Raw genomic sequence first — 60,948 nt, 5'->3', positions numbered from 1 at the left:
AAATTTTGTCTATTTGCTTCACATTTATAGAATGACTTAATAAGAGAGGCGCCTGGGTGGCTCAGTCGGTTAAGCATCTGCCTCCAGCTCAAGTCATGATCCTAGCGTCCTGGGATCAAGCCCCGCATCAGGCTCCCCGCTGCGCGGGGAGCCTGCTTCTCCCTCTCCCTCTGCCTCTCCCCCTGCTTGTGCGTGTGCTCTCTCTCTCAAATAAATAAAATCTTTAAAAAGAAAAATGACTTAGTAAGAATTCAGTAAAGTGGGAACTCAAAGAGGAGAGAAACAATGAGAGGGAGATTGTGTTTCTAGAAAACATTGAGGACTTGTCCCAAGTAATCTGTTTTATCAGTATGGCCTATTAAACTTTGTTGAGTTTATATTTTGAAACTTTTTAGATGGATGTTTTAAAAGGAAATGTTAAATCTTTGGATATCAAATTGATTTTAATTGTAGATTTTTCCAGAGGCTACATTATGCTTATATTTAATAGTCACAACCAATGTTGATTTTTACGTAAAACAAATCTATTTTTATTTTTTTTTAAGATTTTGTTTATTTGACAAAGAGAAAGAGCACAAGCAGGGGGAGCGACAGGCAGAGGGAAAGGGAGAAGTAGGCTGTCTGCTGAGCAGAGAGCCTGTTGTGGGGCTTGTGGGGCTCGATCTCTGGGCCCTGGGATCATGACCTGAGCCAAAGGCAGACGCTTAACTGATTGAGCCACCCAGGCACCCCAAAACAAATCTTTTTAAGTGCTTATAATTCTGAGTCGGGAAAATGCATACTTTTACTTTCATTGTAGTAACCATAATAGAACCCATAAAATTAGTAGGGAAACTAATTGTGAACTTAATTCAGTCCCCCCACCAAAGCAAAGGACTTATTAGTTCGTGTAACTGAAAAATCCATTGTAGAGTTGTCCTCAGGGATTCAAATGTGATCGTCCGAACTCTCCATTTAAGTTGGTCTCACTTCTCCATGAGCCTTCACCAAAGTGGGAGAAGACTGCATGGGGCTGGGGAGGATGGGGGAGGAAGGAGCATGGATAAAGTCTCAGAAAACTATTCTGGTGCAACTTGGGTCACGTTCCTATCTTTGAATCCTATTTTTCACTTGATAGCCACTCTGCAAATAACTGTGCTCTGTTAACCCTTCCTTTCCTCTAATTAGTGACTTCACTCCCTCACCCAACCTCCTTCCTATTGAGGATTATAATTCTTTAAGACAAGTTTATGGCTTTGTGGTTATAAGCTGCTCAGATTAAGTGCTTAGCTATTCGGGAATTAATCTGGAATGGATAGAGCCAGCATTGGGTCACTTGGCCTGGTTAATACAGGCATTAGAATCTGGGCAGCGGGTTCCCAGGTTCCCTCGGGCCACTGGCTATGCTCCTTTACTTTGTGTACTAGCAACTCTTACTAAAGAAAAAAACAATTACTGCTCCTTTGTTTATTGTTGAGTTGCTAGGAGCACATATGTTTGCAGGTAAGTGTGCTGATGACATTTTCTAGAGATGGAATCTAGAGATGAGACACCTTTTTTTAAAGCATTAAAATATATGTTTAAACAATAGGTTACCTATAAATGTGATTCTCCCAGTAAAATTCTATAATATATAGAAATTTGGTGTTGTAAAAGATTTTGAGATCTACTTCAATACTTGAAGGAAAGGGCAGGAGAGGTTAAGTATCTTGCCATGATTCTATTAGTTTGTGCAGTGCTACAACAAAAAGAAAAACAACTCCATCCTTGGTGCGCCTTGGGGAAGAAGGAGTAACAGTAAAGAGGGCTTTGTTAGAAATTACTCCCGGTAGGAAGAGAAGAGACAGTAACAAAGCAGACGTAAAATTTTAATCTCAGCTTCACTTTACAACTGTTTATTTTACTTTTACTTTAGCTAAGGTGGACTGGAATTTTCCAAATCAACCAAACTAAAAAAGGCGAGGGAGTGCAGGAGACACCCGGAGAGAAGGCAAGTTGACAGGACAAATTCTTATCCTAACACAAGCAAATGCAAGCTACATATGGACTCAGCCTGTTTCCCCACCTAGAAAGCCCTAAAATCGGATTTACGAATTGCGGTTTTCCTGACCGCTTATCCTCTTCACTGCTTGTGTGACAATTGCAAAGCCTATGGAGAGATTTCCATTTTCTTGTCCTAGGAAGGGAAGTTAACTCATCCATAAGATGAGTTTAAAAACACCACACCTGCCTCTCAGCTGGAGTTTGGATCATATGTTCTCTTTAGGTTCTTAGATTTTTAATGCAATGAAGATTCTTCATGCCACCAAACTAGGGTTTCTCAATGTTCCTCCTGAAGCACAGGTCTGCCTAAAACTGTGGCTCAATGTGACCCATTGCAAAAAAACTTCGTTGACCTCCTTTAGTTTAAAATCCATGCAAAAAAAAAAAAAAATTCATTTCACTCCAGATTGTTTATACTGGTTTTAACATAAAAATTTTGTTTTATTCTTTTATTTATTTATTTATTTATTTATTTATTTTTAAAGATTTTATTTATTTATTTGAGACAGAGAGAATGAGAGACCGAGAGCATGAGAGGGAGGAGGGTCAGAGGGAGAAGCAGACTCCCTGCCGAGCAGGGAGCCCGATGCGGGACTCGATCCCGGGACTCCAGGATCATGACCTGAGCCGAAGGCAGTCGCTTAACCGACTGAGCCACCCAGGCGCCCCAATTTTGTTTTATTCTTAGTAACTTTCTAAAACTTCAAGCGAAATTCATACTCTTAAAAAATTGTGTTTCTCCTGAGGCTATGTGTAACTTCTGTTCCATTGCATCTTATTTCTCTTGGGGTATTGGGGGAGTGTGCTTGTGTGTACACATCATCCTAGGAAACCAAGTGATCTACATTATAGACTCACTTCTTTTAAACTTACATGAACTTTCTGTATAATCTGCAGTAAAGGACTATGCTTAAGAATTACTATAGTAGCTGAAGGAAAATGTTCCAGGAAATTTGTTTCCAGAAGATGCATGTGGAAAGATCATATGAGAAGCACAACTGTGAGTTATAAAATGTTACATAAAGAGAGTTACAATACCGAAAAGCTAATGAAATACTGTACAGAGTAAAGTAGTGACAAACATGCTGAGAACATAAGCCTCTGAAAGTCTTAAGGAGGGCAAAAATGGTAGTCCAATAAAGGCCACCTGTGAGTGAAAGGGTAGATGAAGGAATGGGTTTTGTTAAGGCATTGGTTCTCAACTGGGAGTTTTACTCTCTAGGGGACATTGGTGATGGGATACTTCTGATTGTCATGGCTGGGAGGCAGGGCTGCGTTGTTCCTGGCAGCTGTGAGTAGAGCCAGAGATGCTGCAAAATAACCTACAATGCCCAAGACAACTCACCACAACGAATAATCTGGTCTAAAATGTCAATAGGGCTGGTGTTGAGAACTCTGGGTTAAGGTTAGGAGAGTTGGAGGAAGGGTCTGGGAAAGGAGAAAACAAAGAGACACCGGTCAGGGGACACATGCTCGGAGACGTGCTTGTGCAGAGTGGCCTCTTGGGGTCCTGGGATGGAGCCTCACAACCACAGCCTCTAGTTGGAACCTGGGCAGGGAGATGCCTTAGCCGGATCTGCCCCTTGGGGTAGGAGAGGGCAGCCCTTCTGTTGTGGCCAAGGCTGAAAGGGATTTGCCATCAGAGAGGCCTAGTGTGCTTTCAAAGCTTCTCCTTCACCTCTTTGAGAAGTTTTTCTGTGTTTATGTTTAAAATTACCTTAACAGAGGACGTCTTTCATTCCAATAATGAAATAAAGGCTAAATTGAAGGGGACAAACATTTTCGTGGGGAAGACTGTCAAATGTAACAAGCCAACAAAGAGAAATGGCTCTGATTAAATCCTTTTTCTTTTTGAATAGGGGAACATGCCAGAGAACTTCGAGGCCTTAAAGTTGGTAGTGGGCCACCTAGACGACAGAAGGGGGTACAGAAAGAAGAGGGTTCACAGTGCTTTCTAAGGAAGTTCTTCTTTCCTTGGAACGTGTGGGAAAGTGAACCTGTGATCAGAAGCAGCTTTGAAATATATAACTTAAGGGGGAAAAAAGACTGACTTTGGTGTAGAGCCCTTCTCCACTCCCCCACCCCCTCAGCTTTTGTATGAATGAGTTGGATGATAAGAAGTGATAACATTCTGGACCACTGGAGTCCAGAAATGTTTTCCAACAAATAAAATAACCTGTATTTTAATCCTCTGGGCTTCTACCTTTCCTTAGGCTGACTGAGGGGGGAAAACTAGCTTTGGCATCTGCACTGAGAGCCAAGCAAATCCACACTTGTAAGTGAACCCTATTTTTAGAATTTTCCACCTTCAGAATAACATTTCCATTTGGTTTCTTAAAAGCTTTTTTTGGAGGGGTTCCTATGTGTTTGGTAACGTGGAAGATAAAAGTTGTGAAAATGTGTAACACAATTTCTGCATTCAAGGAGCTTCTAGCAGAAGAGCCAACCACACAAAAATACCAAACACAGCAAACATGTTAAATCCTCACAAGAGGGCTACGAGAACAGAGAGGGATGTGGCATTGGATTTAAACCCTTGAAGATAGAATTTTCAATAAATGGGTGTGAGGGGGGAAGGCACAGAAGGAACAGCATTTTAGAGGTAAGAAAGCACAGAGGCACAGGGTCTTTGTGGTTAATTCCTGTAGGGGAAGGTGGCTGGAGCATAGCATATGGGGGAGGGGCAAGGGAGGAGGGATGGGTGATACAGTGGGAAGTACGCTGGAAAGGGAGGTTGGGGAAAGATGATTGAGGGCATTAAGAGCCGAGGAACTGGGCTGCGTTCTATGGATGATAGCCACAGAAGGTTTTTGTGCAGATGAGCATTACGATCATATCTGGGTTTTAAGTGATTCTGCCTATATGGGGGTGGGAATAGAGGGGAGGCAGCAGAGGGAAAAGAAGTAACCAGAGGCTCTAACAAAAACATTATTCTGGCATTCTCTTAGTATCCCTTTAGACATCTTTGACCTTGGAAATATATACAATAATTTATTCAATTAAAAAATCACTGTCAACTTTTGTGGTCACAGTCCCTTTGTATTCCAGAGTTTTCTTTTACTTTAGGGTTCAGTGTCATGCTGAAACTAGACTCCCTCAGAATTCTCCTCCTTAAATCTAAAGTTTCGTGTTTACAATCTAGCTTTTAACCCTTGGGTATCATTTACATTCCTCTTGGTATCTATTTTCTGCTCCATGGCTAAGGAGCTTCCCTTCTTGCCCTGAGAGCATGAAATTCACTGTAATTAAAGTGCCTGTGGTTTAGTGTGATTGTTCTTTCATGTTTTTCTGAGAAGTCATTCTTGCCCTTTGTGGCCCAGCACAGGATATAATCTTGGTTTTAATCTCTAGGGACAATCCATGTCCTGTGAGTACTGATTTCAGGAAGGACACTGAGCCTAGACATTCACTTGAGGGATTAATTTTTCTTATTCATCCCAAGGAAAATTGTATGATGGAAAGTAAATTGATTACCCTCTTGGACTGAATGAGAACTCCATGGCAGTACAAGTATGAATAGGACTGGAAGGGTTACCATGCTGAAATCTGAAATCTTGCTAGGACTATGCTGGGCTGCCTGATATATATATATATATATACAGGATCCTCACTCTCACCCCAATCAAGATGGCGTAACGTACTTGTTTTTTTCCTGGCGAATAGTGGGTGGTGACTGAAGATTTCTCAAGTGTCCCTCAATGTGGGGTTGTGACTCTCCATCTTTTCCTCTTCTCAGTAATTTCTGAAAATCATTTAGTTAAAAGATACAAAACATGTTGCAGAGAGACTCATGCTTCTGGCCATGATGGATTAACTGGGACTAAACTAGCCTTCAAGTAGATGAAATATGTAAAATGACTATTTTCAGAAATTGGACAGCAGGCAGTGCAGGACCTTGATCCCTAAGAGGAAAATAGCAAGGAACCACATATAGTCCAGGCTTTCTCTTGGAGGCTGTATTGGCTCAGAGTGCTGTAACAAAATATCATAGAGTGGGTGGCTTAAACAAAAGAAATTTATGTTCTGAAAACTAGAAGGCCAAAGTCAAGGTGAGATCAGGGTTGGTTCCTGGTAAGGCCTGCCTTCTAGCTTATGGATGACTGTTTTCTCACTGTGTCCTCACTATTCTTCTGTGCCTACATGGAGAGAGAGAGAGAAATAGAACCCTGGTGTCTCTTCTTATAAGGACACCAGTCCTATAGGATTAGGGCCCCATTCTTATGAGCTTATTTACTTTAATTACCTTACTAAAGGCCCTATCTCTGAATGCAGTCACATTGAGGGTTAGGGCTTCAACATATTGAAGGGAACACAATTCAGTCCATAACAGGGGCACTTCCCAGTCCAAGGTACAGAGATCCCAAGCAGAACACAGTAATTTTACCAAGCTAAGGATGCAGATTGGAGTTCAAGGTGGTACCTAGAATTTTAGGGCAGAAACCACAGAGGTGGAAGCTATGTGAAGAAAGACCCCCAGAAGTCTCTGTAGGAGCTTCCTTAGTATTGCTGAAACTCCAGGAGGCTGCAAAAAACAGGGAGTTGTAGGCCGAACAATTCCCAGAGCTCAAAAGCACTGGGAAACATTCATGTTCTGAGCTGCCAGGATGGAGTTATACATATAGGGCATTCAAATGAGATTCTGGAAGGGTCACACCTTGGCAATAGGGCTAAACTAGCCCAGAGTAAAGACTGCCCTCAACTCACACCTCTGAGCTTAATAACAAGCCTTGAGCTTAATAACAAGCCTTGAAAGGCTCAACATGATTCAATATTAAACTAACTGCCTCACAGGACATTCTTACACCGTATAAAAGAAACAACAAAATTTAACACTCCGCAGTATAGAGTTTGCAATGTTGATTTAATAAGAAATTACTGCACATGGGAAGAAGCAGGAAAATGTGAGTCGTAGCCAGTTGAAAAACCAATAAGTAGAAACCACCCAGAAATGACTAAAATGATGGAATTAGCAGACATAGATTTTAATATAATTTTTATACATATGTTCAAGTATTTAAAAACATGAATACAATGATGAGAGAAATTGGATGTATAAAAAAACCAAATGGAATTTCTAGCAGTGAAACAATGCAATATCTTGTATGAATAATTCACTGGAGGAGCTTAAAAGAAGATTAAACACTGATGAAAAGATTGGTGAACTTGAAGACATGGCAAAAGAAACTAAACTGAATGAAGAGACCAAAGACTGAAAAAATTAACAGAGCATCAGTGACCTGTGGGACAATACGATGAGATATAGTTTTTGTGTAATTAGAATCTCAAAGGGGCAGGGAGAGGAAAGTATTTGAAAAATAATGGTGAAAAATGTTCCAAAAATTTTTAAAGTTTTATTGAAATATGATTCACATGCCATACAATTCACTCATTTAAACTATACAATTTGAGGTTTAGGATATTTATAGGCTTGTGCAACTATCACTACAACCTAATTTTAGATCATTTTTGTCCTCCCTAAAACAAACCCCTGCAATCACAGTCAGTTTTAGAGTATTTTAATCACCTCAAAGAGAAAGCCTATGCCCGTTAGCCATCCTCCCCCTATTCTGGAACCCTCCACCCCTAGGCAACCCTAATCTATGTTCTGTCTCTACAGATACGCTAATTCTGGACAATCCATATGAATGAAGTCATCATATAATTTGTGGTCTTGCATGACTAGTTTCTTTCACTTAGCATAATATTTTCTTTTTTTAGATTTTTTTTTTTTTAAGATTTTATTTATTTATTTGACAGAGAGAGACACAGTGAGAGAGGGAACACAAACAGGGAGAGTGGGAGAGGGAGAAGCAGGCTTCCCGCCGAGCAGGGAGCCCCATGTGGGGCTCGATCCCAGGATGCTGGGATCATGACCTGAGCCGAAGGCAGACGCTTAACGACTGAGCCACCCAGGCGCCCCTAGCATAATATTTTCAAGTTTCATCCATGTTGTGGCATGTGGTCAGTATTTTTTATTGCTGAATAATATTCCCTTGTATGGATATACCATATTCTATTGCATCAGTTGATGGACATTCGGGTTGTTTCTTTTGCCTGGTAAGAATAATGCTGCTATAAACATTTGTGTGAAAGTTTTTGTATGGAAATATGTTTTCAGTTCTCTTGGGTATATACCTAGGAGTGGAGTTACCAGGTCATTTGGTAACTTTATGTTTAGTATTTTGAGGAATGAACAGAAGGCCTTTCCAAAGTGACTGTACTGTTTTACATTCCCACCAGCATTGTATGAGTATTATAATTTCTCTACATCCTTGGCCAACACTTGAAATCTTATCTCACTATTTGATTACAGCCATCCTTGTGGTTATGATGTAGTATTTCATTGAGGTTTTATTTGCATTTTTTTCTTGATAGCAGATGATGTTGACCTTCTCATGTGTTATTGGCCATTTGTATATCTTCCTTGGAGAAATGTCTATTCAGATTTTTGCCCATTTTTAATTGGGTTATTTGTCTTATTTATGAGTTGTAAGAGTTTTTTATATATTCTGCATACTAGATTTTTATTAGATATATGATTTGCAAATATTTTCTCCCATTCTGCAGGTTGTCTTTTTTCTTTCTTTTTTTCTTTTTTTTTTTTAAAGATTTTATTTATTTATTTGAGAGAGAGAGAGAGAGCACATGAGAGGGGGGAGGGTCAGAGGGAGAAGCAGACTCCCTGCTGAGCAGGGAGCCTGATGCGGGACTCGATCCCGGGACTCCAGGATCATGACCTGAGCCGAAGGTAGTCGCTTAACCAACTGAGCCACCCAGGCACCCTGTCTTTTTGCTTTCTTAATTGTGTCTTTTGAAGCACAAAAAATTTTAATATTGATGAACTGATGTATTTTCTTTTGGTGTCATGTCTGAAAACTATTGCCTAATTCAAGGTCATTGAGATTTATGCTTATGTTTTCTTTTAATGTTTTATAGTTTTAGTTCTTAAAGTCAGGTCTCTGATCCATTTTGCATTAATTTTTGTATATTGTATGAAGAGGGGGGCCCAATTTTGGTTTTTGCATGTGAATATCCAGTTATCCCAGACCATTTGTTGAAAAGACTATTGTTTTCTTGTTGAATTGTGCCGTCACCTTGTCAAAAATCCCCCAATTGATTATAAATGTGAGAATTTATATATGGATTCTCAATTCTGTTCCATTGATCTGTATGTCTAGCCTTATGCCAGGATGACACTATCTTGATCACTGCAGTTTTGTAGTAGGTTTTTTTTTTTAAGATTTATTTTTTTATTTTGAGAGAGAAAGAGCAAGGGGAGGGGCAGAGGGAGAGAGAAAGAGAGAGAGAGAGAATCTTAGCAGACTCCGCACTGAGCATGGAGCCCAATGCAGGGCTCAGTGCAGGGCTTGATCTCACAACACTGAGATCATGACCTGAGCTGAAATCAAGAATTGGAGGCTTAACCAACTGAGCCACCCAAGCACCCCTGTAGTGAGTTTTAAATTAGGGGTGTATGAGTCCTTCAACTTTCTTCTGCCTTTTCAAAATTGTTTGGGGTATTCTGGGTCCCTTGCATTTCCACGTGAATTTTAGGATTAGCTTGTCAATTTCTGCACAAAAGCCAGGATTTGGGTAGAAATTATGTTAATTTATAGTTCAGTTTGGAGAGTATTGCCATCCTAACAATATTAAGTCTTCTGATCCATGACCATGGGCGTTATTCCATTTACTTAGGTTTTAATTTCTTTACACAATATTTTGTAAATTTCAGCGTATAAGTCTTGGCTTCTTTTGTTAAAATTATAATTAGGTATTTTATTTTTTGATGGTATCATAAATGGAACTGTTTTCTTAATTTCATTTCAGAATGTTCATTGCTAGTGTGTAGAAATACAATTTATTTTTGTATAGTAATCCTGTGTTTTGTCACTTGGCTGAAGTTGTGTATTTGTTCTAATATTTGTGTGTATGTGTGGATTACTTAGGGTTTTTTATATATAAGATGATTCCATCTGCAAATAGAGATAGTTTTACTTTTTTTCTTTTTTGATCTGGATGCTTTTTCTTTCTTTTTCTTGCCCTGACCAGAACCTCCAGTACAATGATAATTAGAAGTAACTAGAGCAGACATCCTTGCCTTTTCTGATCTTGGTGGAAAGCATCCAGTCTTTCACTTTTAAGCCTGATGCTAGCTGTGAAGTTTCCAGAGATGTCCTCTGTCAGGGTGAGGAAGTCCCCTGCTTTTTCTGCATTTATTGAAATGATCATATTTTCTCTCTTTTATGCTGTATTACTGTCTGTTACATTCATTAATTTTCAGGTGTTAAACCAGCCTTATATTTCTGGGATAAATTTCACTTGGTCACAGTGTATAATCTTTTTTATATGTTGCTGGATTTGGTTTACTAGCGTTTGTTGAGAATTTTTACATCTCTTTTCACAAGCAATGTAGATCTGTAGTTTCTTTTCTTGGGCAATTTTTGTCTGATTTGCTATCAGGGTAATACTGCCCTCATACAATGAATGGGTTAGGAAGTGTCTATTCCTCTTCTGTTTTCTGGAACTTGTGAAGAACTCATCTTAATTCTTCTCTGACTATTTGGTGAAATTCACCAGTGACACTATCTTTTCTTTGGGCCTGAGCTTTTCTTTGTGGAAACTTAAAAATTACTAATTTAATCTCTTTACTTATTATAGACCAAGTCACATTTTCCATTTCATTTTATGTCAGTTTCAGTATTTTGTGTATCCTGGCAATTTTTCCATTTCATTTAAATTACCTGATGTGTTAGCATACAGCTGCTCCTAGTTTTCCCTTATAATCCTTTTTATTTCTGTAAGTTTGGAAAATGTCCCCTCTTTCATTCCTGTTTGAAGTAATTTGAGTCTTCTCTCTTCCTTTGGCTGGTCTAGCTAAAGGTTTGTCAATTCTGTTGATCTTTTCAAAGAACCAAATTTTGGTTTCATTGATTTTTTTTTTTCTATTGCTTTTCTACCTTCTGGAAACCAATAATAAAGAGAAAAATCTTTAAAGTAGCCAGTAGAACACCAGACACATTGCTTATAGAGGTAGACGAAGCCCTGCAACACAGCAGATGATGGAATAGCCCTACACTTGAAACTGATGCAGTGATTCTTCAGAGAAGCAGATTAAACAAAAAAAAGCACATTTCCTTTGAGTCTGAGGTTGTCAGCTTGATCTCTGCATGAGGCCGTATGCTTTACGAGACAGAACCCTTCACTGTCCCTGAATTCCTGGACAACCACTGTGTCCCAGAGTTCTTCAGAGTAGAGGTGGTGATTTTTCTTTCCAGCACAAAGGGAAAGAACACAAGGAGTAGGCCCTGCTGCCCCTACCTACTGTGCTGGTCCCAGTGTCGGCAGGAGTCTGTGCTGATTAGGATGCTTTTAGGGAAATGGATTTTCTCCCTGATGTTAGTTAGCCCTAATCCAGTCGTTATCAACCTTGGCTGCTCTGGAGAATCAGCTGGGAAGCTTTAAAAAAAAATAATGAGATTAAGAATTCCTCATATTAGTGAGGTCATATGATATACCAGACCAATTTAAATTTAGAATCCAGGCCATCTGATTTTGTGCATATATATATGTATGTGTGTATAAGTATAAAAATATACACATATATAATATAAAATGTATGTATATATATTTGTATGTTGTGTGTGGTGTTTGTTCATTTGTTTACTTATTATGTGGAACTTTTAAAATATATACCAAAGTGGAAAGAATAGTGATCTTCAAACTGGTGGTATGTTGAAGAAGAGCTAGTTCATATATTTTTTAAATGGATAAGCATGGGTGTCATATTACATTAAGGTTGGTGGCATTTAGATTCCACTGAATTCATCTTAGAAAGTAATGTTTTATTTCAAAATGTCAAGATTCACAGTACATTAGAAATTACGTTCCTCACAACCTCTTAAACTTATTATGAATCCTTCCTTATAGACATCAAATGAAAGATATGCAAGGGAAAACATGCATTAAAAACATTTTTTTAAGGGCATGAGAAGGGAAAAGTTTGACATCACTGGTCTGGATGGATTGCTTTTTTCCTTCTGGAGGGCCTATGGCCATTCACTAGGATATAATTTATTTTAAACCTTGTCTTTGTAGTTCAATGAAGCAGAAATGGATCCATACCCTAAAATTTCATCTGTTTTAGGACTGATAAACAATAAACGTGGCAGAAACTTAAATGTGCCCTTACAGAATTGTGTGCATATGTTTGATCTAGTACTTTCTATCTAATCTGTGGGTAACAGAGAAGCCAATGTGTTTGTATGATACAAAGTTACTTCCACTATTTTTAATACTTATTAATATAACTTATTTTAATAGTAATAATGAAATCATTCTCTTCTGAAATCAGCTTTCCATTCCTATTAGTACTTTTAAACTATTCTGTGATCGATTTCTAATTCTGTTGGTCCTCAGAAGAGAGGTGAGGTCCTTTCCTGGTTTGGGAAGGACTGTGTGAATGGGCTGCTGAGATCCCGGCACGGCTTTGCCGGGTCTCCGTAGCAATCACAGTGGCCCTAATGGCTGAGCACAGCTGGCCGCGGGCTGGGCACCCTACCTCTATTCTCTCTCATGGTCACTATAGCTGTGGGACTTTGATTTTATCTTTTTCGTTTTACAGCTGAGAGAACTGAGGCTCACAGAGGTTAAGTAACCAGCCCAAAGTCACAAAGCTAGTTGGTGGAGAAGTGGGACTCGCCCCTGGATGGTCTAACCGATGATTTCCACTTCAGCCCATGGTTCTTGGGGCTCTGGCTCTGGGCAAAGAGCATCCAGGCGAGGAACAGAGGGAAGAACATTGGATCAGATCTGAAGACCAAGGCTCACTTTCTAGTTGCACTGTGTGGTCAGCTGTGAGACCTAAGTAAGTCACTTAGCATCTTTCAGTCTGTGGTGTTGTTGGAAATTTGCAGGATTATGTGAGATTTAAACTATAATCAATGGAGGTGTGTGACAGAGGATTAGTTTACCCTGTCTCCCACTCTTATTTTGTTGTAGAATTAGTCAAAAACCATCATATCTACCTTTTGACCACAGAGGAGTTCATAAAAAATCATTTGATTTTATGGAATTAGGAATGAGATTTTTTTCCCCATCTCTGTTGAATGCTGCAGTGAATGGATTGTCAAGAGCATAATTCTGGCACTGGGGAAAGGGGTCAGGTAGTGTGGACACAGGAAAATGTAGCACATCTTTTTAGATAGAAAAATATCACCTGTGAGCATTCCAGATAATCCGTGAATTGAATGAACCTGAGTAAAGAATGTCTAAATGGTTCATGTTAAGCTCTGAATCTGGTCTCTGTCTCTGGTGAATTATGTAAGGGTAGAGTTAAAAAACAAGACTGTCATGTATTAAAGGAACATCACTTATTCTTTGGCTGAGGAGAGAAGAAATTTCTAAGTTCTGGCTTACATGGTCTGATTCCCTACTCTGATTTCAAGAATCCAGTTAAAGCTTCTGCTGAGTCAAAGATTGTTGCTTCTCCTAAAAAATTCTTCAAGTGCCTTCTATTGTTTGCTCGCCTGCTTCTGGCTAGCCTTTTAAAAGAGAAAAAAAGACCAATTTTGGATATTAAAAATACATATAAAGAATAATTAATGAAGGCCCACGAACTTACCACCTTGCTTGAGAGATAGTCAAAGCCCTGCATCCCTCTCCCCATCGTGTAAGCCTCCAGTGGGAAGCACTAGCCCGAACCCTGACGTTTATCACTCCCATGCCTTTCTTCATACTTTTTCTACATAGGTGTGTCTACCTAAGTGGTATGTGGGATTGCTTTGCATGTTTTAAGACTTTATATAAATAGAATAATACTGAAAGTATTCCTCTTCCCTTTTGATATTTTCCTTCAAAATGAGAATGTTTTTGAGGGTTGTTTATTTTGACTCAGATAGTTCTAGTTTATTCATTTTCACTGTTGTATGAAATTCCACTGTATGGAGACACCATGTCTTAGTTTGGGCTGCTGTAACAAAGCACCATGGACTTGATAGCTTATAAACAACATGAATTTATTTCTCACAGTTCTGGAAGCCAGAAGTCTGAGATCAGGGTGTCAGGATGGTTGGGTTCTGGTGAAAGCCCTCCTCTGGGTTGCAGACTGATTTCTCCTTTAATTCTTACGTGGAGGAAAGAGCATGAGCTAACTCTCTGGGTTCTTCTTAAAAGGCACTATCCTCATTCTAAAGGGCCTACCTGGTCTTTATGACCTAATAATCTCCCAAAGGCCCCCACTTCCAAAGACCACCACATTGGGGATTAGATTTTAACATACGAGTTTTGGAGGAACACAAACATTCAGTCCATAACACACCACAATTTACTGTTCTTCTGTCGATGGACAATTTGTTTTGCTATTATAAACTGCTGCAGTGCACAAGCTTGTTTTTGTCTCCTTGTGTTGGGTATACACATCCTCAGCTTTATTAGTGTAGATTGCTGGCCAAAGTGATGCTGCCAGTTTATATTTTCTCCAAAGGTACCTGGGTGTCCCCGTGGCTTTTCATCCTTGCTCCCCCTGTCATTACTGGATAAGACAGAGAAGAAGTGCAGGGTCAACTCCAAAGACTAGAAATTGGAGCCCCTTAAAGAAAAGGACAAGTGTCTGTGGAATAAAATCCAAACTCCTTGCCATGGCACACACGGCCCTGCCTTGCCTGATCAACCTCTCCAGCCTCACCTCATTCTGGGGGGCCTTCTTTCTGTGACGGGAACATGCAGGCAAACTCATTCCCACCTCAGAGCCGGATGCTCTCTCTGCCTGACACTCTCCTCCCAGCTCATTGCATGACCGGTTTGTTTTTTTTTTAAAGATTTTATTTATTTATTTGCGAGAGAGAGAATGAGAGAGAGAGAGCATGAGAGGGAGGAGGGTCAGAGGGAGAAGCAGACTCCCTGCCGAGCAGGGAGCCCGATGCGGGACTCGATCCCGGGACTCCAGGATCATGACCTGAGCCGAAGGCAGGCGCTTAACCAACTGAGTTGCCCAGGTGCCCAGCATGACTGGCTCCTTCTCAACCTTTGTATATCAGCCCCTCGGAGAGGCCTTCTCTGAACACATAATATAAAGTAGTCCTCCTATTTATCTTCCTACTTAACCCATAGCTCTCATTCACATTACTGGGGTTTTTTTTTTCCACTGTATTTATCAGAATTTGAAATTATTTACTTTGTTTCTCTCAGTGGAATATAAACTCTATGAGGACCACATACAATGCCTGACATGTGCCAAATTTTTATTGAGTGAAAACGTACACATTGATGCCTTCTCTACTTGGTGACTTGTTACCCCTTCCTGTCACTTCTCCCACATTCACTGTCCCAGCATTTTTCTGATCACTGGTGTATGTATAGATTAGGGTGAATGTGGAGGACCCTGATGGTATCCTATACAGACACCCTGTCTAGTGCTATCTGTTTCCTTCTGAGATGTCCCAAGATCTCATGCATTGACTCTGTGCACAGTTGAACCTTCTTCTTTGGACTGAAGTCAGGCCACCGCCCCCTCTACTTGCAATCCCCAGAACCGCTGACTCCCACCATCTTTCTGGAGGTCGTTATTGCTTCCATAAGTGTTTAGTAAAGGATGAGGTTTGCCTGACTCACCTCTGGCCCTTTCTTGCTAACTGATTGTGTGGAAGACTCCTCAAGGCTCTGAGAATAATTCATTTACTCATTGTCTGGGCAGTGATGACTTTGTGGGCATCATTTGAATCACCGGTGATTCCTGCATCCAGTTGACCTACTAAGGGATTACTTGTTGCTTCTGGGAGAAAATACTGTGATTATTCTGAGATCGAACAGTTGATTCGCTCACCTTTGTGCCTTCCACCCCTCATGACACCTAGATCCTGGGCTGGGACAGGTGGTCTCTTTTGGGTGCTCCCTGTACTACTTCCAATCACTGCACTTACCTCATTGTTGTGTCATGCTCTCTTTTTCCCTGGAGAGAGGAAACTATGGTTTTAAACTTCGTATCACCAGTGCTTGGCAAAAAGGAGTCATTTAATAAATGTTTATTAAGCAGATGAACAAATAAATGGGGTGAATTCTAGACCTGGAATGAAAACCTGGTTTATGAATACATTTGGTTTATACAGAGAGAGTACCAGCTGTGTGTCTGACAAATCTGTAAGCAGGCACAGCGCAGCTCCAGAGAAAACCAGGTTCTCCACGCACTGTTGAGGTAAGAACTAGCCTTTGAATTGGGGGCACTGTTAGTCTGTCCTTAGGCTGGAGCAGCGATGAGACACCCAGAATTCCGCTCCATGCCACGTATATCCCTGGTAGAGATTTCCCTTTGTTGATTCATTCAGCGTTTGTCAGGTGTTTGTAGGTTTTCCCATCAACAGGCGAGCAAGAGGCGGACTGTTCCCACTGTGTTGTCACTTTGCTTGATGGTTTCACACAGAGGAAGCGCCCGGGGTATTTGGAAAATGATTCAATTGAGCATCATCTCTGAAGAATCTGGATGGACGTTACGCTGTTGTTTTCGTTTCTCGGTGCCAGTCCTGTAGAGCAGTGTGTAAAAAGTGGGTGCGAAGAGCAGTGTTGGTTTGCACCTAGACTGTTCTGTGCATCGTCTACTGCTGGGCCACCACGAGGTGTGACAGAGAGAGTCCAGCGGTTCTCTTTCTGGCTGTGGGCACACATACAGTGTCTTTATCACCTGCTTTTGATTTGCCAGTTTGGCTCCAACCAGGGTATTCCTAGTTCCTGCATTTCACTCTGTGTCATAGGGGAAAAAATGACAAGACACGCCCCATCGCTCCCCATCGCTTCTCAGCCTTTTAGCCAAGATCGAGTGTAGTGTCTGGTAAGACGCTCCCTCCAAGGAAGCGTGTAATTTGAGGAGAGTTATCTTTTCACTATAGGTTGTCTTGTGCCGGCTTCAGCAAGAGGACTAGGGGATGTGTTTTTGAAATAGTTTAACCCATTTCATAGTGCCTCAGTTATATTTACATGCTTTAAAATTATTTTCTTTTTTTTTTTTAGATTTTATTTATTTATTTGAGAGAGAGAGAATGAGAGAAAGCACATGAGAGGGGGGAGGGTCAGAGGGAGAAGCAGACTCCCCGCTGAGCAGGGAGCCCGATGCGGGACTCGATCCCGGGACTCCAGGATCATGACCTGAGCCGAAGGCAGTCGCTTAACCAACTGAGCCGCCCAGGCGCCCTAAAATTATTTTCTTTTTCTAAATTGAATATATTCCTAAAAGATTCCTTACACTGTTTCTGGAATAAGGTAGAGCACAAAATATACATACGTAATATCTGTTGTAGGAAAATGAAACAATAGAATGATCATAATTACTGAGTTTGAAGTAAAATATATTTTTAAATCACCCTTTGTGTATTATCTAACACAGTTGGAGAAAAGCACAGTTCATTTCTGTGTTTTAAAAAATTATTATTAAAGTATAACATTTGCTTCTGAATATGTGATTGGCATCCCAAATGTTACCAATTTTATTTAGTACCTTCATTAAAATTTAAACTTGAAAAGATTTTGCTTTATTTATTCATTCATTTATTTTTTATAAACTGGTAGTGAATTTACCTGTGAAAATGGAAATACTAACAGTTCCAGAAGGTATTTGTTTCTTTACTAACAAATAGTGTGCATTTAATTTATTGGCTTATTTAGTAGCTCTCCATTTAATAGAGATTAATTTCTACAACTTTCTTTGGGGAGTAGAAATGCAATTTTCTTCCTATCTTTTTAAATTTAATTTAATTATGTTATGTTAATCACCATACATTACATCATTAGTTTTAATGTAGTGTTCCATGATTCATTGTTTGCATATAACACCCAGTGCTCCGTGCAGTACATGCCCTCTTTAATACCCATCACCAGGCTAACCCATCCCCCCACTCCCCTCCCCTCTAGAACCCTCAGTTTCTTTCTCAGAGTTCATAGTCTCTCATGGTTTGTCTCCCCCTCCGATTTCCCCTTCATTTTTCCCTTCCTACTATCCTCTTTTTTTTTTTTAACATATAATGTATGATTTGTTTCAGAGGTACAGGTCTGTGATTCATCAGTCTTACACAATTCACAGCACTCACCAGAGTACACACCCTCCCCAATGTCCGTCACCCAGCCACCCCATCCCTCCCACACCCCACCACTCCAGCAACCCTCAGTTTGTTTCCTGAGATTAAGAATTCCTAATATCAGTGAGATCATATGATACATGTCTTTCTCTGATTGACTTATATCGCTTAGCATAATACCCTCCAGTTCCATCCACGTCGTTGCAAATGGCAAGATTTCGGGTTTTTTGATGGCTGCATAATATTCCACTGTATATATATACCACATCTTCTTTATCCATTCATCTGTTGATGGACATTTTGGCTCTTTCCGTAGTTTGGCTATTGTGGACATTGCTGCTATAAACATTGGGGTGCATGTACCCCTTCGGATCACTACATTTGTATCTTTGGGGTAAATACCCAGTAGTGCAATTGCTGGGTTGTACAGTAGTTCTATTTTCAACTTTCTGAGGAACCTCCATACTGTTTTCCAGAGTGGCTGCTCCAGCTGTCAAAATGCTTATTGGCAATGACTGATTCCCGTGCTTGAAAAAAAATTTTTTTAAAAACATATCCAGGGCTGCCCTGGTGGCTCAGTCAGTTAAGTGTCTGCCTTTGGTCAGGTCATGATCCCAGGGTCCTGGGATCGAGTCCCACATCGGGCTCCCGGCTCAGTGGGGAGCCTGCTTCTTCCTCTCCTTCTGCCTCTCCCCCTGCTTGTGCTCTCTCTCTCTCTCAAATAAATAAAAATCTTTGAAAAAAAATATCCATACATAAATACAGATAAGGGACTAGAAAGAAATAGAGCACAATATTAAAGATGACTGTCTCCCTGTGGTGGGATTATGAGTACTTTTAAAATCTTTATACTTTTCTGTAATCTCCCAAATTTTCTACAATGAGTTGGTATTACTTTTGTTAGCAGAAAAGGCCACCAGTGAAATGTACTTTAAAATATTTGGCTCATATATCGCAAAAACTTTGTGTAGGCTGATATACCGGACATGATTTTTACATCTTGATCCAGGCAGGGCTTTGCTGAACACACTTTGCTGCCAACTTTACCTGGAGCAAAGTGTTGTAATTTCTTTGCTTATCAGTTACATTGAAGTGCATATATGTCTTCTTAAAATATGATTATTTTATCTGTCAGAAATGTGTACATAAAATCTAAAATATGCATAAACAAAATAAAAATAAAAGTCATAATCCTGAGATCAGAAATAAAGAGGGACAAAGATTTGTAGTACTCCTTTAAGCTTTAAGTACATCAGTAATTTCTTTAACATTTACATCTGGAAAAACCTACACATTTGAAGTGTTTTCTTCTCCCTCAATTTATGTAGTATTAGTATATGACAACTTTATGGCCATAGGAGTTTAATTTTTTTGAAGAGGTTGTTATTGTGAAAAAAAAGAAAAAACCACCCATGAATTAGCAGAGTGGATTATTCAATACCGAGATTGCCTAAAACAGCCATACGGAAAAGCAGACATTGATATAAAATCTATGGCATACCCCAATCCAATTTTTGTATATATACTCAAAATAAGATATATCATTATTGTTATTTTTAACAACCCAATCCTTTAAATAAATAAAACTGCTTTGAGATATGACCCTAATAGATTAATAGATATAGATATGTTCTTCACTTGGAAACATTTTTATTTTTAATACATTTTTAAAGAAGGAACATCAATTTCTTTATCACATGTAATTATTTTTAAAGTTAAGATAATTTTAAAAGGTGAAAGCTTTATCTGATCTGAAGAGAAACCAGAGTATAAAAGTGAAGATAATTTTAAATAACATTCTGTCACTAAACATGAAGCCACACGATAAAGGATGTCATTTCTTTATCCCGCCAGTCTCCAATTAATCAAGGCCTCATTCAGTATCCACTCTGGGTTTAGCTTCCCAATATAATTCTTACTGATGTACAAAAAACAGATTCAGTTAAGGCTTTGTTGTGATTGTTTTGTGTTGTACAAATGTGCTATTTTTTTAAGAGCTATACAGATACATATTAGTTCAATTAGTTTAATACTTGTCTCACTTGATAGAAACTAAAACTTCATTCATCAGTGAAAAGGAAGAGGGGAGAAGGCAAAAATAAAATTGAAACACTTAGCATTGATCAAGACCTGAGTCTAGGAACCTCTGTCCATTCCCTAGGGAGAGGCCTGAAGTTTGTGAGGTGGGCAGGAGAGGTGGACATGGGGTAGATGGCCCCTTCTTGTGATCCTGCGCTCCTGGGTGAGACTGCAGCTCATCCGGAAGAGCTCCTGCTCACTGTGGTGCTGTTGGCTTCATGGCTTCCTGAGACTCCTTCTCTTCCAGATTTCCCAAGAGCCAGCAGGGGATTTCCTTGACCTTCACTTCCAGAGCCTTTCGGATGGTTTTGGAAGCATCTCATCCTCCCTGCTTTCTGTTTTCCTGATAGAACTCTGATAATGGACACTTAGGAATGACCACGCTCATTCTCTGGTGTCCCGAAAGTGAGTTGTTTAGTTTTCCAACTTCGAATGTAAGCTACTGGTGACTCAGGATGTGTTCTAAACGTGTAATAAAGCGTATTTCTTGGTATTTCCTGGTCATTACACTTTTCTTGAAATCTCTCAGACCGCCTCCCAAAATAACAAAAAATGAAGGCACCATCATTTGTTAAGTGTTTCCATTTATTATAGCTGATATTGTTTTTATTGTATCTTTCTTTATACCGGAATTGTGACAAAGGGCAATTAGTTTTACAGAAAGTGAGGAAAGGTAGGAAGGTTGCTTTAATTTTTCCCAAACCCGGCTGGAGGGAAAATGCGCACATCCTTCAAGTTTATGAAACAGGCGTCGAATCTTTATTAAATTGGCCAGCAGCAGCAGGTCATCCCCATTCAGGTACCGGAGAACCGGAATCTCCTCAGGGTTAGGGAGCTTTTCAGCAAAGAGAAAGAGAAGGGAAGCTCAGGGTCCACCTGTGGCAGCGGGGAGGCGGGAGGAGGTGCGCGGGCGGCACTAATTCGGAGCTGGATCCCCTGAGTCTCGTTATCTACAAACGGGGGGCAGCGGTGTTAATCTCATCTGAAGGAGGAATGAGCTAGAATGCTGCGGAGATTTGAGAGACCAGCGCAGGCCTGACCACGTCGAATTTGGATACTTTCAAAGGCTTACAAGCTATTCAAGTAATGTCTCAGCATATACAGAGGGGAGCACCAAGATGCCGCGAGCACGGTCCCTTCGCGGGGCGATTCCCAGTGGGGAGAGCGTGGTCAGTGCTGGACTGGAGGCTAGGAGGGCACTGAGCGGGCAGCCTTCCTCAGAGAAGGCGTCGGCACCTCAGCTGAGCTTTCAAGTAGGAGCCGGACGGCTGAAGCTCCTTTCCTTCTGAAATGTGCCGCTACCTCCAGGAAGCCGGTCCGCCTTAACCTTTCCCTGAGCCTCCCTTGGCCTCTGCTCTTCCCCTTCCCCACAGCCTTTGGTGCTGCAGGCTGACGTCTCCTTGCCGCTGCAGGAAGGGGAATGGCTCTGTCAGGACAGTCTCGCCTGTGTGTGTTTCCCGTGTGTGGATTCGGGACCAGCTGAGGAGGGGCGTTTAGCCTCAGTGGGGTGGGCTAAATGCAAGCTGAACCACTACCTGCTGCGAGCGGAGTGACCACCTACCTGCAGGAGACGCGCCACGCACGGCATTCCCTCAGGCGCCGGCATCGGAAGGTAGGGAGGGAGGGAGCGGGAGAGGGAAGGACGGGGAGGGAGTATGAGACGGATGAGTAACAAAGAATGGACCAGCATTTTTAACTTCCCTTCAATCCCGAATTCCATAGAATCACAGAAAACTTTTTAAGAGAGTAAATCAATAATGGTTCTAGGAAATAGGAAAGATTTAGATCAACAGGAATAATCTTACGGAATTCCTGAATATCAAAAAACAGATGGGACATATCCATAGAGAGAGAAACGACCAAATGTAACCACGAACCCAAACGCACACATCCTGAGATCAAAGTTAACAGAAGTGAGAAGGAGGAGGGGCCCTGAGGTAAATATTAGAAGGATCAGTTGATCAGCTGGGAGGCAGCCCTTACGTGGGTGGGGGTGTTCCCGTTTTCAACCCCGGTGCCCCCAGGCTGCACAGGCTGGAGCTGGAAGTCTGGCACTGGGGCTAGCCTTCTAGCCCTCAACAGCGCATACCGCTTTCCCACAGTCCCCACAAACCAACTTCAGTAAGCAGAACATGCAGGAAAGCAGGGATTCTCAAATACAAAATGAACACGCAACCAGGAATCACCAAATATCTGAGGAAATTTGAGGCTGTGAGAGAGAGGCCAGATTTACCTATCAGAGATACCAATACTCAAGGAGACAGTAGCCAGAGGAAGACTCTGGGATATATATGGTAAATACCTTCTGAGGGATTGGAGAGAATTATTGTTGTCAAAGAGAAGCAATAACTAGAGGACTTGGAAATTCTATGCATATAGAAAAAAAGAGGTGTTAATTTTAGAGTGATCATTAAAATAAAACGTATTAAAAGATTAAGTCTATAAGGTTGGGGAAAGCAACAAAATCCAGTTATATACTGTTTGCAAGAGACACATCTAACTTAAAACTGTATAAAAACATAGAAAATCAAAGGATGCAAAAAATGTACCAAGCAAATGCTAACTAAAAAGAAAGCAGGTGTAGCAATTTAACATCATACAGAATAGCATTTGAGGCAAAGGTCACTAGTAGGGACATTGGGAATAATACATATTGATAATATTATAATCTATTTGTCAAAATAAAAACAAAGAACTTCACTGATTACACTGAGCCCTGTAATGGGCAGAGCTGAAGAGCTAATACGTGCGTGAGGTGGCAGATCAGGCCGGCCCAAGGCAGAAGGCACAACGTGCCAAGAAGATAGTCAACATCTTGAATTTCCTAACGACAGAGCCTTAAGAGTCAACCTGGGGAAGGCCAGAAGCAGGGAGACTCAGGAAGCTCTTATAATGATTTAAATAAGAGATGGACTCGGCCCAAGAGGCAGACAAGAAGGATGGTATGGGAGGACATGAGAAGGTTTGAGACCAAGGGTTTGAGACTGGAGCTGTATGGGAGGTAGGGTTTAGAGGACCTGCAGGGAACAGATGTGAGGCTGTGATGTGGAGAGGGGGAGTACTGCTCCAAAGTGGCCTGAGCACCGAAGGAACGCAGCTGTCATTGTCCAAGGTGGAGAGGACTGAGGGTGGGGCAAGCTCTAAGATCTAATTTCAGGGGCTAAGTTTTTAATGCCCTCTTAGACATGCAAACAGAGATGCAGGGTTGGAATCCGGGATGTGCAAGCTAAAAGTTCATGGGAGAGAAAATGAAAGGGTTATCAAGATGGAGGTGGTATTTAAGGACAGGAGACTCCATGAGACCATCTAGGGAGATGAAGAAGAGCCCCAGGGAGAGGCCTGGAGTCCCTCAATATGTAGAAAATGGGGAGGTGAAGAGAGTCAGCAAAGAAAAATGAGAAGGAACAGTCCCCGAGGTGGAAGGAAAATCAAGGGAGAGCAGTGTCCTGGAAGTAAGGCAAGAAATGCTTCCAGGAGGAGGAAGTGAATAATTGGCCCGTGTCACTGGGAGGCCGCTCTATGTGGCATAAATTAACTATAGTGCATATGAAACGTTATGGAGCAATTAAAAATAAAGTAGACAAATATGCTTGGAAATGTAGACATGGAAAAACCCCTAATACTCCTTAAGTGGAAAACAAAAACAAAGAGAATCCCCCCAACAATACAAGCAATAGGATTCAACTTTTATTTTAAAAGAGATGTGTAGGAATAATTTTTAAATACACTGAATAGAGGAATACTAAATTTGGGGTGGTGATTACTTTTGGGAAAGGGGTTAGAATAGATGAAAGGATGAAAGTGGAATCTCGATTTTTTACTCTATTTCTGTATTATTTGAATCTTTAAATATGAAAATGTATTTAACATATCACTTTTGTAATTTTAAAAAACCTAACATAAGGGTGAACATGAGGACAATGAGAAATGGAAAAACTTTTAACATCAATTTTTTTTTTTTGCATCACAATGACTCTTTCTGATTAAAATTCTTTTCTAAGGAGCGAGGGGGGAGAGAGAGAGAACATTTTTTACGTTTTTTGCTAAGAATGCATTCACCATGAATGTAATGTACCAAAAGAAGCCTATCTTATAGATTTCTAACAAAGAAGTTTGTCTGGAGTCTGAACCACTGACCGCAGTAGCCAGATTGACCAAAAGTGGCTGGAATAATACCGAGCACATTGTAGACCCTCACTCTCTGTTGGTGGACTCCGAAGTATCCCTTTTGTTTGGTCTTTATGAGATATTCCTGCCTGTGCTGAATATTGAGGTTATATTTCCACTTATTTAAAAGTGTAGAATTTTTCGAGGTTGACAACGCCTTTGAAATCTGGAGCAATCTCTTCCTTTAATAATTGATGAAACAAAGGGTTTCAGAGTTTAAGGGACTTGTTCAGAGCCACATACTAGATAAGCTACATAGACCTCTATTTATCTCTATCTCTATATCTTTTTTTTTTAAAGATTCTATCTATTTATTTGAGCCAGAGAGAATGAGAGAGAGAGAGCACATGAGAGGGGGTAGGGTCAGAGGGAGAAGCAGGCTACCTGCCGAGCAGGGAGCCCGACGCGGGACTCGATCCAGGGACTCCAGGATCATGACCTGAGCCGAAGGCAGTCGCTTAACCAACTGAGCCACCCAGGCGCCCTCTCTATCTCTTTATCTCTATATATTTCAACATTATTGACATATAATTGACAAACTCTATATGGAGCTATCGTTTACTGAGTACTTGGTACCAAGCACCATGCTAAGTACTTTGCATTCGCATTGACTCTTCACAGCAATCTATTTGGTGGGAATCATTATCCTCATCTTACAGAAGAGGGAACTGAAGTTCAAGTTCACCCACTTAGCTAAGTGGCAAAGTTGAGGTATGAAACTGTGTCCCTGTAACCTGAAGGCCATGTTCTTAACCACTGCCAGTTACTGAGAATGTATTCTAGGCCATGCCCTGGGTGGGGTAGAGGAATCAGTAAGGCAGAGATTTTGTCCTTCTGGAGCTCACCATCTGGTAGGAAAGGCAGACCCAAGGGCAAGTAAGGCAGCATGGTCCAGCAAGCACAGGGACAGAAGTGAGTACATGGATACCCTAGGGAAAGCCATGCCGGACCCTGATTGGGCAAAGGGCTAGGAGGTCTGGGAAGTGTCTCCAAGGAGATGGGACTTATACTTGGTCTTGAACATGGTTAGAACCTGGGTCTCCTGACTCAGCCCAGGGCTTTCTGCTATAGCACGAAGGAAAAACAAACACAATACAAAATCCTAAAACCAAACCCCCAAAGTAGCACTACTTGGGCACAGAGTAAACACAGTAAACGTTAGTTGGATCCACTCTGAACTAAAAGGAATTTCTGAAGAACAAACAAAAAGGTTACCTCAATTCCATATGAAATTTTCATTATGTGTTTTTTTCATTGAATTCCAAAACTCTTAGTGGACAGTAGATTACACGCAAGTATAATCTGTCAGTAATAACATTAACAAAAGTCATTTACTCTTATTATTCTAAATGCTTAGAACTGTTTTCAAAAATGTACCTACCTTCACTTTGGTCCCAACGCTGATTCTTGCCTGTTGGCCCATTGCTAGAAAAGTGATTGAAATCTTGTCTTGTTCTAGGATGCGAATTCCAATGTAATGGTTCAAAGCCAGAAAGACAGGTTTAAATGAAACAAAGGGTGAGGAAGCGACAGAACTGGACCAATTCCAAGCCCTTATTCTGTTGCCAGCTTGATCTGAGTATTGACCTCCTAAGATATTGATGTATACCCTGGGCAGAAAGGAAATTAAAAATTATAAACAGTAACATTATACTTCGACCTTAAAATTAGCCCTGTCGCTTGCTAGCCAAGGGGAGCAACAGTTAATGCTAGCCAACAGCATACGAATAGTGCAAAACCTCAGGTAATCTTGGGAATGATAATACTGTGACTGAATTTTATACTAATTTAAAGTGGTGGATCCAATCCAAGACCTACTGATAAACCAAACTGGGTCCCAAAGAGAGAACTGGGATCATAAAGGGATCTGGAAAACTGTGTGCTGGGGAGAATGAAGGGGGAGCAGGGAAGGTTTAGTCTGGACAAGAAGACATGCAGAAGAGGCGAGCAGGCTGTACCTGAAGAGGGGAGAATACCAGTGCTTAGATTTTCCCCAGGACAAAATGAAGACCAGTGGCTGTAAGTCTTGGGGAAGGCCCCATTGGCCTCAGTACAGGACAGCTGTGTTCTAACAGTACCCAGCAATTGGGAGCCAGGAGTCCTTCTAGGAGGGCTCTCATCAGGGCCAGGTGTGGGCAGGAGAGGCTCAGGGAACATCTCTGAGATGGCTCAGAGTGCCAGTGAAGAGCCTTGTGATGGAGCACAAAGTGGAGCTTAGACTAATGGGGTCTCCCCAGTCTCTTGGTGTAGCTGATGCCACATTTTACTACATTACATACATATTAGGCCCAGCACAGTCTGAGCTCCAGTGGCACTAAGGACTGCCATTCTACTTAGTTATCTCCTCTTCTCTCACCTTCTTCCAACTTGGATCGCCATTGCTTTCTTGAGGAGAGGGAATAGGGTAAATACCCAGTTCCAGGTATTTAGAAAGGTGGTTGAATTTGATAATAAATTATTTTTTCAAAAACTAGATGAATTGGCCATGAGGGGCCCTAGAGTAAGATCATATCTTATTTCCCCACTGTTGATTAATGGCAGTAATCTAATACCAAAAGTGCAAATGAGAAATTGAGGTGATGATCTTATTGTATATGGGAGGAGGAAGTTTCCTTTTGTCTTGGAATGTGGATGAAAATAATACTTGGCTAAAATTATGTAGATAAATTGTTCATTTGATAAACATTATTTGAGTCTATATCACGTACAGATACATGCTGGTAGTGGCAAAGATTCAGAGTATGCCTTCAAGGAACATGGGGCCAGCAGCGGAGATGGGCTTGCTATACGAAAGGCAGAGGCAGCTAGAAGGGGCAGTGAGAGTATGCAGAAGTCACATCAGAGGACCAGGGATCCAGCTAGTGGGTCAGGGGACTTCATAGAGAGGGCAAATGTTCTAGAAACCAATGGATATCTGGTGACAATTAATACAGTACCTGACCAGATGTAATCTAGAATTGCTATTGAACCCCAAAGGATAAATAGAAATTCTCCACTACACATAGGGTTAATGGACTGACTACTGCATTAGACCTGAAAAACACAAATGTCTTAACTTTCTCAATACTGGCAGAATGTCCAGACTTTGTCAATTATGAATGGAATTTCTCAAGATGAGATTGTTATTCCTGTAAATAACTTAAAGGGGAATAGTATCTCTTTCTGAAAAGCTCAGGAAGTTGGAAGTGCCTTTGAAGTTAGAACCCAAATTTCACTTCCTCAGGCTAAATGAAATAATGCAAAGTCACAGAATAGATATGTTCGTAGATCAAAATAAGATCAGGATCTGCCGAGATTTTGTTTGTATGTTATTGTTGGTTGTGGCTATAGGAATCTTGGAATAGTTATAGATATATCTCAAAACATAACACACACACACAAAAAACTATAACAACACAGTGTGGCAGCTATCCATTGTAAATTATTTCCATAGATGAGGTAGTATAACATTAACAGGCATAGGCTCTAGAGAGACCACCTGGATTCCTATCACAAATCCCTTGGGTGACCATATAATTTATTTAGAGATTTTTTTCTAATATTGAAATCACAAAGTTCATATTTTCTTACAGTTTATAGAAAGAATATCATGAGCTTTGTTTTACATAGTTGCCTGGGATTTTTCCACTGAGAAGAAATGGGATGACATAAATAAAAATTTTCTCTGAGTTGAACATTACTATCTAAAGATCACTAACTTAAATAATTCTTAAATTATTTTTATTTTTATCATTTGAAAGGAAAAAAAAACTTCCAGCTATAAGATGAATAAATTCTAGGGATTTATGTACTGCATAGAGATTATAGTTAATAATACTGTGTGTATGTGTGTGTGTGTATTTGAAAGTTGCTAAGAGAGTATATCTTAAATGTTCTCAACACAAAAAAGAAGTGATAATTATGTGACATGATGGAGGTGTTAGCTAATGCAATGTGATAATCATTTTGCAATATGTAAGTGTATCAAATCAACACATTTTATGCCTTTAACTTACACAATGTTATATGTCAATTATATCTCAATAAAGTTGGAAAAAATAAAAGAAAAAGTAAAATTTTACAACCCCCCCCCCCCGCAAATGGCAGCAGGAGAAACCTAGAAGCCTACCAGACATTTCCATTGGGATGATAGCAGGAACTTCTGCCAGAAGAATCTAGCAATGCCAGGATCGCAGGGTCAGTTGGCATGTCTTCTTGGACTATACAAGTGAAACCACTTACTTTGTTGGGCACTCGGATGATGGCTAGGTTTCCAGATGGGTAGCTGAGATCAGATAAGGTCATTTGAGTTGTTCTAATGGTCCTTCTGGGAATAAATTCAATTTATGAGAGAGACTTTGAAACCATTCTGGAATGAGAGCTACTGTTATTACAAAAATAATTTTATGCTTTTTATGGGATCAAAATATTTTTACAAGATGCAAAAAGTCTCAGCAAAATACTAGCAAATGGAATCTAGCAACATATAAAAAAACATATATACTATGACAAAGTGGAGTTATCCCAGGAATGCAAGGTTGGCTTGACATCTAAAAACCAATCAATGAAATATATTGATAGAATAAAGAGCAAAAAAAATGATAATCTCAATATACACAGAAAAAGCATTTGACAAAATCCAATACCTTTTCATGATAAACAACTCAATGAACTAGGAATAAAAGGGAAACCCCTCAAGCTGATAGTGTCTAACAAAAACCCATGGCTGACATCATACTTAATGGTGAAAGACTGAGTGATTTCCCCCTAAGATTAGGAACCAAATGAAAATGTCTACTCTCCCCACTTCTATTCAACATTGCACTGAAGGGTCTAACTAGGGAAATTTTATGAAAGAAGAAGAAACGAAAGCCATCCAGATTGGAAATGAATGCTGTGAAACTATCCTACTCTTGTATATAGAAAATCCTAAGGAATCCACAAAACAATATATTAGAACTAACAAACGAGTTCCACAGGATTGTAGGCTACAGGACCAATGTACAAAAATTAAATTGTACGTCTGCGTACTAGCAGTGAACATCCTGAAAATGTAATTAAGAAAATAATGCTATTTACAATAGCATCAAAATGAGTAAAGTCTACTGAAGATAATTTACTATTAATACTCAGTCCCTTCTAAGCTGATCAGCAAAGCCCAGAGGAAAAGTAAACACAAGATTGAGTCATTTTGAAAAGCAGGCAAAGCTTTCAGGAGAATTAAGAATTAAAGCCAGGGCATGAAATGATAACTAATAATAAAATTTGGGGGGAGTTATGGAAAATTTATTGATATAATTAAGACAAAACCTACACTTTTTCTCATGGGGCCTGAACAAAAACTTCGTATACTTCCTATGCCATGAAAGTCATTTTTCTGGTTGATTATTGGGGTTTGACTAAACTTTTAGGAAACTAAAACTAAACATGACTTTCTCCTATAAAAGTGGGACCTTCATTCACCAAAAAGCCCTCCTTATTTCATAGTTTTTTTGTTTTTGTTTTTTTTACTTTCCTTGATGTATTAAATGGCCTTTATGTCAAAATAGCAAATGGCTTGGCCACCAGGCAGAAGTTCAAGTGATGAATAACTTAGTGTTCCATAAAATGGATATCAAATTTTTGTATTAAAAAATAACGTGCTGCTCATGGATGTGTAAACTGGTACACATTTTCTGGGGGACAAAATCTATCAAAGCTTTAAAATGTCTGTAATTTCTTAGCCAGAGTTACTACCCCTAGACATTCAATTCAAGGAAATAAGTGATAAGTATGCAACAAAGTCTGCAAAAAGTTGTTCATTTAGCTGTTGTATATAAGGTAAAAAATTGTGAAACCGCCTTTGTGGTTAGATTAAATGAATTATGGTACATCCCTATAATGAAATACCTTGTGGTTATAAAAATGGTGGTGTATTTCTATCTTTATTGTTTATAATATACTTATAACATTGCTATTTAATATTATACGAAGAGGGCAAGTTGAAAGATATGAATAACGAGTTGAATTAATTTTTAAAGAATTATATATATGCTCATAGAAAAAAGGAAAGATATATTAAAAAGATGTTAATAGCTTTTCTCTGGGTGGTAGGATTTGGGTAATATCTGCTTTTTCTTTATAGTTTTCTATATATTTTTTTCTCTCTTTCTGTGAAGAAATAAAGCTAATAAAAACAACTTGTTGAAAGGATACAATATTTGTGTTGTTCCATCTGGAAATGAAGTCAGAAACTTGCTTCCATGTTTGTAGTGCTTCTCTAAGAGCTCGTTCCTCATGATCTATGTATATAGCACAGAAAATGAAAGGACCCTTAACTGTTAATTGTTCCAGATACAACGCATTAATTATGATAATAAAAGGCATTCCTTGCTTGCTAGACAGTGATACAAACCATTTCTTTTTTTTTTTTTAAGATTTTATTTATTTATTTGACAGAGAGGGACATGGCGAGAGAGGGAACACAAGCAGGGGGAGTGGGAAAGGGAGAAGCAGGCTTTCCGCAGAGCAGGGAGCCCGATGCGGGGCTCGATCCCAGGACCCTGAGATCATGACCTGAGCCGAAGGCAGACGCTCAACGACTGAGCCACCCAGGCGCCCCTACAAACCATTTCTTAATTTAAATTTTTGGCCCTGCAACAGTGACAGGGAACAATCCTTAGGAATCATTAAAGATTGTTCCTAACCCCTGCAGATAACTTGATAAAAGCTTTCAGGCAGGAATCTGAAATTACATATCTGTTTGAAGGGTTTTGTGTTTTTTTTAAATTTTTACCTTATTCACATATTACTATAGAAACAAAATAGAAGATTAAATAGCAGCCTTAGCACGATGGAAATATTCTATATGCTGATTGTAGTAGTGGTTACATAACTGCCAAAATTCATAGAGCTGTACATCTAAAAAAGATGAATTTTACTGTATATAAATTATACTTCAACAGACTGACTTTAAACTCAAGTATGAGCTGTAGCATCTAGTGTCTCTTCAAGTTTGCTCTTGAAGTTATTTGAGCAAAACACTAATGGTGTATGAGAAGATGAAGAAAGAAATACAGGGAGATAATCCTTAATATATCTCCAAGTTAAACTATTTTATATGTAATACTCAATAGGGAAATGAATTTGTGCCCAGTAACATTTTCTTTTTCTTTTTTTTTAAGATTCTATTTATTTATTTGACAAAGCGAGAGAGAGAGCACAGGCAGGGGGAAGGGCACAGGGAGAGGGAGAAGCAGACTTCCCGCGGAGCAGGGAGCCTGATGCAGGGCTCGATCCCAGGATCCTGCGATCATGACCTGAGCCAAAGGCAGCCGCTTAACTGACTGAGCCACCCAGGCACCCCCAGTAACATTTCTAGTTAAATATTCTTTTTATTCCTAATCCTGTATTGTAGTAAAATAGATTTAAGAATTTCTAGGGCTAAACAATGAAACTACTGAAATATTCACATAAATATTGCCATTTATTTTGGAAGATAACACATTTTTTTCATTTTAAAAATTTTGAAATATGAAATACATTCAGAAAAGTGCTAAAACATGCTGTTTTGTAATGAGTAATTATAAAGTGAACACCCATTATTATCGCCATCCGGGTCAAGAAATAGAACAATGCCAATACTTGAGGAGCCCTTCTGTGTGTCTATCTCAAAGTCGATACCTTTCTTTCCTAGACATAACCACTATTCTGATTTCATAGTCATTTCTTTGCACTTTTATAGTTTCTAAACAATATAGCTTCAATTTTTTCTCATTTCGAATTTTACATAAGTAGAAACATAAAAAAATATCTTTAATATTTTGTTTCTTTCTGTCAATATTATGTATGTGAGTTTCATGCATGTTCCAGTTTGTGGCTGTGGTCCACTAACTTTCATTTGTGTATAGTATTTCATGGTATGAATTTATCACTATTTATTTAATAGATATTTGGGTCATTCCCAGTTTTTGACTATTGTAAACAATGATACCACAAACATCCTTATGCATGTATGCTGGTACCCAGTTCCTCTTGGATATTATGACCATTTGAAAAAAAATGGGTTCAGGGCGCCTGGGTGGCTCAGTTGGTTAAGCGACTGCCTTCGGCTCAGGTCATGATCCCGGAGTCCCGGGATCGAGTCCCACATCGGGCTCCCTGCTTGACAGGGGGTCTGCTTCTCCCTCTGACCCTCCCCCCTCTCATGTGCTCTCTCATTCTCTCTCTCTCAAATAAATAAATAAAATCTTTAAAAAGAAAAAAAAGAAAAAAATGGGTTCAAAATACCCTTGAGCACTTCTCAAAGGAGAAATCTCAGTCAATAAACGAAAAGGTGCTCAACATCATTAGTAACCTGGGAAAGGAAAATTAAAACCGCAATTAGAGATCAGTACATACCTATCATACTGGCAAAGAAAATGGGACCTCTGATAGTACTAACTATTGGAAAGGATGCAGAACAACAGTCACCATTGTCTAGTGGGTCAATGTAATTTGGTCCAAAAAATTGGAAATCATTTTGGCTTCATCTAGTAAAGTGAAAAACAGGCATATCTTGGGATTCAGCCATTCTATCTCTGGGTACAATATATGAGAGAAGGGCAAATAATAAAGCTTAACTTCAGACTTGGATAAATTAAGTTTACTTGCTGAAATTTCTAGGGTAGCCAGAAAAATGATAGAAGCAGAGAGTGTAACTTCCAAGCTTGTAGAGGTAGAAGAAGAAATAGAACGACATATTTTAAATATTCCCCCAAAAGACAAGAAAGGATAAAGGAAAAGAAAAACACATAACAGGGAACAAATAGAAAATATCAACGAATGTCAGTTATTATATGTAAATAGACTAAATACTCCAGTTAATAGACAAAGAATGTCAGATTAGTTCTTTTTTTAAGGAAAAATTCCAACCATATATTGTTTACAAGAGACAAATCTAAAATATAAGGATACAAAAAGATTATAAATAAAAATGATACATGAAAATACTAAGGAATATTACCAGAGATAAAGAAGATTACTTCATAATGACAAAAGTTTAAATCCACTAGGAGGATACAACCTTACAAAATATTTTTCCCATATTAAGATAGTTTCAATATATATAAAGCAAAATTTCACAAAAGGAAAAGGAAAAATCAAAAATTCCGTAATCACAATGGGATATTTTAGCCTACCTCTCTCAAAAATTGCAAGGATTGTTAGACCAAAAAAGTAATAAAACAATAGAATATTTGAACAACCCCTCTAATAAATTTGACCCAATGTTCATGGATTGGAAGATTAAGTATTTTAAAGATGACATTCTTCCCAAATTGATTTTAGATACACTGCAACTGCAATTCACATTTTAACAAGACTGTATTATTTGTGTGTTGTTGGGGTAATGGAGGTCTTCACAAGTCAATTCTAAAATTTACAGGAAATGTCAAGAACTTAGAAGAGCCAAGACATTCTTTTTTTTTTTTCTTTAATATTTATTTATTTATTTATTTGACAGAGAGAGACACAGCGAGAGAGGGAACACAAGCAGGGGGAGTGGCAGAGGGAGAAGGAGGCTTCCCGCCGAGCAGGGAGCCCGATGCGGGGCTCGATCCCAGGACCCTGGGATCATGACCTGCGCCAAAGGCAGACACTTAACTGGCTGAGCCACCCAGGTGCCCTGAGCCGACATTCTTAAAGAAGGTGGTTGAGAGAGAGGAATATGCTCTACCAGATATTAAGATCTATCACAAAATATAGTAATTAAGACTGTGTAGTGTTGGGGCAGGATAAAGAAATCCATGATACAGAGTAAGGAGTCCAGAATCAGACTCATGCAGCCATAAACATCTGATGTGGGACAGCAGCGCCAGTGCATGGTAATGGAAAAAAGGAAATCTTTTTCAATACATAGAGCTGGATACAATCCGGTATCCATATATGTATATTTTAAGATTTTATTTATTTATTTGAGAGAGAGAGAGAGAGTGCCAGCACAAAGAGGGGGAGGGGCACAGGGAGAGGGAGAAGCAGACCCCTCGCTGAGCAGGGAGCCCAAAGTGGGGTTGGATCCCAGGACCCTGAGATCATGACCTGAGCCGAAGGCAGATGCTTAACCAACTGAGCTACCCAGGCGCCCCTCCATATTTTTTAAATGAAATTAGGACCACTACCTCACATTATATGTAAAAATCAATTCCAAGTGGATTAAAGATCTAAATGTGAAATGCAGAACTACAGAGATTTCTTTAACATAGGAGAATAGCTGTATTATCTCAGGTCTGGGAAAGATTTACCAGCCAATGAAAAAAAGCAGTATCCATGAAGGATTTGATAAATTACAATTAAAATGGTGAAGGACAAACCAAGAAGTGAAAAGTGGTTGCAGCAATATGACATACAAAGGGCTCGTATCCTAAATGTATAAGAATTTTTATAAATCAACATGAAAAAAGGTCTAATGTACCACTTTTTCTCCATATTTCTTGAATCTCAGACCATCCAATTACACAAAGCACATTCTTTAGAATTTCCTTTAATGAGGGGCTACTAGTGACAAATTATCTTTGACTTTACGAGACAATGTCTTTTTGGACATATTTTCTTGAAAAATATTTTAACTGGTTATAGACTTCTAGATTGACCACTATTTTCTTTAAGCACCCTAAAGATAATTCCCATTGCCTTCTGGCTTCCATTGTTGCTGTTGGGAGGTTATCTGATGGTATAATTCTCTTTAAATATAAACAGAACTTTTTGTTCTCTGCTGCTTTTAAGATTTTTTTTCCCTCTGTGTTCCTTGGTTTTGCTCTGACATGTCTAGGATTTTTTTTTTCTTTATTTCATCTTGATTGGGATTCACTGGGCAAAATCTGCGGGCTCTTCTCATTTATCAGTTCTAGAAAATTCAGATACTGCCTCTGTCTGATTATCTTTTTCTTCTCCTTTTGGGATTTTGAATAAATGTGTTTTAGACACCTCATTTTCATATCATATCATATACTTTATATTCTGTATTCTTATTTTTGTTCCCATGGAGAATTTCATTATTTATTTATTTATTTTTTTACCTTTTTTTCCAGGTCATTGGTTCTCTCTTTAGTTGGGTCTAACCCGTGTTACTGTCATCTTTTAAGTTTTTAACCTCAGTTGTTATATTTTTCATTTCTATAAGTTCCATTTTTTTCTTTACAAACTGATTATGTCACAATAGATTTCTGTTCCCTCCATATATCTTCAAGCTGATATTTTATTTTTATAAGCATAGTTTAATTTCCAGAGTCTTTGCAGGTCTTTTTTTAATTAGATATTATTCCTCTGGGTTTTCAATTGTGGTGTTGAATTTCCTTGCATTCTTGATTCTTTTTCACTATGTGCTAGTAACTGAATCTGAAGTATAATTTGCAAGAGAAATCTGAGGGCCGGATAGGTGACTTTCCCCCAGACAGGATTTGGATTTGATTCTGTCAGTCACCTCAGTTCACTGCCACACCTTAAATTCTATATCACCCAAAAGAAAGAAATCTGGTCTCCATAATTTAATTTCTAGAAATCTATTCTGAAAAAATATACTTATATAAACATACATTTATACACAAAGATATTCAAAGCAATGTTATTTAGTATAGCAAAAAAACTGTTAACCTGTATTGTCCAATAATAGGGGAATGGTGAGATAAACTACATAAAGGAGCACATAGATATTAAAATGCTGTTAATGTAAGCTATATAATATCATGGAAATATTTTTTATAATAAATTTTAAAAAGAGATAAAAATTACACGTGTCATATAATTACAAGAATGTCAACCAAAGCCAAAGGGTAAAAAGTCTAGAACAGTGCCATCTAACAGAAATTTTGGTGACCATAATGATGTTTTTTATCAGCACTGCAATATGGTAGCCCTTAGTCACACACAGCTGTTCAGCACTAGAAATGAGACTAGTGTGACTGAAGAATTCCATTTTAAATTTTATTTTAGTTATTTTAAATTTAGATAACCATATGTAGTTGTTGCTACCCTATAGGGCAGTGTGGATCTAGAAAATATTGAAATATTAGCAATGATTTGGGGGAAGTGCTTGAGGCTTTTGGTGATTTTCTCCCCCTTCTTTCTAGTTTTTTAAGGCTTCCAAATGTTCCAATGATCACATTTTAAAATAAAAAGGCTTTAACCAAAATAGCTCGCCATAAAATGTATGTAAAAGCATTTTTTTTCAAGTTTTGACAAGCTTTATTAAGAACAGCAACAATGTAACCATGATGAGCGGTGGTGACAGGGCTAACAGCTGAAAGGGTCAGAGAGTCCAAAATGCTCTGCTGGCTCATGCCGACAACTCAACAGTGCAGGAGGCCTCCAAGGAAGATGACACAGTCTCCAGCTACATCCCAAGGGCCACGGCATCCAAAATAAGGGCAGTACGCAGTCCTGGTCTGATTTCTACTGGTTATGACCCTCAAAAATGACTTTTTAATTCTGACAGACATGGTTTAGAGAGTTGTGAACTAGAATTTATCCAATGGAGACTAAAAAAACATAAAGTCTAGTAGAAGTTAAAGAGCCAAGTGTGAACCATTTCTTCCTGACAAAGAGTTAAATGTGTTATGTAGCCAACCTGTTATATTCATTATGACAGCTTTTACAATTTTAGGAAGAACTGATTTTAAAGAGTCACGGGTAAAAAAATTACAAGAGAATCACCTTTCCACATGCTATTCTAGCATCACAGCAAACAATGGAAATGTTTCTATTTTCTAGTTGGAAATCAAGTAGTCTGTCAGCAATTAGCTCTTTTTCTGGAATATCCATGGAAAGTTGATAAGAAATTGTTTTTAAGTGCTTTGAATCTAAGGAAAAAAAAAACACATGAAAGTAGATATTTGTTTAAAATGTTTCAAAACCTCTCTTCTAAAATGAAATTTCAAACCCTATTACAAATGCATTGATTCATCAGACTTTTTTTTAATGGAAGAAAAATGAGGTTCTTCATTAAATTAAAGTGAGCGCCTTCTTTTGTTAAAAAATGAAAACATTCCTTTGTTAAAAGAAGAAAGATGATTTTCATTAAGTGGAATTTTCTGACCTTATGTTTAGTAGGAAATAGTTGAATATCAAGGAACTTTATACTAGGGATTTAGTTTAAACCACAACAAACATTTATCTTTTCTAAGTATCTTTTCAATAGCTCCTGAGTGGTAGAGTTGCTGCCTGATGCTCAGAAAGATTAAGTAATTACCCCAAATCAGCCAGCCTATAGGGAGAAAAGCAAGGAGATAAATCAAGAACTTCTGATTCTAAAAATCAGTGCTCCTTCAATTTTATCCATACTATAGCAACTCATAAGCTCTTTGCAGCTACCTGTAAAGTGCTCTATAGATGTTGCTAATTTATTTCGATCAATAACAACTGTAAGCGGAAGCCACTTAAATGAAATACCAGATTTTCTGAACCATCTTAACTGATGCATTGACTGGAATGAACATTTTATTTTTAATTATTACCATTTTTTAAGATTTTATTTATTTACTTGAGAGAGAGCAAATGTGCTCACGCGCGCGCGCGCGCGCGCGCGCGCGCAAGAGAGAGAGAGAGAGAGAGAGAGAGAGAGAGAGAGAGAGAGAAGGAGCAGGGGGAGGGGCAGAGAGGGAGAAGCAGACACCCCGAAGAGCAGGGAGCCTGATGGGGGGCTCAATCCCAGAACTCCTGGATCATGATCTGAGCCAAAGGCAGACTCTTAATGACTGAGCCAACCAGGCACCCTTGGAATGAACATTTTAAATATTATTTTTTAAATATACCAATTTCAGCTCTTGGTCAAACATCTGAGCTTTCTGATGTAGAACTGATCGATATCATCAGTGTTGAGGAACTCACCTTCTTCAGAAAAATTAGGCTGTCCATTTGTCATTATTGTAAATTGTCTGGCCATTTGTCGCTCCTGTTTTCTACAAAATTGAAAAATATGATGCAAAAGTCTGAAATGTGTTTTGAAGCTTAAAACAGAATTTTAGTACAAATTTTAACTGTTTAAATGCTGTCCCTTATTATTTTTACCTATCATTACTTGTGAATCCAGGCATTTAATCAGTACATATGGGTCTCTACTCTCTTTAGTCGACAAATTTCTCCAACATGGGAATTCTAAATTGAGCTGAGAATTTGCAGTTGGTAGATTTCTACTTTAAATTGTTAAAAAATTCACAGAGTTTCTGGGAGCTTCTGAATCTCAATAACATCTACCAGGAATTTTAATGGGTTTGCTTTGGCCATTTATTTATTTATTTATTTTTAAAGATTTTATTTATTTATTTGAGATAGGGAGAGAGAGGGCACACAGGTGGGGTGAAGGGCAGAGGGAGAAGCAGACCCCCCACTGAGCAGGGAGCCCAATGTGGGACTAGATCCCAGGACCCTGGGATCATGACTTGAGCCGAAGGCAGACGCTTAACCGACTGAGCCACCCAGGGGCCCCCAATTTTTATTTCTTTTCTGGGAACACCTCTTCAAAATTATAAATTTTGAAAAAAACAAGGTTCATCGACCAAAAACTCTCTACTTCAGTGGGCCTGAGTTTCAATATCAAAGGCTCAGTGTTACCTCCGCAGGGCTTTTTCCTTTGCTTTGAGTCTATCAACTTCACTGCCGTGGGCTGCGTGAGGGTTAATACAGATTAATTCTGCTTTGGGGCCCTGGGTTTTTTTTTTTTTCCTCATAGATGTAGTCAATCAGATTTTGAAAATACCTACAACAGGAGGCCTGAAAAACAAAGAGGTCATTTTTCATCTCACCAGTCCTCGATGAAGATACTTAGGGGGGATAAAACCCAAAATGGCTAACGATCTATGGTAACTTTTTTTGGTAACAGCTTTCTTGAGATAGAATTCACATTCTGTAATTCGCATCCATTTCAAGTGTACAAGTCAATGGTTTTTAGTGAACTCACAGAGTTGTGCAAAACCATCACCTCAGCCAACTTTTAGAATGTGAACCCTTATCCCTTAACACATCCCCCCAGCCCCAATCCTCTTCTCCTCTCAGCCCCTGGAAGCAACCAACCTGTGTTCTGTCTGCATAGATTTCCTGTTCTGTACAGTTCATATAAGTGGAATCATACACTTGTGGTACTTTGTGATTGGCTTTTGCTTAGCATAACATTTTCTAGGTTCATCTATGTTGTAGCATGTAAGCATGTATCAGTACTTCAGTTCTTTTTATGGTTGAGTAAAATTCCATTGTATGGATACACCACATTTATTTACCTGTTTATCAGCTGATGGATATTTGGGTTGTTTTCACTTTTCAGCTGTTATGAACCATGTTATTATGAACATTTGTGTACAAGTTTTTGTGTCGATAGAGGTTGTCAATTCTCTTGGGCATAAACCTAGAAGTGTAATTGCTGGGCTATAGGTAACCATGTATTTAACTTTTCAAGGAATTGCCAGACTGCTTCTCGAAGTGGCTACGCCATATTATCTTCCAGTTTCTCTACATCCTTGCCAACATTTTTTAGTACTATCCATCCTTTTGATTATAGCTATCAGAGTGGGTATGAAACGGTATCCCATCGTGACTATGATTTATATTTCCCCACCAGCTAACATGTAACTCTTTTAAGCATTGCAGTGCAGGGGAAGATGCAGAAATACTTCATACATTGAAAAATAACATGATTTCCTCCATAAACCTACTTTAGAACTTGCTTCTTCTATTGATTCCGAGTTATCATCATCAGAGAAAATATCCATATTGGAAAGAAATGTTCTTAGATCACACCCACAAAATTCACACTGGGGTGATATTTCCTCCTCTTCTTCCTTCAGAGAAGGGAAAACAGAAATGAATCGGTGCCCACAAGGAGGCCCAGAGCCTCTGGGAGCAGTAGGATCCAGGGTTCTGGGCAGGGCCAGCAAACGTCCAGTAGGGGAGCAAGGGGTGGTGGGGGATGTGCTAACCTGTCAGAATCCCTGGGGGCTGAAATAGTTGGTGGGGAACTTGCAGGGGGCTGAGATCCTATACCAGAAGGCACCAAGCCAGCAAGATCTGTATATTCCAGTAATGAGACATTATTTCTATTCAAGGGCTGGGGAGGCCTGAAGAGGCAGGGGTGGTGTTTTCAGGGCCTCTGTCTGGTTCACCAGAGCGCAGCTGAGACCATCAGGAGCTTGTGGGTCCTTAGGATGCCTCCTCAGTGAAGAAAGAAAGTTGCACAAATGACTTTACTGTTGACATCAGAGTCCCTTGTGGCGGAGGGGGATTACAGTGTGTGACTAGATGCAGGAGACAAAGGATAACACACATGAGCCCCAGGTTGGGGCTCTGAATTCTCCTGTCTGTGCGGTGACGGTAATTCAGAAGGGGTGTGGGAGGCCAGGGGAAGCAATAGGAGACTTGGAGTTAGGGGCTCAAGGGTTGAGACACTATGCCCATGTGAGTGGCCTGAGGTCACCACTGTGACTGCAGGGGCTCCTGGGCAGGCAAGCAGCCAAGTCTCAGCATAGGCCTACAGGAGAAACCCACCTCATGCGTGACTCGTGTGTGACTCGCGTGTGACTCGCAGGTCATGAACACTACCAGGCCAGCTGTATCTGCCATTCTCTGGGACGGGCAAAATGGCCACCGAGGGGCCAAAGGGTGGCTGAAGTGGCCAGTGCCGCCAGGCCTTCACCACTCTGGAGTGATGGCCACTATCTTGAGGCTACTGAAACTACCCGATAGGGACGCCTGGGTGGCTCAGTTGTTAAGCATCTGCCTTCGGCTCAGGTCATGATCCCAGGGTCTTGGGATTGAGCCCCACATCGGGGTCCCTGCTCGGCGGGAAGCCTGCTTCTCCCTCTCCCACTCCCCCTGCTTGTGTTCCCTCTCTCGCTGTGTCTCTCTCTGTCAAATAAATAAAATCTTAAAAAAAAAAGAAAGAAAGAAACTACCTGATAATCAGTACTGCACATGGCTGAAAGCGGAACCATGGGTCGGGGAGGGGGGGGGGGCGGGTAAAGACCTGCCCTGGAGAGATGGTGGTGAAACATCTAGTTTGCCTCCCAGGTGACAGGACAAAAAGAGAGTGTGGTGAGGCCAGGCCATTTCCCTACCAGGGTCTTGGTAATTAGCTCCTCAGCCCACAGTCCCTTCACCCCTTCACCTGCAGGGGAAGCAAGGCGGGGATGCTTCCGAAGACCATGAGCGGGGCTGGAATCTGCACCCAAAGAGGGTGCAGCTGGAGAGGAGAGCGGGCAGGCCAGCTACGGCTGCCCCTGTCAAAGCCCCGTGTAAGCGGGCCTGAAAGAGCTGCCCAAGATCTGGGGGCCAGCGCAGGGACAACTCCCGTGGAAGAAAGGCCACCAGGCTTTCCTCATGTTCAGGACCATCTCTGGGTGTCAGCAGAAGAAAACTCCAGACACTTCCTTGGGTACAAGCTTTTGTGGTTCAGAAAGAGGAAGGAGCTATGTTTGAATAAAGAATTTCAGCCTGAAGAGTCTAAAGGGTGACCCTAAAGTTTAGAAAAACCAGGACAAATACAAGCAGCAAATACTGACTGATGTTACATTACGTGGCATATTTAGACTTGTATAGTTTAATGCACTGCCCGAGGCGGCCCTGAGCAGCACGGGGGTGTGCCCACCCAGCATCCCCAACAACCCCGCACACACACCTGCCGCAGGCCGCCTCCCACGATTGCTGGCTCTTATTTCCAGGGAGTAAGCCTGTACCTTTAGCGTACCCCGAAGGAAATAATGAAGGGGGTTCTGATCTGGGGAGTGTGCAGCTCTCTCGACATGGCCAGGCCATCTGAGTTTGGAAATAATCCTACCACCAATCAGTCCCTCACAGCTCTGGTACAGCGGGACGGTGTGCGGTCCTGTTGGAATTAGGAGGGCGCCTCTTCCCTTGCCCATCAGGCAGAGGCATTAATCTGTCACTTAAGATGATCAAGTATGGCAAACATTCACCTTTGTTTCCAGCCCTTGTGGCCACTGTCATGGGATGAATCGTGTCCCCTGAAAAGATATATTGAAGTCCCAACCCCTGGTACCTGGGAATGGGGCCTTATGTAGAAGTGGGGTCTTTGCAGATGTCATCAAGTGAGGATGAGGTGATCAGATCATAATCCAACATGACTGGTGTCCTTGGAGAAGAGGGACACTGGGATACAGACCCACAGAGAATGCCGGGACAGCTGAGGCGGACATAGGAGTGGAGCAGGCACAAGCCAAGGAAGGCCAGCGTTCGATGGCCCCGCCAGAAGCGAGGAAGAGGCAAGGAAAGATGCTCCCCTAGAGGCTGGACTGGCTGACACATTGACTTTGAACTTCCAGCCTTCGGAACTGTGAGACAACAAGTTGCTGTGGTTTTAGGCCGCCCGCTGGGCGGTACTTTGTTCTAGCAGCCCCAGCAGAGGGACAGAGCCACCCTAAGCGCTGTTCCAGGGAAAAGAGCTCTTCGCCTGTTTTTGTTTTTTAAAGTATGTTCACGTCTTCTGTGCAAATCATCGTGTGGCTTATTACATCATTCATTAATAAACACAATTTCAAAATTTTAAAATAATATGAATTAAAATCACCTTGAAGTTAATGCCTAAATTGGAACTCTCTTGTTTGAATGTCAGAATGGACGGTGGTCCGATGCTAGGCAATGTTCTCAGAGGTGGCTCAAATAGGGTTATGAAGTCTTCTTTAAACTACGTTTTTAGAAAGAGAGAGAATTGAAGTTTGAATAAATGATATTTACCATGAACACTGTGTACTATTGGACTGATAAACATTTCTTACCTCCAGCTCACATAAAATACTCAGTCTTTGCTCTTTTGGATTAATTACCCATTTTTCTGAAGAGAAAAGCATCAATAAAGTTTAAAACCTTCGTAACAGGGTCTTCTACTTTCTCGCCACCTACTACCCATCTCAAACACACACACACACACACACACACACACAGTTACAATGCCCTGAAACCTTTTCACCACCTCCTCACATAGATTCTTAGGGGAGGGCTTTTCGAGAGGGGGCGGGCACTGTCCCCGTTAAAGCTGATTTCCCAATGGCAGTTTGCCTTCATGGGCAAAGGGAAAGTCTCCAAACATCCATTTACCTCTTAACTTAGAAGCCAGATTTTCATGGTCAGTTTCTTTAATTACAGAGGATGCTTTCTTCCCTGTAAAATGAGTGTACATTCGTCATCAATCCTGACAAAGTAGGAAGGAAGTTTAATGTAAAAGAAAATATGCCCTTTGGAAAAACAAATATGCTTATTTGTATTTGTTTTACCTTTTACTTTTTTTTGCCTTTTCCAAATAACTTTTTATCGACAGTGGGGAACAGAGGAAAGCCACCACTGATGGATCACATTTAAAAATGTTTCCCTGTTCCTTTCTGGTCCTAGACTACTACAGAGACACACACTGTACTTGATTATAAACATGGTTTGCGGACTCTTTTGTTTTCTGCTTTTTTAAGTACTACTTTGTCTATCTTATGTCTGTTATTCTGTAAAAGACTTTTCAGGTCAAAGGGTGCTGGGGGTTCTCCTTTAAGACACTGAACTCAACCATGAGGATTATTCCCTGCCCAGATTCCACGGCAGTACTGGAAATGGGGAAGGTGACCATCGGCAACTTCGAATAAATGTCTAGAAGATTTAAACGGATAGAATTGGAACGATGAAAACCAACCAGATCAACGTACAATGGGACAGAGGTAAGGGGAGGGAGCTGGCCCATTTGCTCACAGAGCCGGGGCTAGCAAGGACTGCTGTTGGAGAAAGAAGTGGGCTTCAGAAAATGATGCACTTCCTATGTGAAGTATCTGAAAAAAATTTTAAATATGTTTTAGGCATTTTGTCCAACAGAAATACCAGCACAGGTATAAAAAAATGAATGCACCAAGATTTTTATTAAGGCATTTAGTTGTTAAGGGGAAGAGCTCAAAACATCAAACCAACCCAACCCAACTCTGAAATATCTAGCAATCAGTTTTATTACATAACCCACAATAACTGTATAAAAGGGAATACTATGCTGTTGTTTCAATGAATTAGATCAATCTTTCATAACATGGAAAGATGTCCATGATGCACTGCTAAGTAAAAAAGCTCAAGAAGAGATAAAGTTGCCATTACTCAGAGGAAATGTTAATTGTTTTGTAGACTTTCAATGTACAAACTATTAGAATTAATAAGGAATTTCACCAAGGGGCGGGGTCAGATACAAGATTAATATATAGAAATCAGTAATTTTCCTATGCATTGACAAAAATTAGAAAACATAACAGGAAAAAGGTGTCCAATTGTTACATCAGTACAAGACTATAAAATACCTAGGAATAAACTAGGAAGAGCTGCATGAATCCTTTATGGGGGAAAAAACCCCCACAAAACTATGGAAGAAGATCTGAAAGAAATGGAGAGGCACACGTAGGCTCACTAGGTTCCTGCTTGGTTCAGACTGAGTGGCCATCAGATGAGGTGGCCCTAACACCTTCCTTGGTAGCCTAGGTAAGCAAACCAAGATCTGTTCCAGTCAATTCCTGTAAATGCCTCAAGGTTAAGAACAGCCAACCGGGAACAGCCAACTAGGCTTCCCAAATAACTCAAGCCCATAAGCTAGCCAATCAAAAATTTTCCTTGTTCTGCTCCGGTGTCTTCTCTGTAAGAACCTCTCCCCTCGCGGGCGCCTGGGTGGCTCAGTTGGTTAAGCAACTGCCTTTGGCTCAGATCATGATCCTGGAGTCCCGGGATCCAGTCCCACATCAGGCTCCCTGCTCGGCAGGGAGTCTGCTTCTCCCTCTGACCCTCCTCCCTCTCATGCTCTCTGTCTCTCATTGTCTCTCTCGCAAATAAATAAAATCTTAAGAAAAAAACCCAAAAAAACAAAAAAAGAACCTCTCCCCTCTCTCTTGTCTGGGGAGCGCTCCTAACTATCTCCTGTTGGGCACTGCTCTGTTCAATCCATGTTTGCTCAAACTCAGAAATCTGAAAATGTCTCAGTTTGTCTTTTAACACTGCTAAGCCAGGGCAACAAATCAACTTGTCACATTCCATTGAAAAATCCCATCAGAGTTACATTGTGCAGATTAATTTGGGAATTATTAACATCTTTTTAGTATTTGGTCCATTTTTATGTTAGATTGTGTCACTCTTCTGTGCAAACTCTCTAGCGTCTTTCCACTTCATTCCCACTGAAAAAGATCTGGTCCTCAATTGTGCCTTTGACCCTCTCCCCTCAGATTCTCCTCCCACTTACTTCGCTGCAGCCACACTGACTGCCCCCTTGTTCTAGGAGGAGGCACGCGCTAGTCCGAGTGCCTGGAATCATCTTTCCCCAGGGATCATCCTGGCTCAGTCTCTCGCATCCTTGAGGTCTTTGCTCAAGAATTTTAGCTTCTCAGTGAAGATTTCCCTCAGCACCCCATGTAACCTGGCACCCTTCCCACCCAACATCTCCTGTCCTTTCCTCTGCTTTTTCTCCTTAGCACGTCTATAGCCTAATGTACTACATATTTGCTTATTTTGTGTATTATCTATCTCACCACTCACCACACCTTCCACACTTTAATACCAGATCACTGAGACAGGCGTTTTGTTTTGTTTTGTTTTTTTTTCATTGCCATTTCCCTAAAACAGGGCTTGGACTATGATGGGTGCTTGGCATGTGGTAGGTGCTCAATAAGCATCTGATGAATAAGTGACATAATATAAAATAGAAAAGTTCAAAGGAAGGGCTATTCATAATTCCTTATACTGAGATAAATTAAAATTTTTACTTTATTACATATTTCTTAATGGTTGGCATTTAGAAACAGCATGCATGTTGCTTCTTAATAAAAAAATGAAGATATGTATCAAAACATAAAGGCAGATTATTTCTTGATGTGAACATAAACGTTGGCATTTATCACAGGTTAGGTGCCGAAGAGTTTAAAGATTTCATCTCATTTTGATCTTCCTAACAATTCTGTGATGGAAGTATTATTCTTATTACCAGCACATGAAGAGCCTGAGACTCTGTGGGGCAAAGGTCAGTTTGTGTTGGGCTGGGATTCAAACCTGGCTCTCCCGCCACCTCCAGCCACGCTCTTTCCAGTGTGCAAGCCTATCGCCCAGCAAAAGCTAAGAAATCAAACTACTCACTCCTCTGCCTTTTGCCAGAAAATTCTTGAAGCCAGCTTTCTTCTGTTTGTACTGATGTTGGGATTCCTGGATACAAAGTGTGATACATAGTCCTGAAGTTTAGACAAAGAGTTAGTTTTGAGTATACCTATATAGTTGTTAGCAGTTCTTCCAAATATAGCACATTTTAACAGTCAAATAATGCACATACATAGAAGATTCTGGTTTCTATTTTCTTTGAAATATTTTCTTCCATTCTTATGTCTCAGTAAAGTCAGGCAGTGTGTTTTCATCATAGGGAAAGTATTCCTAAGTCCCTGAGGCTCCCAATATCGCATTCCCCCGCCCCGGGGAATAAAGCACTACCACTATATCTGGGCATGTGTGTTGGTGGTGGTGGTGATGGTGTGTGTGTTTAAGCATTTACTTGAATTTAAATGAGACATTTTGTTCATTTTATTTATTTAAGTAATTTCTACATCCAACATGGGGCTCGAACTCACGACTCTGAGATCAAGAGTTCTATGCTCCTCCAACTGAGCCAGCCAGGTGCCCCAATTAAATAGCTTAAAAATAATCCAAAAATTTTTTTAAGAGGTTTGAAGTTAAATGCATTGTAATCAAACAATTTGTATTCTTTCTACAAGTAGTTCAGTTACTTGAGTTATCACTGACATGATAGGAAGGCAGAAATTTATTGATTTTTACTAGTTAAAATGACTGTTACCAGTAACAAGTAAATAATATCTATTGCTTCAAGTTCCTTTGCCTCTTTGAATTTCAGTTTTTTGTAATAATTTGCTGGATCTTCTAAAATTATCAAATCTTTTCAAATAATTGAGTCAATTTTAGGTTGTCACTTTTTTTTTTCCCCCATCATTCTTAGTTCTCTTATGTCTCTACCTTCCTTTTTGGATGCTTGGTTCCTTGGCATGTTGCATCAGTGGGGTATTATAATTCTGAAATGACTGTGTCTTGTAATAAGTGATGAATAACTCTGCCAAAGCCACCTGTGCAAGTCTCTGGGGGAGTCCTGTTTATCTCACCTCCCAGAGAAACAAGTTATAGGGACCAAGGGTCTATTAAAGAGCAATCCCTACACAACATTTAATGTTTGGATTTTTTTCCCCAATTCAATGGTTAGCAAAATCAATACATTATTCATCAAGGTCTCTTTGCCTTTCTTAAACCAACCCCAGAGATTGTTTCTGAAATTCTGTGTAAAGATGGCAGGTGACTGAGGATAACAAAATTAACATTTACTGAGAACTTACTATGTAGTAGTACCTTCACAGTAGTTGCCTTACTCACATTATTTCATTCATATTAACAAAAACTAATCAAGGCATGTATTAATAGTCCCTTTCTCCAGGCAAGGAAATTGAGGCTCTAGGGAACTTCTGAAACATTGCATGGGGCAGATGGAGATGGGGTCCGGACCTGTTTGGCTTCAAAACCTGTGTTTCTCCACATTCATCTGCCATCTACAGCTGGCCCCATTTTCAACCAGAATAGTAATGGGGCAATTCAAAATAGAAGGTGAGCCAGGATTGGTTGCATTTTTATGACTTTTTAAGAACAGATTTCCTTAAAAACACAGTCTCACCAAATTCACCAGAGAATGCTTAGAAATATAAAAGAAGCATCTTCTTAGGGAGATTTATGAGGAGAAATTAAGAGTTTGATCAAGTAAAGAGATGTTCCCATATATTAGGAAGTTCAGGTCAAGATGGCAGTTGAGCACCCAATTCCCTTCCTTTCCAAGATCTTACTGCAATAACAAATACAAACAAACAAATACAAAAATAGCCCTTTAAAATAAGAAAGGTGTCATCAGTAGACAAGTAATATTGAAGTCCTTAAAGAATGAAAATAAATGGCTTTCATTTGATGGAAAACCAGAGTGGAGAACACCACAGCTCCAGACAAAAGAGGTAAGTCAAATTCTTCTGGGAAGTTCCTAGCTCAGACTCAACCAAGTGCAGCGAGGAGGGAGCTGGGGACTACCATCGGCGGAGTTAAAGAAGTCAACTCAAAGCAACTGGGCAGGCAGGGAGGCCCCCTTCTTCTCCCCTGACACAGGGCAGTTGTTTTTATTTCCAGATGAAGCCCACAGAACTGCTTCCTACAAAGAGTGGGCAGCCTCTCTGGGGAGGCTTTAGGTCTGAAAGAGAAGCAGAGCACAGTATGAGGTTCCAGAGGACCTGCCCAATAGACCTGGATGAGAAAGGAGGAAGGGACATTCCATCCAGAAATGAAATGCATGAAGAACTCCAACCACAGAGTGACGTGTCCTTATCTAGTAATAGTGGAGCATCCAGCTTGCCTGCTTCCTGCAGACACTCCACAAGAGGCTGGCTCTGATATCCCCCCATCCACCCACATAGGACTCACAGCCAACCTTCCAGGCAAGCCCTGTGAGGAACTACTCAGCTGCAGAACGACGCCATTTTGGCCACCTACTGGCCATTCATTTATAAATACAAATCGATAACCAAGGATTACCAGTCACCTAAGGGCAATCAATAGTACAGAAGAGAAGCACCAAGATAAACAGAACTAACCCTGAAATAAAAGAACCTTGGTATAAGAGTACTCTCAAAAGAGAGTTAAAAGCAACCACTATTTGAAAAGCAAAAGAGAACGAGATCTGGCTCCTTGAAATGACAAAAATGAATACCAAAATAAAAATTTTTGCTCAAGGGCTGCATATTATCATATAAACATCCCAAATCTTGAAGATATCCAAGAGGCCCAACAGCTATCTAGTAGGAGTCCTAAAGGAAAAGACAGAGACAAATGAAGGAAGTACTCACGTATCACTAGTGTCTGAGAATCAGAACGATTAGCAATACTGGGTACTAGAAGGCAAAGAAGCAATGTCTTCAGAGTTCTGAGGAAAAGGGTTTTAAATGTATTCTTCTATGCCAGGTTATATTATTAATTAAGTATGAGGGTAAAATGAAGAAATCTTCAGACAGGCAAGAACTCAGAAGTCTGACTACTCATGAGATCTGCATGAGAGAATTACCTGACGAGTTTCTCCAGCCAAGAGAAAAGGAATAGAAGAAAGCAAGTAATATAGGAATCAAGAAAGTGTGCCCACTGAACCCAACTCAGGAAAACTGAAGACAATTAAAAACAACTGAGAGTTGAAAAGTTCTCCTTTTAGGAGCCAAGTTTTACTGACAAAGGATTTGGGTTTTTTTTTTTTTTTTGTGCACGAATCCAATCACATTATTGGGTTCTTAGCATGAAATTATATTGTTGATTGGTTTTCAATTTTTAGAATTAACCTGTACTGAGTTAATTATGATTATAAAACATAATATGAACATAACAAACCTTGGCAGAGTAAAATGACTTTATATGAATATATATTACACATTAATATAGTTTGTTATAAAATGTATATAATTTGTTGTTAATTAGAGGAGGAAGGGGTGAGAGGATAGTGTGTTAACTTTCATAATAAGAGTTAGTAGGTAGTCACTAAAGTTGATAAATTTGATAGTAGAGGCTTAAATACCTTAAAGTCCTAAAGGCTAGAAAAATTAAAAATAACATAATTACCAAAAATGAAGAGGAGGGAAATAGTATGAGTTATATTCCTCATCTTTCATGGGTGGGAAGCCCATAATTATGTCAAAAATGGATAAATCAGGGAATGAAAATATGCTAGTTAAAATTATATTGAAGGGGCACCTCATTGGCCAAAGTCAGTAGAGCCTGCAACTCTTGATCTCGAGGTTGTGAGTTCAAGCCCCACGTTGGGTGAAGAGATTACTTAAAAATAAAATCTTTAAAAAAATAAAAATAAAATTATATTAGAAACAAACCATTAATAATATGTTAACTGATGAGTGGGAGTGTGGGGATGAAGAAGGGCATGGAGATTTTTTATTTTGTACCTTTGTATACTTCAATATTTTAACCATGTACACATTATTTTTTTCTTAAAAAGTTGAATTAAAAGGATAAATAAAAATATAAAAATGGGACAGAACAATCCTCCTGATGCTTAGGAATTTAAAAGTTGCTTGTAAAAGCAAAGCTTAGGTGAACAGTAATTCAAGATTGTGGACTCAGGTTTGGTGTGAGATTTCAGGGAAGATTTATAAAGATGTTCCAAAAGGTATTTCTCTGGAGTCTTCCTGTGCTTGAAGGCTAATAGCAATAACAACAATAAGAAAAAGAGAGAGAGGAAAAAAAAGACCATAATTTCCAGTCTCCTTCACAGAAGGTGTCTATAATCACGGTCTCATTTAGCCAATAGAGACCTATGTCCTAAACATTCAGAGCCCTTGCTATTGCCCACCTGGCAGGGTGTTATTATTTCATGTTATATTAAGAGGACATGCCATCTCTGCAGGTAGATGGACAGGTACCTGCTCTCTATCTCCAAAGTGTCTAACAGTATGATTTTTTAAAAAATCGTTTTGAATAAATTAGTTCTAAGTGCTCTGGAGTATTTTACTCTATTTCCAGACATGTTTATCCAAGAGGTAAACATCATAAGCTTCCAACAATAATATGAAAACAAAACATTTCTTACCTATCTAAATTCATTCCAGACAAGTCTTTTCTAAATGTCTGAAATATTTTAGGAAAACCTGTTGAATGAAACATTAAAAAATTTAGCCACTCCTTCTAAATCAGTGGTTCTCAAAAGAACAATTTCTGCTCACCCCCCGCCCGCCACGAGACGTTTGGCAACATCTAAAGACATTTTTGATTATCGTAGAGTGGGGGCTAATGGCATAGTCCCCGCTAGAGGCTAGGGATGCTACAAAACACCTATAATGCAGAGGACAGCCCCCTCCCACCCTCTGCCCAACAAAGAAGGTTCCTGACAGAAATGTCAATACTGGGAGGTTGAGAATCCTACTCTAAATAACTGTTCTGCGTCTCTTTTTAAAGGAAGTGACTAAAGTGGTTTTAGCACAGGAACTTAAACACAAAAATGAGTTTTTCGCAGGATTGTCTTAGTAGCACAACACTGAAGGCACTAGTCTTCCAGGAGCGTGTGTGTGTGTGTGTGTGCGCGTGAAAGAGAGAGAGGAGAATGGGGGTGGGGAGAGAGAACACAATCACGGCGTGAATGCACACAGGAGTACTACAAATGCGCTCCGTATGGCACTACCCAAGCTTCCAGTTTCACCAAGCGTTTCAACGATGTCCGAAATTGTGAGCCATCACAAAGGCTCAGCCAAGATTTCAATGCCTTTGACAGAAGGGCCGGAGGTAGACTGGGTTGTGTGTGGAGTGGAGCATGTATTTAGAAACCATACGCGCGAAGAGACCAAGGCTCTGGAGTCGCGGGACCAGCTGCCCCTAGGGCCCGGGAAGCCCTAGAGGAAGGGGCGGGCAGGGGCTGTACTTCTCTGGGAGGACGTGCTCCACTGTGAGCTCCAGCTCGGGGTCTCGCTCCACGACGGGCTCGACGTCTGGCTGAGCGGCGGGGTCGGGCTCAGGCTGGGGCTGACGATGCTGGCTAAGCGGGGAAGGAAGGGCTCTGAATTTTCGCCATTGCTGTCACCGACGTCCACAACCTTCCAGAAGTACTCATCGCTGAACGTCCTATGGACCTCCATCGTCTTCTCCTCCGCGTCGCGGGCCTCCTCCTCCTCTTCCTCCTCCTCCTCTTCCTCCTGCCTGTCCTCCTCCTTCTCGGGCTTTCTGAAGCTGCGACGCGAGTACAAGTTGGCCATGGCTGACGGGGAGCTGGGGGTAGGCCGCTAGCGCAGTGGCCGGCGCGGCCGCCGTTCCGGGCCTGGGAGCGTGCGCGCTATTGTGCGTCTGTCTCCCCGGGCAACGGCCCGCCGCGCGCCTCCAAGCCCCTGGGATTTAAAGCGGCAGGACCGCGGTGCGGGGAGAGGAGCGGCGGGGCAGAGAGCTGCTCAGGAGCTTTCTCACCTGCTTTCCCCTGGCAGCCTGTGGCGAACTGACCTCCCTTTCCTCTGAGCTCCTTTGAAGCGTGTTTGTTTGAGTGGGGTAGGGAGAGCCACTACTAGTGACACGGTGAGGCCGCTTGGTATTGTTGATGCTGGACTTTGGTTTTTGAGTAGACACATGCTGGAACTTACGATAAAACTTTATTACAAAAACAGGCGCCGGCCTTTGGGTCGCAGTTTGCTGATTTGATTTTTTAATCGATTTGATCTCGATTAATGAGATTTTGGGTGCCCCTTAAATTTTGTGCCCGAGATGGGTGCCTCGCTCTAGACCCAGTCATGCTTGTTGCAAGGCTTGAGGCATCTGGCTACTCTAAGTACCACCTGTGTCTTTCCAGGGGGCTTTGTTTTCAGTTCATTGTATTTTTTTGTAAAATACCTGTATACACACAAGGAGGTAGACAATATAGGTAAGGGACATCCGTTTACTTACCACCCAGACTGGAATATTCATCTTCACTGTAGAGTTCAGCTTCCTTTTAAAGGCCTCTTAAGTCTGAGAAATGTTCCTGGTGGGAGTTGTGTTTTTGCTGTTTGACTTCACCTCTAAGGTAAAGGAAGCAAACTGAGATTCTCCGTGGCTGAGGACATCTGGGTGTTGTAAAAAGGGCCTGGACTGATCCTTACATTAAGTGAACAGGGTTAGGTCTAGCAGTCTCCTTGTATGATATCTGTTCAATCGCTTGACCTCATTCAGCTTCAGTTTCCCTGGGGGTAAATTGGGAATAATAATACTTTACCCCTAAGATGTTTGTGCATATCAGTGAATGTGAAATGACAGCCTATAACTGTCCATGCATTTCAGCCAAAGACCACCCTAGGAACACACATGTAGTTAAATACCTTATCACCAATGACAACAAGGTGTCTTAGTTAGAGCATGGTAGGGTGTAGCCTTCAGTTATATGATTTGGGAGAAGGTTGAAGCAAGCAGGCTTTTGCTCTGAATTGGATGCTGTCAGAAAGTGGGGGCTATTCTATGATGGAGTATTTTGTGGTGGCTCAGTGACCTTATTTTTATGATTAGACAAAATTATGAGGTGCTTTGTTTTATTTCATTTTATCATGGTTTCAGAGTCACCTTGGTTTTACTTAGTTTGGGCTGCTATACCAAAACACCATAAACAGGGTGGTTTATAAGGAGCAGAAATTTATTCTTATGGTTCTAGAGGCTGGGAAGAACAAGGTCAGGCGGACTTGATGTCTAGTGAGAATCCGCTTCCGGGTTCATACACCTCTGTCTTTTGGCTCTGTCCTCATCTGGCAGAAAACAAGGGAACTCCTTGGGGCCTCTTTTATAAGGAGCACTAATCCCATTCATGAGAACTCTCCCCTTAAGACCTAATCACCTCCCAAAGGCCCCACCGTCAAATACCATCACCATGGAAATCAGGTTCAAGCATAAGAATTTTAAGAGCACACATTTAGTCTATAGCATCTTGTCTGAGGTTATTATTCTTCCAGAATGTTTCTGTCCAGCAGGAAAACAAAATGGCCTGGCTGTCAGACCAGCTTGTAATAATCATGAGAGCTAGCTGTGAATATTCGGTCAGTTCCTGGCATCAGGGACTCCCATTTATGAGCTTTCCAGCCCCGAAGACTTGTACTAACAGGGCTCTCAAGGGAGCAGGAAGTGAGAAGTTAGGTATCTGGAATCACAAGCAATATGACTGTCAAATATTTAATGAGCACTAGGAGCTAGCCCTCTCCTGGGTGCTGCGCCATGGCGGCGAAGAGGAGAGGCATTGTCCCCACCCTCCCTGACAGCGCCTGTGCCTTGGCAGGGGTGTGGCAAGCTATGGGGCAGTGGGGCAGGACAGGGCAGGTGAAGGTACAAAACCGCCCAGGCACTCTGGAAAATCAGAGAGAAAGATACTCGGAATATTGTTGGAAGAAGGAGAGTTCTCGTAGGCTAGCAAAGCAGTCGGTACAGATGAGAGAAGGTAGTTGAGCTGCTCTGGAAGGCAGGGTAAAATGTGGGTGTTTGGAGAGGAGGTGAAAAGCAGTCAAAAATGCCAACAGGCTCAGGGCAGGAAAGGGGGCTGGCACAGGGAAGTGCGGTAGAGAGGTCGAGGTACAAATAAGATAAGTGGTATTTGAAAAAAAACAGCCCAACCCTTTTTTGGGCAATAAAAGCATTTTGATGCTGAAAGGGCCCTTGGAGGTCATGCAGTTCACCAGCTGCTTGTACGTGGGGAAGTGACTTGTTCCAGAGGAGGCAAGCTTGTTTGTTCCCAGGGTCCTCAGAGAGCAGAATGGAAATGAAGATGGGGGGGGAGGGGGGCGGGAAGGAGAGAGCAAGGGTGAAAGTCCTTGTGCTTATTCTGAGTTGCCTGCCCCTACCTCGGTTCAGTGACTGTTACAGAATTTTCTCAATTGTGTAGTGAATTCATTTTTAAGTAAGCCTTATTTAGGACCTTTGTTAAGGCCTTTTTGAAAGTCTTAGGAATCCCTTCCCTTGGATCCATTTACAAAGAAATTTATTTCCCCTAATGGAACATCATTCTCTGTTTTGGCCAATCAGAGACAAGATGGCACTGGGCCATTATTGTTCCTCTCCCCTAGTCCAGGTGCTCTCTGAAATTGGGGGCCTGGGATTGGAGAACCAGGCACCACCCTTCACTAACTGACTCTGAGCTTGTTCAGCCTCGGTCCCTCGATCTGAGATTTCCGATCTAATTCACGGGGATATCTTGAGATACAATTTGATTATTATTTTTATTATATTATACATGTTATTAAAACGTTTTCTTATTGAGAACTAATCTTTTATTTTTTAAAAGATTTATTTATCAGAGAGAGTGTGCGCAAGGTGGGGGAGGGGGATGCTGAGGGAGAGGGAAAGAAGCAGACTCCCCACTGAGCATGCAGGCCGGATGTGGAGCTCAATTCCAGGACCCTGAGATCATGACCTGAGCCAAAATCAAGAGTCAGTCACTTAAATGACCAAGCCACCTAGGTGCCCCTTGTGTTTTACTTTTCGAACCACACAGTTTTGTTTAGAAAATGTTACTTTTATAATCCGTAAAATGTTTTAGGTGCTTCCAATGCTAAGTCAATTTCAAATTTTTTTTCCTATCAAAAGTATATAGTCCTATATAATTGTTCTCTGTTGTCATCATTTGGTATATTGTTGCTCTATTTACCATTGTCTCTCTGAAGACTGACATGAATACATCCACTTTGAGAAAGGCGAGAGAGAGAATTTTTGCCCAGTGCAAACAATATTTGCATGCAGAATATTTTGGTAGCTAGCTCTCAGTTCAGAAGGAAAGCACAGGGTCCCTTCAGAATGCTTTGGCTAAGCATTGCTCTCATTCATAGTGGAGGAACAATAGCAAAGGACCACAGCCTTGATGAGGGCTGATGAAGAATGAGCCTGGCTGTGTTCGTGTCTTAGTCCATTTGGGCTGCTATGACAAAATACCACGGGCTGGGTGGCTTATTTATAAACAATAGGCCTTTATTTCTCACAGTTCTGGAGATTTGGTGGTGGCAGATTGGGTGTCTGGTGAGAGCCTGCTTCCAGGTTCATAGACCTCTATTTTTTCCACTCTGTCCTCAGGTGATGGCAGGGTCGGGCGCTCTGTGGGGTCTTTTATAAGAACATTCACAAGGGCTCTACCCTCAGAGCCCAAGCACCTCCCAAAGGCCCGACCTCCTAATACCATCATATTGGGCTTTATTTAGTATCTCAACATGAGACTTTTGGGAGCACACAAGGATTCAGACCATAACAATTAGCTATGAGAGGAATCTTTGTAAATGTCAGACCCCCCCCCTTCCCACAAGCTCATTTCACAAGATGATTTCTGAAAGCATGTTTAATGCCTCTTAATTAGCAGTGACATGCACTTTATCTTTCCCTTTAATATTTTATATCAAACGCTATCTCCCCCTGATTGCTATGCGTGCAGCAGAGACTGCCTTGGGAAAGGGGCTGTAACAAACACTTGTCTCTACGGGAAGTCCCTAAATCCTCCTCCTCTCTCCTCCCTGGTTTCATATCTTCTCACTAGTTCTTTTGAGGTCAGGCCTGGCTTTATAGCCCTTCTGCTTCCATCCATTTCAATCTGTAAGCCTAACTCTATTTATTGTTTCTTGTCTCTGGACTGTCCCTACAGTTACAGAGAAGTAAATGTTCTTTCTCCCTGCTGAAGCTATCCCTCTCCTTCCTGCCTCCTACAGGACTTCCCTTCCTTCCATCCATCCTTCCGTCCATCCATCCATCTAGTACACTCAGTAATTTGTTCGTTCAAAAACTATTTATCGCGCCTGCTATATAGCACACACCGTTCCGGGCTCTGGGGAAGCAGCGGCATGCACAGTTTCTGCTCTCACTCATGGTGCTTAGATTGGAGGGAGACCACACCATAAACAGTGTGTCTGAAGGTCCTAAGTGCTATGGGGAAACAGAAAGTGAATGTGTGTAGGAGGGGTGCAGAGTTGTGGGCAGGAATAGTTGCTTTTTGATAGAGGTGGGCAGGGAAGACCTCTCTAGTAGGGTAATATTTGGGCAGAGGCCTGAGGTAGGTGAGGGAGCTGGTCCGGGGGATCTCGGGGAAGAGTGTTCTGGGCACAGGGAGGGAGTGCGGGGGTGGGGGGGGGCAGTGTGGCTGGAGTGGAGAAAGCAAGTGATCAATTGTGGAGGGAAGACGGGGAGCCACTGGAGGCTTTGAGCAAGGTGTGGTTACATTTAGACTCTGCTAGACTCACTAGACTATGGGAGAGTAGGATCAGGGAGAATAGAGAGGATAGAGATAAAAGGTTATGGTAATGGGCAGCATGTTTGAAGTGCAGCCCAAGGGCCAAAGAAATACTGTTGGGAATATAGAGATGAATAAGGAAGCCGAGAGGGAGGGGAGATGTGACAAGTTCTTTGATAACTATAACAGAAGAAGAAACGTGTGGCCGGCTGCCAGACGGGCACAGAGGATGTCTTGGAGCTCGATGAGATTGCTCCTGGGTAGGGAGGGGAATCAGGAGACACTCAGGAAGGAGGCAGCCATTACCTGGTATGACCTGGTAGATTATTTCTAACCCAGAGCTCCAGACATTTAAAAAGTAATACACGCTCACTACAGAAAATCTGGAAATGCAGAAAATAAAGATAAAAGGGGGGAAAAAAAGCCTACCCATATTTCTAGCATCCTGAAACAAACACTATTAACATTTTGAGGTATTTTCTGTGAGTCATCTTTCTCTGCATATTTATTTGTTTTACATCTTGTGAGTATATATAATTTTGTACCATGCTTTTCTTCATTTGAACATGACATCATAAATATTCTAACATTTAATTTTTCTGTCACATCAAGCAGTTTATTCCATAATTTTTGCATTCAGTTAGAGAATTATCCAACAAATATTTGATCTCAGTGCTTTAGTCTCGGAGGATATGGCTGGGAGTGAGACCTACAAGGCCCTTGGCTTCATGAAGTTTATATTCTGGAAAGAAGTTACACAAAGACGTTAAAGAAGGAAACAAATAAATAAGCAGTTCTATCTGTAAGATAGTAAATTTGTGCTATTTTAAGCCACCAAGTTTGTGGTAACTTATTATAGCGGCAACAGGAAACCAATACACGAAGCTATTTCCACCTCCAGGCTCTCGCTCTCGCTCTCGCTCTCCCCTTAGCTCTCCACGTGTCTGCTTCCTCCTCAGGCGGCTCTTACCTCAAGTGGCACTTCCTCACAGGGAACCACCCCCGGGCCTCCAACACATCATCCTCTTTTATTTTTTTTCAAATTCTCCCCTAGAGCCTTTAGAAGGAACCAGCCCTGCCAACATGCAGACTTTAGCCCCACACTCTTTGCAGACTTCTGACCACAGGAGAAAGGAAAACTGACAAAGCAGTGGAGGGCAGGCGGAGGACTAGGTTTTCCCACTCTATCAGTTGGTGAGGGCTTCCACAGTGCAATACCACAGGCTGGCCGGCCGAGGCAACAGAAATTAATTTTCTCATAGCTGTAGAGGTTGGAAGTCATGACCAAGGAGCCAGCAAATATGGTTTCTGGTGGGAGCCCTCTTCCTGGCTTGCAGATGGCTGCTTGGCCATTTCTTCCTTGCTGCATGAGCCCAGTGGAGTGGGGGTGGGCTCTCTGGTGTCTCTGCTTGTAAGGACACTAATCCCATTGGACCAAGGCCCCACCCTCTTACCTCATTTAACTGTGATTGCTTTCTTAGAGGCCTCATCTCCAAATATAACCACCCTCAGAATTAGGGCTCAACATAAGGAATTTGGAGAAGGCACAAACAATCAGTCCACAAGATCTACCTTGAAGGAAACAAAGGAGCCAAGGTTTCAGGTGAACCATTGTGCCGGAGGTGATGACCGAGGCCTGAGAAAAGACTTCTGGATCTTGGTGACTGGATTGCTGATATTTGTCAGGGACAGGGCAGAAGTGTGCTCATCCTTCAAGAGCTCTGTGTTAGTTTGGAGCCTCCAAGAGTTACACGCCAAGGGGGGGGAAAGTCTGAGAAGAAAAGGGGAGAAGGAGCCTGAAGAGGCTAAAAACCACAGTTAAGGGCATGGATTCAAGGAGCAAGCTACTTGGGTTTAAATCCTGGCCTTGAAACTGACCCTCAGCTTGACCTGAGACACTAACTGCTCCATGCCTCAGTCTCCACATCTGTAAAACAGGACTATTTAATTTTCCTGACAAGCCCATGAGGTGGGCACTAATATTCTTTGTACCGATTTTATAGACCAGTCATAAGGGTTCAATGAGTTAATATATGTAATACCTTAGAACAGCTCCTGGCACACTGTAAATATCGCTTTATGCATTTACATTTGTGATTGTCCACTGTCTTGCAATTGGCCAGAATGCAGTAACAGTTTGTGGATGGGTGCAGCCATGTAGATGCCTCTTTGAAAGCTTGTCAGTAATCTGAAAAATAAGTGAGGTCAGGAAAAAAGAGACTTCAAGGTATAGATAATAAATACTCAAGTGGATTTATGGCCCGAGAAGGAAGTGGCAGGTTGATTATAAACTGTTTACATGTTCACTCTTCCCTGTCAGAGACTTCTGTTGGTGAATGGCTCAGCCAGGGTTCAGGTGCAGGCGGATTTAATAAGCTGCGGGCCCCTACTTCTCCACTGTGTCTTGAGACCTTTACCCTCTCCTGTGCTCAGGGTCTACCCGAGGTCTTTGCGCTCCTTAAATGCACCTGCCATCCTTCCCCTCAGGACCTGAGGCATGCTGTTCCTGCTTCCCGTGTACTCTTCCCCTGTGCCTCACCTGGCTAATGCTCATCTTTCGTGATTTCCACAAGGCTCCCCCAGCACCCCGACTGCCCCTCTGTGACTCCTCTCAGGGGATGGCACAGATCACAGGCAGGTTCTGCTTGTCTATTTGTCTGTCTGTACTTACCAGGTTGTAAGCCCCACCAGGGCAGGAAATGCCTCTATGTTGTCCTCCAGTGTGTCCAGAAGGCCTAGTAGGTACTTAATAAAAGGAGCTGGATCACGGAAATTAAATGGGTTTTAGGTATAAGTTAGAATCCCTCACTTCACAGGTGAACTACTTGGGCTCAGAGAAGCTCAGTGGTTGATCTTAGGCCAGGAGTAGTTAGTGAGGATGACAACTCAAGTCATCTGGCTCCCAGGCAATGTTGTCTTCCCAACACCACAAAAGGTCCACGTGCTGTCCTTCGAGCTGTTATGATCAACCAATTTTTAAAAATACTCAAGTCATCTGGCTCCCAGGCAATGTTGTCTTCCCAACACCACAAAAGGTCCACGTGCTGTCCTTCGAGCTGTTATGATCAACCAATTTTTAAAAATACAAACTTTTAATTAAAATAGACACATAGAAAAGTGTACAAATTATAAGTGTACAGCTTGGCAAATTTCTCAAAGTAAACACATTAGGACAAGCTTTAATGATTAGCAATTAGCTAAAATATGTATAATTAGTATAAACTCTATAAACTTGGTGTGAAAATAGTCACAATTTCTTTTCCCAGTTAATCACTGAAGCCCCTAAAGGAACTCACCTGCAGAGGCAGCTGTGCTGGGCTTTCCAAAGAGGATCATCCACTCTCGTTGTTAAGTGCCCCTCTCTTAGGATCATGAAGATACAGCTCTTAGCCCCCCTCAGTTCCCATCATAGCTGCCCCAGTCCAGGTCCCAGGATCCACGACCTTTCAGACCTAGAGCTCCTGTCAGCCTTATCTCCTGAGGTGCGCTTGAGGGAAGACCTTTCCCTTAAACATCCAGAGCCCAAAGGGTCTAAGACAACGGAGCTACTTGCGCTTCTGACCAAATGATACGGCTTCTAGGAGAGACATCCCTAGGAATTCCCAGGTGCCCTACACACGCCCTCAAGGAGTCTGGTGGCTTAAATAGGCTGCAAATTCCCACCCCCGTCCATACACTCCTTTGCAATGTAGTTTTCTCCTGCAATCAAGAAGCGAGACCGTTTGTCGGCTCCAGAAGCTGGGGTTGGTCACGTGATTTGCGTTGGCCAATGGGGCATTAGCAAACGTGACGTGGGCGGAAGCCCAGAGCGCTGGTTGGGAAGCTTGGCAGCTTTTGCTGCTGGGAGCCCTGAGATCGCCGTGGGATGAGGCTGCGCTAGCCTGCTGGAGGGTGTGAGACCACGTGGAGCCGGGACAA

The 60,948-nt window shown here is 41.0% G+C and overlaps 1 protein-coding gene across 1 annotated transcript; it reads right to left on the bottom strand.

Annotated features, from left to right (window-relative positions):
- Window positions 1-20,730: 20,730 nt before the first annotated feature.
- Window positions 20,731-52,081, bottom strand: ERICH6 (glutamate rich 6). The gene is given in 15 exon segments (XM_021685959.2): window positions 20,731-20,994; window positions 25,708-25,936; window positions 28,435-28,590; window positions 30,501-30,586; window positions 36,972-37,117; window positions 38,145-38,215; window positions 38,868-38,974; window positions 38,976-39,026; window positions 39,962-40,087; window positions 42,829-42,945; window positions 43,037-43,092; window positions 43,356-43,418; window positions 46,392-46,483; window positions 50,926-50,983; window positions 51,751-52,081. Coding segments are annotated over 15 exon segments (1,953 nt in total).
- Between the last annotated feature and the right edge of the window lie 8,867 nt (window positions 52,082-60,948).

Source organism: Neomonachus schauinslandi, chromosome 1, assembly GCF_002201575.2.
Source record: "Neomonachus schauinslandi chromosome 1, ASM220157v2, whole genome shotgun sequence".
Taxonomy (NCBI): domain Eukaryota; kingdom Metazoa; phylum Chordata; class Mammalia; order Carnivora; family Phocidae; genus Neomonachus; species Neomonachus schauinslandi.
Note: the sequence above shows the minus strand (reverse complement) of the source record. Positions and strands in the feature narration are given on the sequence as shown.